General features: G+C 38.2%; 7 protein-coding genes and 1 long non-coding RNA gene across 9 annotated transcripts in view; 5 read left to right on the forward strand and 3 right to left on the reverse strand.

The window, feature by feature from the left end:
- Positions 1-3,427: 3,427 nt before the first annotated feature.
- Positions 3,428-6,662, forward strand: LOC127662851 (uncharacterized). Its single transcript, XR_007972926.1, has 7 exons — positions 3,428-3,632; positions 3,802-3,902; positions 4,347-4,424; positions 4,743-5,766; positions 5,928-6,040; positions 6,147-6,233; positions 6,422-6,662. It is a non-coding gene; the product is annotated as an uncharacterized LOC127662851 (long non-coding RNA).
- A 3,513-nt stretch (positions 6,663-10,175) lies between these two features.
- LOC127662076 (speedy protein A-like) lies at positions 10,176-15,863 on the forward strand. Its single transcript, XM_052153043.1, has 6 exons — positions 10,176-11,065; positions 11,175-11,233; positions 11,330-11,415; positions 11,644-11,815; positions 15,246-15,546; positions 15,728-15,863. Exons 1-6 carry the CDS (start codon positions 10,870-10,872, stop codon positions 15,787-15,789), a joined length of 876 nt encoding a protein of 291 aa, XP_052009003.1. The 5' UTR covers positions 10,176-10,869; the 3' UTR covers positions 15,790-15,863.
- On the reverse strand, positions 15,820-19,819 carry LOC127662074 (tRNA (adenine(58)-N(1))-methyltransferase, mitochondrial-like). 2 transcript variants are annotated; one of them, XM_052153042.1, is made up of 8 exons: positions 19,697-19,815; positions 18,711-19,599; positions 18,486-18,588; positions 18,075-18,265; positions 17,779-17,870; positions 17,435-17,625; positions 16,585-16,668; positions 15,820-16,357 (listed from the first exon to the last, which is right to left on the reverse strand). In XM_052153042.1, exons 2-8 carry the CDS (start codon positions 19,443-19,445, stop codon positions 16,323-16,325), a joined length of 1,431 nt encoding a protein of 476 aa, XP_052009002.1. In that variant the 5' UTR covers positions 19,446-19,599; positions 19,697-19,815; the 3' UTR covers positions 15,820-16,322. The 2 variants fall into 2 exon arrangements, with proteins under 2 accessions (XP_052009002.1, XP_052009001.1); XM_052153041.1 differs by having other exon boundaries at positions 18,711-19,819.
- Positions 19,820-21,498: 1,679 nt separating this feature from the next.
- On the forward strand, positions 21,499-42,333 carry LOC127662493 (WD repeat-containing protein 43-like). The gene is made up of 18 exons (XM_052153690.1): positions 21,499-21,735; positions 22,832-22,966; positions 26,524-26,645; positions 26,752-26,872; positions 26,976-27,094; positions 31,460-31,562; positions 34,731-34,795; positions 35,984-36,146; positions 36,264-36,350; positions 37,442-37,570; positions 37,660-37,803; positions 37,933-38,019; positions 38,111-38,142; positions 38,221-38,284; positions 40,233-40,346; positions 40,571-40,640; positions 41,141-41,199; positions 41,286-42,333. The coding sequence occupies exons 1-18, from the start codon at positions 21,535-21,537 to the stop codon at positions 41,427-41,429; spliced, it is 1,959 nt and encodes a 652-aa protein (XP_052009650.1). The 5' UTR covers positions 21,499-21,534; the 3' UTR covers positions 41,430-42,333.
- A 1,606-nt stretch (positions 42,334-43,939) lies between these two features.
- LOC127662609 (gap junction beta-4 protein-like) lies at positions 43,940-46,424 on the forward strand. Its single transcript, XM_052153878.1, has 2 exons — positions 43,940-44,011; positions 44,444-46,424. Exon 2 carries the CDS (start codon positions 44,471-44,473, stop codon positions 45,290-45,292), a length of 822 nt encoding a protein of 273 aa, XP_052009838.1. The 5' UTR covers positions 43,940-44,011; positions 44,444-44,470; the 3' UTR covers positions 45,293-46,424.
- Positions 46,425-54,559: 8,135 nt separating this feature from the next.
- On the forward strand, positions 54,560-57,607 carry LOC127662548 (gap junction beta-3 protein-like). Its single transcript, XM_052153774.1, has 2 exons — positions 54,560-54,657; positions 55,330-57,607. Exon 2 carries the CDS (start codon positions 55,431-55,433, stop codon positions 56,463-56,465), a length of 1,035 nt encoding a protein of 344 aa, XP_052009734.1. The 5' UTR covers positions 54,560-54,657; positions 55,330-55,430; the 3' UTR covers positions 56,466-57,607.
- Positions 57,608-59,940: 2,333 nt separating this feature from the next.
- Positions 59,941-67,707, reverse strand: hmgcl (3-hydroxy-3-methylglutaryl-CoA lyase). The gene is made up of 8 exons (XM_052154326.1): positions 67,597-67,707; positions 66,998-67,081; positions 66,707-66,814; positions 66,457-66,552; positions 66,181-66,329; positions 65,805-66,057; positions 64,854-64,979; positions 59,941-61,539 (listed from the first exon to the last, which is right to left on the reverse strand). Exons 1-8 carry the CDS (start codon positions 67,693-67,695, stop codon positions 61,438-61,440), a joined length of 1,017 nt encoding a protein of 338 aa, XP_052010286.1. The 5' UTR covers positions 67,696-67,707; the 3' UTR covers positions 59,941-61,437.
- Positions 67,708-67,823: 116 nt separating this feature from the next.
- The window catches only part of zbtb8a (zinc finger and BTB domain containing 8A), a 7,445-nt gene continuing 4,473 nt past the window's right edge, over positions 67,824-70,795 (reverse strand). The window contains exons 3-4 of the mRNA XM_052154183.1: positions 69,846-70,015; positions 67,824-68,769 (exon numbers count right to left, since the gene is read on the reverse strand). Coding sequence (XP_052010143.1) covers positions 68,449-68,769; positions 69,846-70,015 — 491 coding nt within the window. The 3' untranslated portion in view covers positions 67,824-68,448. The remainder of the gene's footprint in view (positions 68,770-69,845; positions 70,016-70,795) is intronic.

Raw genomic sequence — 70,795 nt, forward strand, 5'->3', positions numbered from 1 at the left:
CGCGCCTTCCGGGTGACGAAGGCTGCGAGCATCGGGCTGGAGCAGAATCCTCCAGTGGCTGATCATGACCGTCCGATTCGGCTACGCGATTCAGTTCCCCAGGTGTCCGCCCAGGTTCAACGGTGTCCACTTCACCAAGGTGAAAGGCGAGAACTCCGCTACCTTGTCCCTTCTACGGAAGGACGCAACAGAGCCTGTCCCTTCAGCCGAGATGAGAAGCTTGTTCACACTTCCGGTGTGAAAGATAAACTTCCGTTAGGGTGAACGCCGCTGCTCTCTGGGTTACTTTACATAATTTCTTTTTAAATGCTTTTGTTTTAGTGGCCTTTTGTATGAGCAACCTCAGGAAATCTGAGTTTTATACATTTCTTTTATGGACAATCTTATGGACAAGTGACAATAAATTTGTTTGAAATCTAGGCTGCACCATATGCCTGACTGGATTACTCACTGAATTAACACCGCTGCACTCACCGATGCACTCACGATGGTCTTCGCCAGGACTGCTACGTGCAGTCTTAAATAGGCTGCTTGATTCCTAGTCCATCGTTGAAGTCCAGTGAGGCTGAAGCGCGTGAACTTTGAATTCGAGTAATCTCTGTGGATTCATTGAGGATGTTCTGCCTTCTGTTGCAAATCTTGGCCTACTGGAGTTTTACTGTTTACCCTCGCCAGTTTCATTGGAGAGCTCCTTGCTTCTCTCTCCATCTCTCTTCTGATACAGTGTTATTCTACTCTACTCTGGATTTACGGCATTTGAATTCCTCGGAACGGCTGTCAGTCGGAGTATACAATTATTGTGCTGCTCTTGGAATTGCTCATCATCCCCCGGTATGTCCATCGAGGATCATGCCGACATCCCAGCAGATTACCGACTGATTCCTCTGACAACCACCACATACCGGTCATATGGTCTTCACACCGTCACCCTCCGACTGGCGAAAGTGAAATGAAGCAGGATGTCAATTTTGATAATCTCTGTTTGCTGAAACGCACATCTTTTATTTCACCACAAAACGCAGATTTCACCACCACTAAGATGGCCCTCATTAATGCAAGATCAATATCGAACAAGTCTTTTATTCTGACATTTTTATATCACGATCATTGGACTTGTTATTCATCACTGAGACTTGGCTGAATCCGGGCGAAGAAATGGCCCTGGGGGATCTTACACCGCCAGGCTGTGACTTTTTAAATTCCCCACGGACTTCAGGACGAGGAGGTGGTGTTGCCACTGTTTCTAAAAACTCTTTTAAATGCAGAATGACACCTCAGCCAGTTGGGGCTTCGGGTCAACTGGGAAAAGAGCAAGCTCTCCCTGGTTCAGAGCATCTGTTTTCTCGGCAAGGAGTAACACTCAATCTTGATGATGGCGTGTCTCACAAGCGAGCACGCGTGCGCAGTCAGTGCTGAACTGTCTGAGAGTATTCAGATGGAAAACGGCGGTCCCACTGAAATTATTTCAGAGGCTCCTGGGGCATTTGGCATCCTCAGCAGCGGTCATGCCACTCTGGTTGATGCATATGAGACCGCTTTAGCACTGGCTTCAGACTCGAGTCCTGAGATGGGCATGGCGCCATGGAGAATACCGCATGTTTGTCACACTGTCTATTCAGCCCTTGGACCGTCCTGGCATTTCTACGGTAGGAGTTCCCCTAGAGCAGGTCTCCAGGCGTGTCATGGTTACAACATGGTTACAAGGCGGCGTGCACTCTTGTCAAATGTTGCAAATCTCCCGCTGTCTTCTCAGCTCAAGTCGTTGCGAGCCACTCACATCCCGGGCAACCTCAACAGCACAGCAACACATGATGGACATGCCCGTAATTCTCTCTCTCTCTCAAACCAACTTTATCCCTCGCGCGCCCCATCAGGCCGATTGGGGACCGGGCGTGCGACATTCCAGCCCGGCCCCGCCCCCCTCCGCTCCACACTCCTCCCGCCGTTACCTCAGGTCGGGGTGCCACTGGCATGACCTACACCCCCCCCCCCTTCCCTAGGGAGGGGCGTGCTTTGCGCCCCATCAGGTCAACCCCGCCTTCCTCGACCTGGGAGGAGACAGGAGGGGAAAACAACAACAAAAAAAACAATAGTTGAGGAAAAAGGCCAACACGGTGCGAAAGAGAGAGAGAGAGGAGAGAGAGAAAAAGCTCACTCACCGGTTCTCTGATGTACCGTCGCGTGGCCCTCGAACACTCCGACGCACTCTCCGGTGGACGACAGCCGCTCCTCTCCGGGTGAACCCGAGTCAAACCTCCGACCCCCAGTGGACAGAACGCCCCTCCACTTTTCTAGCGGCACCTGGGGACATTCCTCCGCCTCTGGCTGCGGCCCTACCACTCCAGGCGATCGGGGAGTTACTTCCCTCCTCCCCTCACGGACAGAGGTCTTCCCTCGACCCCTCCGCATTTCTGGGGGACAGCAGGGCACTCCTCCGCCCCTGGCAGTGGCTCCATTGCTCCAGGAGGTCAGGGAATCCAGTCCCCACTCGCGGACTGCGACCGTTCCCCGCATCTGGGCGGTCGGGCTACTCCGTCACCCGGCAGATGGCAGCAGCGCTCCCCGGGTGGACAGCAGTGTAGAGGACTCTGCGACGGACATCCCTCCTCCCTCCCGGGTTTTGGCACCAATGTAAGGGGGTTAAGTTGGGAAAGGAGGAGGCGAGAACTGGCTTGTCAATATAAATAATAATTTAATGAAAACTTAAACCAAAACACACAAACATAAACACACATGACGGACATGCCCGTAATTCTCTCTCTCTCGAACCGTCGCCACCGGCCACCTTTATCCCTCGCACGCCCCATCAGGCCGATTGCGGACCGGGCGTGCGACATTCCAGCCCGGCCCCGCCCCCCTCCGCTCTACAAGTATATGAAATAATTTCTTAGCCATATGACACAGTGTAAGCTACGTACTAATATCCAGACCTTTGCTTGGAAGGAAATGTAGAGACCGGACCTATTGGAACTTTAGTTGTATTCCCCTGCTGTTAATGGATTCAATTTAGCACAGTGATCTACTGTAAACCTCACCTTAGTGAGACATTTGAACAGCTCACTATCCAAGGAGTTGAAAAGAAGGTATTGGAGATTTGTGGAGGTCATGGTCTTTCAATTTTTATTTATGTATTTATTCTATTTTTAACACTGCAGCTCTTCATTAAACAACTTACTCCTTACTCCTTATGTTCTGTTTGGCATCTGAGAAACCTCAGAGTATGACAACTAAATACAAAGCTACCACAATTGCAGACCTATGAGAAGAATCCAACTTAACAAAGAACTTCATGAAATAGCAAACCAATAAAATATAAAGTTAGTAGCAAGAATAAACAGAAAAGGGATTAGACGAGGAATATGTTCCTCGTCTAATCAGTGTTACAGTGTTACAAATTAACTGCTAGTCCAGTGTTGAAGGAGGGTTCAACTGACTTTTCTTCACACTTGTATCTGGTTGGTCTGTATTCACATCAGTAAAATAACAGAGAAAGAGAATGACGAGTTAGAGTCAGGGTACTGTTACTTTAATCCCATTTGACCAAAGAAATTAAAAATAAAAATTATCAAAACATTAGGGCACTATAAAAACAATGAATCTGGTCTGTCTCTTCGGATTCCTGATTCTCTTTGGTAAGATGGGGTTTATACAATTTCTTTATTATTATTATTATTATTATTATTATTATTATATTAGAATGTTTGGAAGTGTCATATTTTAGTTGTATGTATGTAAAACCAGAGTCACATTTCATTGGTACATTACAATTATTAAATGATATTAAGTAACTTTTTTGTGCAGCTGGTGCTGAGAATTCTCCATATGAGGCCAATCAAATGCATGAGAAGGAACAGGCAGTCTGGTCCCATGACAACTTGGCAGGTGGCTGTAATCACTCCAAGGTAAAATGAATTGGGATATACAGGATCTGTAAGAACATCTCAAAAACAATGTCATCGCTCATCCTTTATGTTAAGAAGGAAAAAGCATGTACAAGATAATAATATTATTATTTTTTTACTTTGGAATAATAATTTATTATTATTTAAACATTAATATTAAATATTATTGTTTTTAAGTGTTATTAGTTTTGAAACATTATCTATTTATTTTATTATTTTGTTTTTATTTTTACAAGAGATTCTTAGTACAGATAGTGTGGTGGTGGAGAGTGCTAGTTTGTGGAGTATGCTTTCCATCAAGGTGCCACACCTGGGTATTCTGTATGGGCAGAATTCATTTTACACTGATCCTGAGATCTGCTGAGATAATTATAATATTATATGATATTAAAAATATTGCCATACAATTTTCAGTTTTATTCTAATTTAAATCTCTCTTCCTAGAGGATCACCATAAAATGCTGTGTATGTTTGAAAACAATAAAGAAATATTTACCCATGGTAAATGCATTCATCAATAAGGTAAATTTTACCTAATTCTAAAAATTTCTTTCATTTTTGGTCATTTAAATAAAATAGCACACTATTTGATTTGAATCATATAATTTTATTTGAAATGAGAGAGATAAAAAGAATGTTTATAAATGTAATTTGCTAACTAAACCGTCCCAGGAAATATCATGGCCACATTTCTGCTATTTATTTTCTCTATGAAACTATTTACACAATTTAATGATTCTCAGTAAAATGGCATATCTTTGTCTGTTATACAACTCACATTTTTTACATTGTTTAAGTTCACTTAATTAAAAACATTTTATAATTTGATTCCTCCCTCAGAAAATAAAAGCAGTATGCAATGCCGTTTTTTTGCTCAGAGGACCATGCAAAATGTTTGCCTTCGGTATAAAAAATAAAGTGATCAAAGGATTTTTTCCTGGAGGTCCTGTGCTGTCCTGCATCAAGTACAAAATGTGCACAAGAAAGGCTTGATTAACCCAACAAAATAGCACTGTAAGCAAAACAACACAAGTCAATAAAAAAATCTGCTCTGGGAGCTTTTGGGAAGTATTATTTTAGTTAATAGCTTTTTTCGCATTATTTAAGGCAATACATTTTTTTAATTCAAAAATACTGTGTGGAGATGACTCATTCTGTTTCTTTTCTTTTTCATTTAAAATACATCTAAATTAAAGGGAAAAAGAAGCAAGCAATAAAGTAACTGAAATCTAAACACAAAGTTAATAGTCTAAGATGGGTTACAATGATTATGTTCTTTTTGCCTCTTAGCCTATACTCTTCTATGTATGTATAGTGTCACTTAGCAGTTTAATAGCTGTACATCAGGTTTGGTGCATGGTGCAAAATATAAAACATCAGTAACTAATAATTCAATTATTCTAGAATTCAGGCAAAACCAAAAATGTACTACTGATGGTATAGATGAACCAAAAAGGAAGCAGACAGTGTGGAAAACGCTGACAGTGCAGCTCCACAAAAACACATTTGACACTTTGGTCCACAATGGTTTTGCAGTCCTTAACATCAGCACTCCAAAAGACTTGAGTTGACATTTATTAACCTCAATGGTCTACTTAACTGTGAGAGAAGAGAAGGGAGGGGCACAGACTAAACAATGAGAAAGACATAAATAGAGATGGACAGATGGACAGAGACAATGAGACAGAGATTATAAAGTATCACTTCAACTGAAATTCACACCTTAAAGGGTGTTTAGGGTGTGATCCATAAAGAAAGAAGACATACTTTAGCAAAGCACCAGCCCAGCAGCTCCTTTCTAACTCGAAGATTCAAAGGATCATGTCACCTGTCACTCATTTTGGACTGCTTATTGCATGCTCAGGTGAGAATAGCTATCTATAGTAAATATGAATTTGGACTCAAAATACTTTTATTGTGTAGTACTGATATTTAATTCAGGATTGCTTCCATTTGCATACTTAATTTATTAAATCAATAGAGGCAGCTATTATATTTAAGTTTTGTACTCTGTTTGTGGCACAGTTCTTGTTGGGTGTAGCAGCATTCCTAACAAGGCCGACTGGAAAAGCATGCTGGAAAGAAATAAGATGTACTTTCCTGAAGAGGTCAATAACAGTAACAAATTAAATATAGAGGTACACAGATGGATAATGCAATGATACACAATAGATTAACTGGGCAAATTGACTTTCACAACTAAAAGTAAGCACATTTTTAATTTGAAGTCTTTACTTTTCTTAGACGTCTGAGATGAATGTCATATTGTGCTGGGTTTGCAAGAAGACAATTCATCAGATCAAGGGCATGGTTCTTCGTGAGATTAAAAAGGTAAACTGGAACTCCTTTTACAGTAAATCATCTCAGTTTAACTGTACTGTTACAGCCCCTTTACAGCAGATTTGGGCTAAACTTGCATGCATAGATCAGTTTTTAGCTCACTTGAAAATTCCTTCTGAACCCTTAATAAAATTAAGTGTGTTGTGTGTGTTTTCCTTTTATTTTATTTTGTCCAAAAGGAAATAAAGGCTGTGTGCAAAAAATTGCATTTCATTGAAAAGAGCTGTGAACAACATGCTTATCAATACCAATACCTGATACTTCGCCTGCTGTTCCGTGGTAATAGCAGAGAAATCTGTCAGCATTGGAGCATGTGTCATTGACTTTTACTGCTCTGTTATAATGAACAAGGCAATTACTTTGTGTCGTCAATGGAATTTCTTTTTCTAAATGATTTAATAAATTATAGTGTTGCCTGTTTGCTTTTTTGGACTGTGTGCTCTCAGAGTTTTTTGCATTTATTAAAACATGTCTTTTCAATACTTTGGTTATTTCCAACTCAATATATTTTTACAAATTAAATAAAACATACTGTTAGCTTTCTAGAATATTTTGTACATAAGCCTAAACTGTCCAAACCATCTAAGCAAAGTTTCTGGAGTCTATGTCAGGAACTGTATAGAGAGGGCAAGGACTCTTAGAACGTGAGAAGAATGGGCTTTTATTTAATACTAAAAAAAAAAAAAACTCCAAAGTCCAGGGCAGAACACTGCAGAACAGACTGGGTTTGATGCTCCGGGCTGGAACAAACAAGACAGGGCAAGACAGAAACAACACGGGAGAACCTAACAGGGTGATAAACCACAACGAACTGGCACAAGACAAAAAACACAATGGGGTTAAACAGAAAAGAAAATGAGGAGGTAAGAAGGAAAGTATGTGAATCAAATTAACAAATAATAAGGTAACAAGGGGGCAGGGTCAGGACGAGAGACAGGAGAGCACATGGCAAACAACTTATCAAGAACCATGTGCACACACCAAACACAACAGAATGGACAGGAAGAGCACATGGAAATGAAGCCATTATTAGCCATGTGCTCAAACAAAAAGACCATACCAAACAAGAGCACATAGCAAGAGACCCGAAATGCTCACAAAGACAAAACATGGAGCATGAGTGTCCGGCTCCCGACTCGGAAACAAGACCAAACAAGACCGAAGAGTCAGGATCCAGACACGATGCTCTGAACATGAAACACAGACTAGACAGAAGAGCACAAGGCATGGAAAACAACCAAAGCATGAGCTCAAACAGAGACATAGAACATACATGTCAGGATCCTGTCGCCACAAGAAACCAGACTGACAAAGGTGACAGGATCCTGACAGTCTACTGGATCATTTGCTGGTTCTGTCTGTTGACTAATCTATAGACTTTGGTCTAATAGTCAAATAATTTGCTGTATGTGTCAGTTGAGATTTACTGAACTATTTCAAAAATACCTTGGTGCATCAGTGTCATACTAGTCAGAACAGCCTGTGCTATTATCATGCATGTAGGATGTGATAATTAGGCGTGTAGATAGCCCTGGGTTTCCGGGGCATACCATACTACTCTTACTGTATCTGCAATACACAGATACGGCCAAACTAGTAAGAGTAGTATACTAGTATGCTGTTCAAAACAGCGAAAGAAACACTGCCACATGCATCCATCACTTTTGTGTATTTGAATGAGAGACAGAAAGCGGAGTGTATTGGAGAAATAAGGTGATCAGAAAAGGATATCCAACAGTTTTTTGTTAAAAACACACACCACAGACCACACAATTCGTCAGATGAGAAAAAGGATGAAGTAGCAGTAAAAACCTCCTCATGGTATGGGCAGTGGCATTCCCAGCACCAGCCCGAAGATTCATCTGACCCAGGTAGACTGTTTGTGCTCGGACAGGTTAACATGTTGTTCCATAGCAGCTTTAGGCTGGAGACAGTAAACCAGAGGCATACAGTACACAGTATATAAACTACAGCTAACTTCCTTGAACCTCGTTAATTAAAGAAGCTGAATTTATTTAGTTTTTTATGTCTTCTGTTAAGCTGTTTTATCAATATTACTCTGGTCAGTTTCAAATATTTAGATATACAACCCTTAAAACAAAGAGTATTACACGTGTGCCCTGGAAATTAGCTAATTTTAAATCATGAGCCAGGACATTTGAGATTTTTGGCTAAACTCTTTTATTAAGACACAATGCCATGAACCTCACAAACATTTAAAAAATCTACCAAATATTTGTTCTTCTAAGCACAAATTTGAGCATATTTACAGCCTGCTATCTTCTAAACACCAGGGGCTGGTTACACCAGCTATACCTACGTTACAACTTAGCCTAGTTATGGCGTAAATGGGCACTAAGTCACAATTTACACACTATTAAATATTTGAGCGTTGCACCAATTAACTTTGGTAGGACGTATCCCTATGTATATACTAAATATTTACGGAGGACGCCGACCAAAAGTAATGGAATAAAAAAGCAGACTGATATTTTATGACGTCAGTAAGCTCATGTTTTGTGTGACAGGCTTCAATCCTTTCAACATACAGTATGATGTTAACATTTACACTAATTTACATTAATAAGAGAGAAAAAAAAAACTTACTCAGGGCACCTGTAACTCTTCAGCATGAAACAAATGTAACAGTGCAGTTTTCATGGTGCGTTGCCCGGTGGCAAGTTTCAGTTTTTTTTTTAAATGTTTTTTGTAATTTTCTCCCCAATTTGGCATGCCCAATTCCCAAAGCACTCTAAGTCCTCGTGGTGGCATAGTGACTCGCCTCAATCTGGGTGGCAGAGGAAGAATCTCAGTTGCCTCCACGTCTGAGTCTGCGCATCTTATAATGTGGCTTGTTGAGCGCTTTACCACAAAGAAGTACCACATATTATTGTGTCAGAGGTGGTTACCCCATTTGACTCTACCTTCCCTAGCAACCGGGACAATTTGGATGCTTAGTAGACCTGTTTGGAGTCACTCAGCCTAATCTGGATTCGAACATGCGACTCCAGGGGTGGTAGCCAGCGTCAATACTCGCTGAGTTACCCAGGCCCCATAAGTTTCAACACATTTAAAATATATGTAGGATATTAAAATGAATAAATGTCTATTTTTCCAGCCTGTTGTTATAGTATTTATTTATCTGTAATAGTATTTATTTCTCACCCCTTATTTATTTTAGATGCAGTTCCTATATATTATTATTTACACAGGGCAAATATACTATTTATGAAATCTACTTTTATTGTGTACTTTTATCATATTTTAATGTGGATATAATTTATTACAGCTGAAAGTTACATGAGCAAACAAGGTTTGAACATCAAAAGTAACAAGACCAAATTGAATTTCACGGCTTTTTAACACTTCAGTGTACAAATTTGAAGGCTGTTTATTTGATCAATACAGGAAAACGTCATATTATGTGACTACGCATTACTTTACAGAATTTATGACCTACAAGTTAAGTCTTGCCTTAAGAACAGGTGGTGCAAATTAAGCACTGACTTAGTAACAAACTAACTAGTAGTTAGTTACTACTAAGCCCGTAATGTGAACATTACGTCCCAACTTACGTGAGAACTTATGCACAGCTGGTACAACCCTACCCAGATGAATTAATAATAAGCGGCAAAACTGATGATTGTACAGGGACAATCCCCCTGGAGCAACCTGGAGTTAAGTGCCTTGCTCAAGGACACAATGGTGGTGGCTGTGGGGATCGAACCAGTGACCTTCTGATTAACAGTTATGTGCTTTATGTGTATTACGCTTGTTGTGAAAACATTGTGCTTTGTGTGGAACATGGCAACTAGTCCCTAACTACCTTATTCCACAACAATGAAGCTGTAGCTCTGTTTCGGTTATGATAAACTGATTGGTGTCCTACAGTCCCGCTTAATATTTCCCCACTTTGATATTTCTCTGGTTCTATTCATACACCAGTCTGCATCACAGAATATGTCGTGTGAATACATCCTTTTGTGAACAGAATAAAGCAATCTGAATAAGATCATTTGATTTTATCAATTGTTCAGACGGTAACACGTGTTCTCTCACCTTTGATTGAAAAATATTTGACCATGTGACTGATGACAGAATTCCCGCGCTGCCTGAGAAAGAGTAGGCGCTCGTGCGCGAGACTTCCATTTTGAGTGGTTTAAATGGTTAATTTTGTTTTAATCCACCAGTACAAAAATGACACATAAGATACTAAATCTTACCTGCGCCGGTGGTCGATATAAGGACTTACCTAAGAGCGTGCGTCATCACCGAGCAGCGGGGTTTTAAACTGAGGTAAAGGATGTAACACAAACGCAAAACTTGTTCATATTTGATCAAAAGCCACCATAACAACACAAATTGCAGTGTACAAATATTTGTGCTTTAATTTATGTCGGATATGATTGTTCAAATGTATTTCGTTCTTTAATTGATGCTGGCTGATTTAGCAAGTTTAGAAGCGCAGTTGTAATTAATTTAGCAGCAGTCTGAGATTAGAAACAACACACCAGAAAGTTCAAATCAAGCCATTCCAACTAACATACTTTTAAAGCTATTTCGCTTCAGCATTAATATTTACGCGGTGGATAAAAAGTCCTGTAATCTCGGGTGATTTTGGAGAGACATGATTAAACTGAGCCGTGCATGGACCGAATCCGCCCCGGCTCACGGTCTGCAAATCCGGCGAGGCCAGCGGAGACCGAAACCGAACCAAGCGGGCCGGAAGCAGCCTGACGCCTGTCAGCAGCAGCGCAAGCAGACGTCGGGCCCAACCTTGCTGATCCAGAGGCAGGAGATGGCCTCCTTCTTCAGACTGTTCGGTGGGTTCAGCAAAACATCGGCCTATGAAACATTATTTACTTAATGTTTATTATACCTCAGTGCAGCTCTAATCTAATGCTAGTATTATGTGATTTGCTGTCTGCTCAGATGATGATCTAATTCAAGATTTTCTGTGGATGGACTGCTGCTGCAAACTTACAGACAAGGTAAGAAGCAATCTACTAGGCTTGTTTTATTTAGAAACGTGTATATATACATTTGTGTTTCTCTTGCTAAACCTCAGTGTTTGTAAATTGTTCTAGTATTTGCTGGCTATGACGTTTGTGTACTTCCGGAGGGCTCGTTTCACTGTCAGTGAACACAACAGAATTAATTTCTTCATTGGCCTGTGAGTTTATCATTGTTTGCATGTGGATGTTCTGTAGGGTTGGACTTGGGCTTGAAAAGACGTTTATTTAAAAGCATTTCACTGTACTGTGTTTTGGGTCTGATACTTTATTTGGAGTGGAATCAACACTCTTATATATATTTCTGTAGTAACCCTGCCATTATATTTATGCTGCTAATACTTCGCTATAATGCCTTGAACCGAAGCACTGATTCTTTTCTATTGCAGTTATCTGGCAAACACGATGGAAGAGGATGAGGAGGAGATGAAGTATGAGATCTTTCCCTGGGCTCTTGGAAAGAGCTGGAGGAAACATTTCCCTCTTTTCCTGAAGCAAAAAGACCAACTGTGGGCACGCATAGAGTACCGAGCTGCTGTCAGCAGACGATGCTGTGAGGAGGTATATGCAGTTGAAGACAAAATTATTAGCCCCCCTTTGAAATTTCTATTCTTTTTCAAATATTTCCCAGGTGATGTTTAACAGAGCAAGGGGATTTTAACATATTATTTCTTATTATATTTTTCCTCTGGAGAAAGCCTTATTTATTTCAATTTGCCTGGAATCAAATAATTATTTAAAGAAATTTAAAAAATGCTAAGGTCAATATTATTGGCCCCCTTAAGAAATTATCTGTTTCATTGGCTATGGAACCAACCACTGTTATCCAATGACTTGCCTAATTAAACTAACTCGCCTAATTAATCCCCCAAGCCTTTAAGTTGCACTTCAAACTGAGGATTAGTATCTTGCAAAAAAACTAGTGAAGTAATACAGTGAGGAAAATAAGTATTTGAACACCCTGCTATTTTGCAAGTTCTCCCACTTAGAAATCATGGAGGGGTCTGAAATTGTCACCGTAGGTGCATGTCCACTGTGAGAGACATAATCTAAAAAAAAAAATCCAGAAATCACAATGTATGATTTTTTTACTATTTATTTGTATGATACAGCTGCAAATAAGTATTTGAACACTTGAGAAAATCAATGTTAATATTTGGTACAGTAGCCTTTGTTTGCAATTACAGAGGTCAAACGTTTCCTGTAGTTTTTCACCAGGTTTGCACACACTGCAGGAGGGATTTTGGCCCACTCCTCCACACAGATCTTCTCTAGATCAGTCAGGTTTCTGGGCTGTCGCTGAGAAACACGGAGTTTGAGCTCCCTCCAAAGATTCTCTATTGGGTTTAGGTCTGGAGACTGGCTAGGCCACGCCAGAACCTTGATATGCTTCTTACAGAGCCACTCCTTGGTTATCCTGGCTGTGTGCTTCGGGTCATTGTCATGTTGGAAGACCCAGCCTCGACCCATCTTCAATGCTCTAACTGAGGGAAGGAGGTTGTTCCCCAAAATCTCGCAATACATGGCCCCGGTCATCGTCTCCTTAATACAGTGCAGTCAGCCCTGTCCCATGTGCAGAAAAACACCCCCAAAGCATGATGCTACCACCCCCATGCTTCACAGTAGGGATGGTGTTCTTGGGATGGTACTCATCATTCTTCTTCCTCCAAACACGGTTAGTGGAATTATGACCAAAAAGTTCTATTTTGGTCTCATCTGACCACATGACTTTCTCCCATGACTCCTCTGGATCATCCAAATGGTCATTGGCAAACTTAAGACGAGCCTTGACATGTGCTGGTTTAAGCAGGGGAACCTTCCGTGCCATGCATGATTTCAAACCATGACGTCTTAGTGTATTACCAACAGTAACCTTGGAAACGGTGGTCCCAGCTCTTTTCAGGTCATTGACCAGCTCCTCCCGTGTAGTTCTGGGCTGATTTCTCACCTTTCTTAGGATCATTGAGACCCCACGAGGTGAGATCTTGCATGGAGCCCCAGTCCGAGGGAGATTGACAGTCATGTTTAGCTTCTTCCATTTTCTAATGATTGCTCCAACAGTGGACCTTTTTTCACCAAGCTGCTTGGCAATTTCCCCATAGCCCTTTCCAGCCTTGTGGAGGTGTACAATTTTGTCTCTAGTGTCTTTGGACAGCTCTTTGGTCTTGGCCATGTTAGTAGTTGGATTCTTACTGATTGTATGGGGTGGACAGGTGTCTTTATGACCTCAAACAGGTGCATCTAATTTAGGATAATAAATGGAGTGGAGGTGCACATTTTAAAGGCAGACTAACAGGTCTTTGAGGGTCAGAATTCTAGCTGATAGACAGGTGTTCAAATACTTATTTGCAGCTGTATCATACAAATAAATAGTTAAAAAATCATACATTGTGATTTCTGGATTTTGTTTTTTAGATTATGTCTCTCACAGTGGACATGCACCTACGATGACAATTTCAGACCCCTCCATGATTTCCAAGTGGGAGAACTTGCAAAATAGCAGGGTGTTCAAATACTTATTTTCCTCACTGTATAAAACTGTCATCATGGCAAAGACAAAATAAATTTGTTTAGACTTGAGAAAAATAATTTTTAATGCTCACAAAGCAGGCGAAGGATGTACACGTTTATCAAATTGTTTTCAGGTGTCAAGAACTGCCTTGAGAAGTATTATCAAGAAGTTAGTAGAGACCCACACAGTGGAGAACAAGACTGGCAGAGGCAGGAAGCGAAAGATTTCAAAAACCTTGGAAAGAACTGGTGAGAGAGGTTTCGAAAGACCCAAGAACAACTGCCAAGACACTAGTGAATGATTTAGCCAAGTCTGGGATTGAGGTCTCAAAGAAGAGTTACAAGAACCCCGCACAGGAATGAACTGCAAGGTTGCAGACCAAGAAGAACTCTGAACTCAACTTCTGAAGAAGAGATGCCTCAAAGCTAGACTGAAGTTTGCCAAGGACAACCTAGAGAAAAATGATGCATACTGGAAACATGTCCTTTGCTCAGATGAGACAAAACTAGAGCTCTTTGGCCACAGAGATGTTGCCTATGTTTGGGGAAAGACGGGCAAGGCGCTCAACCCAAATAACACTGTTCCCACGGTGAAACATGGCAGTGGGAGAATAATGCTGTGGGGATGTTTCAGTGCATCTGGAACTGGGAATCTCATCAGGGTCAAAGGAATCATGAAAAAGGAAGACTACGAGAAGATTTTGAAAGACAACCTCAGGCAATCTGCAACAAAACTTGGTTTGAGTCGACATTTTGTCTTCCACCATGATACCGACCGAAAGCATACCTCACTTCTGGTGAAGAACTACCTCCAAACGAGCAAAATTAACATCCTTGACTGGCCTGCACAAAGTCCAGACTTGAATCCCATAGAAAATCTGTGGGCCACACTGAGGACTAGAGTCCATGCCAGGAGACCAACAAATCTGGAGGAGTTTGAGAGATTTGCTAAGGAGGAATGGGTTGCGGCGACTCAGGAGAAATGCCTAAAACTTTTTGAGAACTACAACAAACGACTAAAGGCTGTTATCAAGCAAAAGGGATTCACTATTAACATCAGAGGGCTAATCATTTTGACCTGTAGATTTCTTTTATTCTTGGTTGTAATTTTGTTTCTATTTGTATTATAAACACTTAAGTTGCCTAAATAAACATGTTTAGAAATGCATGTTGAAAAAAATCTTTGCTCAATTAAACAGCACTTGGGAATTATTTGAAAAATAACGAAATATGTCAAAGGGGGCTAATCATTTTGTCTTCAACTGTACAGCTCTCTCTCTCAGATGTCCACTTTATGAAATGCTTCCTGAACATTCTGAAATTTTTTTTTTACAAGTTGATGGATCTGATAAGTCCATCATATCGCTCATGAAATATTTCAGCCTTCTTTGTGACATGCCATCACTGATCGCCTTAATATCGTAATCACTTTGTGTGGTAGTTTAGCCTTGTGATGCTCACAACTTAAGCGTGATTACAGGTAATGGCTATCATGCCATCACACTTCATCTGGCAGCGGGAGCGTTCAGAACATCACAGTGGAGCTCAGAGACCGGACCGAAACAGGGAGGAGATCCTCATTCCCCGTGGGCCCTCTGTTTCTCCAGAGCCTTGTTCTTTATGTGCCAAGCCCTCTTCTCATCTCCCACCTCATCCATCCTCTGCTAGCACCCGCTCTTCATCTGTACCCCTAGAGACTTACCCACAAAAGTCCCAAACCTCTCATAGATCTAGTAAGCTATCAAAGGCTCAGGGCACCTATGACCGCAGAAATGGAGCAGGTGAGTGTGTTTCCCTCTTGTGGTGAAAAAATATAAATGGTCAATTTATGGGCTTCACCAGGTTGTGCACCAATGTTTGATGTTGTAATATTTTTTGTTGTGCTGCCTGAACATTTACCATGGCCACAGCTGACATTGTCCTTCCTTAGGAATTTTTGCCGCCTTTTCTTCTTGTTTACAGGAGATGATGTGACCAGTGAAATGTGTCGAGATCATTTGATGGACTGGATCAGTGAGGAGTAGTTCAATTGCATAACGAGCTGACTACTTCAGAGGCACTTTAGGAGCATTTTAGTCTCTAAACTGACCTTATGTTGTACAGTATTTGAATGAGTAGGGTTATGTAATTTTATAATGTAGCAAACAATCATTATTTATTCCTTGTTGTTGTACAAAGTACTTAATTTCTCTGGACATCAGCCCTTTATTCTATTCAGGGGAAGTCTCATAGACATACAGTAAATGTGAATGAAATGTTAGATGTTAACTGGTTTATTATTACTGAAAGGATTTGCTGCATAGTCAATCTCTTAATGAAACAAGTACAACACCTGACTGAAACATAAATATGAATAAACAAATACATAAATCCCATGAGTGAAGCAGATTATTAGACAGTCACTATTTATTTTATGCTTTGAAATACTAAAAGCAGGAAAGGAAAAATTTATAACAAAAAGCAATGGATTTATTGAAGAAGATTATTGACTAGAAAAAAAGGAAGTTGAAGTGTTGAAATTTGTTGTCCTCTTCTACACATTTAATATGTGGAACAGCTACTTCAAGATCTTTCGTAATTTTACAAGGAAGGCTGAAAAGAATTACAACATGGCATGAAAATCATACATTTAAACAGAATTAATAAATATGTAATGACGGACAGTCACATGCAATGTTCTTTTTACATACATGCTCAGCTATCACATAACAGATGTGAAGGACAATGCAGATCGGTTTCAACTGAATCAATGCAATACTGCTGCTGAAATGCCTGCTTGGGTATTGAAGTGCATTGAACAGCTCTTTGCTATAACTCACCTGTATGGCCTGTCTGTTCTGGATGAGGACGTGCAATGTATGGAACATCTCCGAACGGCACTGGATCTGTCCGTGTCCGATCCCCTTTAACACATGGTTAGCATGAGTTTGATTCTAACCAGGAGTGACTTGGACACATATTTCTGTTTGTGTAATGCATGTGAAATATGCATCTGTAAAACACTCCAGTATCCCTGCACATGCAGTGAAACAAAATTTAAAGGAATAGTTCACCTCAAAATGAACCTTTTCTAATTTACTCTTTGTCTTGCCATCTACTGAACACAATCAAAGATTTTTAGAAGAATACCTCAGCTCTGTTAGTCCATACAATGCAAGTGAATGGTAGTCAAAACTCTGAAGGTCCAAAAAGCACAAAGACATAATCCATGTCTTCAGAAGCAATATGATAGGTGTGGGTCAAAACAGATCACCATTTAAGACACTTTCACTTTGTGCAATTTGCTTTCTTCATGCATATCACCACCTACTGGGCAGGGAGGAGTATTTATAGTAAAAAGGATTGAAATGTTGATCTGTTTCTCACCCACACTATCACACTGCTTCTGGAGATGCAGATTTAACCACTGGAGTCCTATGGATTACTTTTATGCTATCTTGATGTGCATTTTGGAGCATCAAAATTTTGGTTCCCATTCACTTGCATTGTATGGACCCACAGAGCTGAAATATTCTTCTAAATATCTTTGTGTTTTTATCAGATGAAAGTCATACACATCTGGGACAGCATTAGGATGATTAAATGATGAGAACAATTTCCTTTCTGGGTTAACTATCCCTTTAAGAACAGTGTAAACATTTGAGGAAACATATTGCTATATCACCTCACCTTCAGCATCTTCACTGGGTTCATATTCATCATCATCTTCCCTAGGGGCTATTCGTCTGTTAAATGTGCCATCTTTTTTGAGTGATGGGGCAACAAGCCAATCCCTATACTGAACCTCAACAATGCGTTCGCACACCAGAGGAAGTTTAGAGCATCGCAGACCCTCCATCAGTTCAATGACCTGTGTAATACTGAAACACTGAAGAAATCAGTTACATTGCTATATCAATGGTACATTTTCAAACAAATGAATTCAGCTTCTTGATCAAGCAACCTGACACTTAAACAACCTTACACTTGCAAGCAGTGCGGTTTACATTGAGATGTTAAGAGATTTGCATTACTTTGCTTGATAGACAGCACACACAGATCCAGAATGGAGGTGAGGAACCACAGCAGGTAAAGCCAAATGGGGATTAACCATATCCAGGGCAACCTAACATGCAACAATAAAAGCAAAATTCACCACACTTGTTCCTATCCAATACACAAATGCAGTGAGTAAACTGAATTACCCTCTGCAGTTCTTGGCCTGCGAGTTACTGCTCTAACTTTGATCAGCCAGTTGAAGCTCGCCTTTTAAAAGTCTTTTGTAGATAGCATATTATTCTGATATAATAAAGAACATTTGGCTCTTTACCGAGTTAAAACCCCGTCCAGCTAGAAGAGGGCTGGCAGATATGAGGTCACCATGGTAAAAATGGACATTGTCAGGCCATTCCTCCCCTCGCTGAATGATCCATGAGGAGCACCAGCGCTGGTAGTTTAATACAGCACGTCTGTGATGGTCCTCCCGAATCTCCACACTCAAAACACTTCCTTTAGAGCCCACTGTTGACACAAACATATATATATGTATATTGCAACTTGGAACACAATACAAAGACCATTTCAGAGGGATGTATTGCAATAGTATGCATACATCAGTGTACAGATATATACAGCACATGTGCAGGACAATATTGTTTAGCAACTGAGGTCAAGTTCATGGACAGGTGATCAATCATTACATTGCTGCTGATGCATACCCATCAGAAACAGTATCACACACCTGCCCTGGACAGGAAGAGGCTCATAGCACCAGACCCGGAGCCTGATTCCAGAACACAATCTCCTTCAGTGACATCCATCATGGTTAACATTGCACTGGCATCCTGCAAAGGAAAGGAGGGTCTGTTTATATGAACTCTTTTTAATCATGCATGCAAACAAAGTGCAGATATTACAGATTCACAAATATATAAATGACTGGTGTTTTGTGATATTGATTTCTTACTTTAGGATATGCAATAGCTGGCCCTCTCTTCATGAAGAGGGTGAACTCCTCCAGGCTAGGTCGGCGAATGAGAATTGGGATTCCCATTGAAGTGTGCAGAACACTTCCAGAAGGACGCCCTTCCATGTGTTCATGAGGTATTAATCCCCAATTACTATGGAGCTTCAGCCCCTTCTGAAGTTGGAACATCTTCCGGAACTCTAAACGTCTATTTCGACGGTATTCAGCAAGCAGAGCCTCTCCGAAGAATATTGGCCTTTCCGCAGGGACACACACATGATGTGAAGCAAAAGAGCCTTGCTGTTCTAATGTCACCTGTCCAGGAGAAGTTGCATCCTCTCTCTCCTTCCCTTTACTGTCCTGTTCCACATCACTTCCTGTCTTGTTTTCTATATTTTGCACTTCTGTGTTTCTAGTGTCTCGCAGATCCCAAACGTCCTGACTCAGACTGTCTTCAGGTAACAGCTGACTGACCCTCTCCAGTGGGGACAAAGGTCGACGTCTCCCAAATAAAGAAGCTCTCTGAGAGAACTGTGGGAATGTGGAGGCAGGTGTCGCTGATGCATCTGAGCTACTGTTGTCTCTATCAGAATCATTTGGGTCAGTCCCAAAGCTCCTCAGACTACTGATAAATGGTCTAACTCGAATCACATTATGTCTCTCCAGACAGATGACACAAACTCTGACAAATTTACGAGTTATAAAGGAGAAACCGAAATGTAGTCCAACTGTCATAGTTTATGATTTAGTAGGACTGAAGAATGAAGATGGTCAACAAACACAGTAGCTACTTGTCACTGATCTACTGTTCAGATTGTGTGGAGCAGTTGATATATTGTGCATTGTGTCTTTCACTGCAATCGCTTTGACCTCTGTAGATCACAATAGCCTTTATAAAATACAGTCAAACAGAGTTAGGTGGTAATTTCAAACGACCGGATTCAAAATAGTGTCCGAATACAAGTGAAAGAGGAAACTTAACTTACGTCCTTTAACTGAGAAGCCCTGTGCAGATAACAGTACGTCAATGGAAAGCAGCGTGATTCTCACAAGGCAGCGCCATGATGAAAATAAATATTTCAGACGTCACTGGCAGATGCATTACCTCCTGGTCACCGGCAGATGGGGCGCTTTACTATTATTTACAACAATAAATAAATAGTTTATTGATGATGAGAATAGCTTTATCTGGGCAAGTTTCTCTTACAAAAATTTATCGTTTTTTATCTTCTAAATAGAAATGCAGTGAACATGTACATGTTCATCTCTGTATTTTCAATTTCAAATGACTTTGCAGGATTGTGTTTACATACAATATTGACAAAGCAACAATACACACAACGAGCAATGACAAGCAAATAAATAAATAAATAAAATATAAAATAGAGAATAATAATAATGAATCATTAAACAATCAAATATAATTAGAATAAAGTGCCCATTAATGTTACTAAAAGATAATATAATCTAAAACAATATATCTCTATCTTTATATCTTTATATCTTTATCTCTGTACATAATAGCTACAGGTCTTTTCTAAATTTGATTAGGTCATACGTTTAGGATATAAATAGCTTTTATATAAAACTCAGTCAATATAGATATTTTGCTAAAGCCCTCACTCACTATAACCGAATTCTGAATTTATATAAAATTGGAACGCTTTTTTTTAAATGGAAAATTGATTTGCTGGAAAAACAATATGGTTATAAATCCACCATCTAACCTAGAAGTACTATTACAGAAACTAGTTTAATAAGGTGATTTTAAACATATACACTGATTCTATACAGCAAGTCATTGTTTACAGAAATTCAAAAAAGATATAAATATTGACTGTTGTTTTTTTATTTTTTATATTAAATGTTTTCTGCCATGACAACCCTGAAACTACTTTGCATTAATTTTGACATTGCATTCATGCAGTTGCATTGTGGTGTAATGTACAGAAATGTATTAATGAGATTCAGTGTTTAAGACACCCTTTTTTCGGTGATTGTAGGAAAATGTCACTTATTCTTTACCAAAAGAAGATTTATTTTTATCTTATTAATTTAATTATAATTCTGACCAAATTTCGTATTCATACCTGCAAAATTACTTGTGAAACTAAAAATAACTTTGAAATAAGACTTTGAATATTGATGAGCTTTATAAAGTGTTTATTTGAACTATATATTTACTTTTTGTACATTTACTTAATGCCGAATTAAATTAATGCCAAAAAATGGGAAACAGGAAGTGTGACTTATCTTCTGTGTGCAATGTGTGATTTAGATCAAAATTGAGATGTATGTTTACTCTTGGGGGTTAATCAAATGGAGGTGACTATTTTGGGTCATGGAAGTGTCTCCTTATAGTTGCCCAAATTGCTTCAAAATTGTTCAGAATAAAGTCAAATGCCAAATGCATGTGTCCACCTTGCATTGTTTTCCGAAAGCCACCAGGTGGAAATGGACCCATGGTGCTTCGGCCAGTCATCGCTTGCAGCTATATTTTTTCTATTTTTTGTGCTACAAGTATTTATACATATCTTGATGTATAATGTTTAATATGCATAATTTTAAAACATGTATAATATTTATTTTTATTGAATAAGAAATAAAAAGGGAAAATTAATTCTGAATTATTGTTTATTGTACAGATAAAAGTTCATATGAAGAGCAAAACAAGAGAATTAAAGTTTCGTATCTGCCAGCGATTGGTTAAAAACTTGAATGGCACGCCCATAGAACCCTGTCTGCATGTGCGCATGCGCACTTTACAACTCTCCCTTTCACACGTGTTTCCCGTAGAGCTGATCAACGCACGCGGAATGGTAAGATGGCGGCAGACGGAGGCCGAGTTGCGCTCCCCTGCTCCTTCAGCCCCAAATCGCGGCAGTTTCTGGCCCTCTGCGCACAGGATGGACGATTGCGGATCTGGAATACCGACAGCAAAACTCTACAGCAGGAATTTGTTCCTTCCGCGCACTTAAGCGCAGCCTGTACATGTGTCACATGGGGACCGTGCCGAACGGCTCAGGTATTGCACTGGGTCCGGGGGCAGTGTGGGGGATTCGGCCTATGGGTAACGCAGCACACCGCTACAGGGCCTTCAGCTCCGATATCGCTTTGTCTGTGTATTCTACTTATTTTGGTCACTGAACGCGAGTCGTTTTGGAATATATACTCCGCTCGCTTAAGTGCTGCTGTGATGGATAGAGCTGCGCACATGTTGCGTGTGGGCACATGTGCAGTCGCAGGCCTCGATGGAGTTCAACATAAAACCAAGTTAGCTAAGCTAAACTTGGCAGTTCGACTGCATGTGTACATTGGGGCTAGTGAACATAGTTATAATCATTTGTTGATTGTCTGTTGTTAATAACACATTCAGAACAAGTTGTTGTGGCCTAAAATGGTGCATTTACATATAATTTTATTTACAGTAAATAATTATTGCATTGCATCTGTCTGCTTGTAAATGCTTTGCAAGGCTCTGTGTTTCAGTCAGTAGTGTTGTATTTAATCTGTAGTGTTGTATGGGCTTCAGTGATCCAACAAATGAGGTGGGTTTCCATCTAACAATTTTTATGAAATCCTTAATAGAAACTCTTGATATGCGAATTAACTTTATAAATTCGCTTAAAATGTAATGTGTTAGAAGGAGGTGGATTTACTATAGTTATTGAAGTTTATTGGTCGCATTAGTTAAAATGCACATTAAGGTGATGTAAATGGTTGGAAACAATTCGTGTTTTCTTAAGTCGAATTGCTTAGAAATGCGCTTAAAAAATGCGAAACCCAGCAATGGTCACATAGCTGGTGAAACTGTTCAGTAAAGTTTGTCAAATCACTGCGTGAACTGGAAGCTCGTGGTTAAAAGTAAATTGCGGACAATCATAATATAGAGAAATAACGTATTATAGGTCTTTTGGTTTGTGATATTGTACATTTAAGTAATAAAGGTGACCTAGAATATACTAGCAAAAATGTATGTATTACAAGAAATGTCATGTTGATGTCATCTCTGCAAGACTAGTATTGACTAAGCCAAGTGTTACTATAAAGTCAGGACTCAGGATGAATCCTAATAAATTATGGAAACACTGTATCTTTCTGTGTGTGTGTGTTTTTGTTAGGAGGTGCCTCAGAGGAAGAGGAGGAAATGTGAAGCCAGACAGGCAGCTGAGCAGTCAGATCTGTTGGCACTGGGCACTGGTGCTGGATCAGTCCTCATCTACAGTACAGTGAAGGGAGACCTGCACTGCACTCTGGTAAGAAATAGTTGATGTAGATAACACATCCTGGGTTGCTTGCCATTTGGACATTGCTGTATCCCAAGTAGTTTTCTTTAACCTGATTACAGAGATATGGAATAATTCCTTGGCGATTAGGGGTGTGAGTCTTTGGGTTAAAGCGATTCTATTCACGATTGATAGGGTTTAAATTTGATTAAAAACTAATTTTTGCAAATTCAAAAATTCATAACTGCAAAAGTATTTCATTAATTTTAAAATGTCCTGACATTGCTAGGTTTTCCATGGCTATGAGAACCCCTGAATCAGTTAAACAATTGCAATATTGACATTAAATAATTGTCATATGACTACATTGTTTTCTCAAGGCCTATTATACAAATAAGGAAAAGAAACAAGCATGATCAACTAGATTTTAGCTTCAATGTTTTCTTCTTGCTAAGTCTCAGTAAAATGGCACTACTTATCTTATAGAAAATAATGGCTATGTTTCCCCACAATGAAAGCATTTTATTTCAGTAGTGGCCACGCATTGAGTTGGCAGCTGTTCACTGCTTTGAGCACATTTTACTCTTGTCAAAGCTGAAAGAGAGCAATGAGGACGCTATAGAGCAGGGATGGGGAACCTTTTTTCCATTAAAGGCCATTTGAGTATTATGAAATTATTTGCGGGCCATATTCTGATTGCTTGCAATTTCTGATTGTGGGTTGAAATTAATTTACGCATGCCATTACATGCTTACACACCAAAAACACCAGAAAGCTTTGTCTATTATACAATATTTTGTGTTGTTATCATTTAAACTTTATTTGAAAGGAATTTGTATTTCGGGTTAGTTGAATCAAGGCCATTTTTTTGCTTTTCAAATTATTTCTCAAATGGCTTTGCGGGCCTTATACGGCCCTGAGGCTTGACGTTCCCCACCCCTGCTATAGAGAATGACACCATATGTCTCCATGATACACGTGTAACTAATGAAATATTATATATTTAAAATGTTATACAGTTTTCTTTTCGAATAGCGATTCATCCAATTTTTAGCATTTTAAATCGATTATTGACCAACACTAACCTTTCTCGATTAAACAATCATATTTCAAGATCGATACATATAAATCTGCAGGATTAGTTATTAGAAATGCACCGATTGTGAAATTGTTTAACATAATTTGGCCGATTACTGATTTTATTTTGTTTTTGTTGTTATTTAATCCCCCTTATGTGCCAGTGAAACAATGAAATCTTCATTGTAAAAAATAAATGAGCTGTTTTTAATATTTCAGCAATGCATCACACTATCTTTGAATGAGCACACATTCACGAAACAACGTTTAATATAACCTTCACATGACAAAGATTTTTTTCTTTTTGAGAAAATAACTTTTTCAAGAGCCATTTTAGCCTGCTATAAATCTGCCTACTCAATGAGAATGATTTTTCAGTGCATAGCCCAACAAAAAATCTTTTTGTGAAACAAATGTAATTACATTTAAATGTAAAATTGATTATAAAAGCAATAATAAATACAAACATAAATAGGACTATCTACAGAATACAAAGTTCTTGTGTTTCCATTAAGCACAAACTTACAGTAGGTTGAAACATGGGGCTGAACATGGGCCTCTTTATAAAACAAAGTACCATGAGAGGTCCGATTGACCTGAGAAACTTTTACTCTCAGAATATTTCACCAATCATAAAATGTGCCTCGTATTTCTGTTGGCTCTTTAAAAGAATTGGCAATGCCCAATTTGCGAATGAATAATTATTTTTCAGTGAATTGGCCAAACGGGCTTGCAAAACGGTCTGAAGTGATTCAGTACAATTAGTTCAAAACGCTCTCTCACTGAATCATTTGGAGCGGTTTCTTAGAGTAAAACAGAATCTGTATATTTTTGAATAAAGTGCTGGATACACTGTAAATGTACCTACTGTCAACTGAAACAAAAGGCTGTCTTTTTGAGAGGTAACTTTGAGAAACTTCAGCTCTGCGGTGTCATGTGAACAAAGTGCTGTTTAAACTGAACGTGTTTTTTTTTTTTTATCTGCTCGCATTTTCAATGTCTTTAATGTAAACATTCACTAGATGGATGTCTTTTGACAACTGTCATGTTTCATCTTTGTTAGCATCTCTCACGGGAGCACTGCACTTAGGTGCCGTGTCAAGTAAAAAAAAACTTCAACTGAAATAAACACGTTTCGAGACTCCTGCATTCTGCTCTTCGTTGTTGTGCGTTTTGCTTTTTTAGCGTGAAAACGCATCTGTCTGAACCGTTACTGGAAGAAGTGCTTTAGACAGTAGTTACATGAATGCTACTTCTACTCGAGAATATAAATAAATGCTTATCTCCACCAGAATTGAATGCTTTCGGTATGATACTGATGTTTGGGCGATAAATTGGTGCATTCTGGTTAGTAATCGATGCATTGAGAAAACAAGTGAATTGTTACACCCCTAAAAGAGAGTATTCTGCTTATAAGCACAATGTTGATAGTAGTGTTTTGGATCTTGGTATTTGTATCTTGGTTACCCTATAGTTATAGGGTAACAACTTTGAATCTGCTCAAGAACCCTCATTCTTGAAAATTAATGGCTGGACTAGACTTTGAGCTTGCAAAATTATTGCGGATACCGCACTGAACCAGGAGATTTTGTCGTGCATGAGTGCTCCTGGTTTTAATAAATTATAAATAACAAATATTATTTTCAAAATGTTAACACGTCTACTAGGGATGTGCGGAACAACTCATTTCACTGACGTTTAAACAAAAATTTTGGAGGTGATTAGTCTTAAGTGTGAAACCCTCAGAAAACATTCAAAAGACATTGTGTTTTTGTGAACATTGTGTGTCAGTCGAATCCGATACTAATTTCTTCTGAAAAGGGACATTTATCTGTGACGCGCTTGCCTTGCATTATGATCATTGTACATTAAATGTAGAACATGACACTCATTCGCTGAATCAACATTATACCTGTAAATATGCCTGTAACCTCAGAATACAGGCATATTTATTGAAAACAATTGAATGTGCATGACCAATAGGCCAATCAATAGCCTGTTCTAAAAAGAAGGCAAAAATAAAACATTGGTTTCTTTTCTACTGCTGACTTCTACTGGAATTACTCTTAATTTTGCTGCCACATAATACAGTATACTTGTTAATAATAAAGTGTTTCTTAATAAGCTATATATTGAAATAATGTCTAGTTAGAGGTTTGTGTTTCTTTACATATTAAAGAGTACTCCCAATTCGATCCACACATTAATGTAAAGATATTCTAAACGGATTATGCAAAAAATCAACATGTCTTGGTATCGGGTGATACTGAGATTTCAAATATTGGATCGGAAGAGAAAAATTGGTATCGGTGCATCCCTTAACAGAATGACAGCCTTCGACACATTCACTTTCATTGTATGGAGAAAAAAAAAATATGCAATGAAAGTGTATAGTGACTGAGATTAATATACTGCCTAACCTCTTGTGTTCACAAAAGAGAACAAGATAAATAATGACAATTTCCTATTTGGGTGAACTATCCCTTTAATATGGCATCTTACTTTGTCAGGATGGAGAACACAGTGGGCCAGTGAACAGCATCCAGTGGCATCCAGACAGCTCTGTATTGTACAGTGGCTCAGATGACACACACATAGCAGAGTGGGACCTGCAGACAGGAAAAGTTAGCTGGTAAGTGTTATTGAATTTTGACTGTGTTGTTTTATGCTGTTTTCTGCATGAAGTTGTCTTATCTAATCTCACAAAACAACTTGATGTGTTTTTTCCATGCGTTCAGCAAATGGAAGGCAGACAGATCAGCGGTCAGCAGCCTGTGCATAAGTCCAGATGGAAAGCTGCTACTCTCGGCTGGAATGACCATCAAGATGTGGAACCTGGAGACTAAAGAAGTGTACAGGGTGAGCCTAGAAGAAGATTGATGAAGACTGCAGAATGTGATGTAAATTTTGAGCAGGCAACACTGTCACCAGATTTTGACAAAATGATTTTCTCGATTTGCAGAAATTTACAGGTCACTCTACCATGGTAACGACTCTGTGCTTCGCAACAACACGACCCCCAGACAGTGACGGACTGTACTTCTTGTCAGGGGCAGCTCACGACAGGCTCCTGAGTGTGTGGTATGTTTTGTTCAGAATATTTTCAGTTTGGTGTTTCTAAATGTACACGGCACACATAAATAATCAAATTGAGAATTGTGACCAATATTGGTGTCCAGTCCATAGAACCAAATGAACTCTGTAGATAAACTGTTGCCAGACTTCAGCTCATTTGTGTCTGTAAATGTAATCATTAAATGGATAATTATACTTATGTTTGCATTAAAAATCAACATTCATTGATGATAATCTGCAGTGTTTCCCCTAGGATTTTTCTCAGCAACTGTGCTGTTTTGTGTGCGCCCACAACGCCGGACCGTATTAACGTTTGCTGGTCAAAGAATAGATTAAAACGGGTGTCAAACACAATTTCTGACTGGGCCACATCAGGGTTTATTTGTGCCTTCAAAGGGCTCGTTGAAAATATGTCACCTGCTTTGTTAGCACTCGTGCAAATAATATTACATGTTAAGTGCATAGACCTGCACATTTGACAATACAGCATTGATTTTGAGGTGGGGATGCAGATGAAAATTATGATATTAACAACAGTAACATCTGTGGAAAAAAATTAACACCTTAATTGAAATATTCTGAGAGTTTGAATAAGCAGGGTCTTTAAAGATTCCTTTCATCGGGCTCCTACTGATAAAACTACAGTCATCTCTTAAAATTTCTGCAAATTCTAACAAAACAACTTGTATTTTCCTAGAATCAGGGAGTATTACAAGAGTACAGATTTTACTCGGATGGAAAACAGATAGCTTAGTCCATAATTATGAAAATGCACCATATTTCTTCCATAGTTTTAACAATGATATTTGTAGTAGTTCATGGTAACCATAAAACCATGCATGGCTCCTTACTACCATGGTTAGTAACTATTGTTTCTATATAAAGAACTGTGGCATTTTTGTAATGAAAAACAGTGGTCTTAATACATTCAGAAAGCTTTTCTGCCACAACTACCATAGATAATGCCATACAATTAGTGTTACTGCAGTAAATCCATGGTTAAGTTTTCTAAGCGTTGTGATCTATGGAGTGGTGGTGGCATAGTGGACTAAAGCACATAACTGGTAATCAAAAGGTCGCTGGTTCGATCCCCACAGCCACCACCATTGTGTCCTTGAACAAGACACTTAATCCAGGTTGCTCCGGGGCGATTGTCCCTGTAATAAGTGCACTGTAAGTCGCTTTGGATAAAAGCGTCTGCCAAATGCATAAATGTAAATGTAAGTGATCTAAGAATTGAAAAGCCTTCTAATTTGTTTTGTCCTGTTTTCTTTCTCAGTGGCATTTAGAATGTGGTGTCTGTATGTTTTATAGTTTCATAAATGAGACATAAGAGTTTTGCAACAGACAATTCTGTACCACATTCAAACGGGTTTAGCAATCCCCGCCGCACATCTCGCTGGTTCACAAGTGCATTTAAAATAGTCTGTGCTGTTGAGACCTGTCTGCTTATTACTTGCACTGCCCTCGTGCTGCTATGATGAAGTCGTGTTGATAATTGATCCTTGTTGCGCTGTTTCGTTCCACTTTTAAAATATACAGATGACAGGGGAAGCCTCGTTTATATTAACGAGGAAAATGCTAACGGATTGTTCTGTGAAATGTGCTCACGTATGGAATGATTTTAATCTCAATATGATTAATGAATGCACTCACAATTATGCATGTACTAGATAAATGTTGTGAATGTATTTTACTAACCACAAACAAATGCCATTTGATTTGGATCTGTGGAATTCGGGATTGAATGATTGTGCAGCGATTTGTACAAATACAGACATGTTTGCAAATAAACATGTTCTGTTCTACATTAATAAATCAAAAATTTCTCATGCAAAAATGAATCCGTGCATTTCTGGATCAGAAGACACGCGTGCATTTATTGACATCTTGTTCGAATCGATCGTGTTCGGTTCATTTGGATTTTGAGACTTCCTTTTCGCAGTTTACAGCATTCCACCCACACACACACACACACAACTAACGAACAAGCCAGTGCTATTCATTAACGTGAACACGATTCGTAAATGTGTGTCACTATGCAATGAAACAAATGCTTTTTGTCACTCAATGGGTGGTTGTCCCATCCCTCACGGAACACACTGAGGTTTGCTTGCAGTCGGGGCAAAAATACATAATGGCAGCAAATCAGGTGAAGAGTGCTGCTCAAATCCAGCATGTCCTGTTCCTCTAGTTTGTGCAAGATTTGGTAGAACACGCTGGTGACTCCCATCCAGAGATCACAACAGAGTCTCTCTACTTTTCAATTTAAAAAAAGACAAATTACAAAAAATAATTACATTACAAGTTTTTCAAGTAGTAGTTAAAGACATTTTAAACAATCTTAGATTAATCTATCTTGCCTCTGATTGTGCACAATTTTGCCTGCTATAAAGCAGTTACTGTCTGGCCCAAGTACAGAAATCATCAGAAGAGCCAAGCCAACATTCTCTCCTCCCTGATCAGCTCGCACTCTAAACCATAATATAACATACATAATGAAGAGCCAACATTTTTTTGTTAATATCTCATCAAATTAATATTTATAAAATGTAATTAATATGTCAAATATATCAAATGTACATTGTTTTTAACTTGCTAGTCTATAGGAAGTTGCTTTTTTTTTTTTTTTTCAGTATGCAATAAAAGAAAAAAAAGATATTAGTTTTACTTACCCAACCAGCTTGTTGGTTTAAAATGGTATTATCCATGTTTTAAAGGTTCTTTGGGAGAATGCGAACAATGGCCATTATCACCTGTTCTCAAACCAGGGCAGGCCAACTCTTTAATTCTACGACTGCCATCTAGTTGTAGCTGCCTGCCTTGCCTTTCAGTTACGTGTGGATCGTCAATGCTGAAAATGCGGAAAGCAAGTCTCAAAATCCAAATGAACCGAACAGGATCGACTCGAACAAGGAATCAATAAATGCACGCGTGTCGCCTGATCCAGAAATGCACGGATTCCTTTTTGCACGTGGAAATTGTCACACTTTAATACAAAGCAGAACATTTATACTCACAAACATGAGTTTATTTGTACAAATTGCTGCACATTTGTGTAATTCTTAATTCTACAGACACCGGTTGAAGAGCATTTGTTTCATTGCATAGTGACACACATTTACGAATCGTGTTCACGTTAATGAATAGCACTGGCTTGTTCGTTAGTTGTGTGTGTGTGTGTATATGTGGGTGGAATGCTGTAAACTGCGAAAAGGAAGTCTCAAAATCCAAATGAACCGAACACGATCGATTCGAACAAGATGTCAATAAATGCACGCGTGTCTTCTGATCCACAAATGCACAGATTAATTTTTGCATGAGCAATTTGATTTATTAATGTAGAACAGAACATGTTTATTTGCAAATATGTCTCTCTTTGTACAAATCGCTGCACAATCATTCAATCCCGAATTCCACAGATTCAAATCAAATGGCATTTGTTTGTGGTTAGTAAAATACATTCACAACATTTATCTAGTACATGCATAATTGTGTGTGCATTCATTAATCATATTGAGATTAAAATCATTCCATACTCACGGGCCACTTGAAATGAAGCGAGTTTGACACGTGTTATGTGGTGACATCACTAAGTGTGTTTATTTGTGTATTGTGGGTTCCCGCTTTGTAGAAAGCTAATATTTGTCATGGGCTGGCAAGCATTGTTTCTTCAAGAATATTAAATTAGCAAGTGGTCTAAGTAGCTCAGCGAGTATTGACACTGACTACCACCCCTGGAGGCGTGAGTTCGAATTAACCAAATTGGCCCAGTTGCTAGGGTGGATAGTGGCAATGAGGCAACCTACTCGTGGTCGCGAATAGTGGTTCTCGCTCTCAATGGGGGTATGGTAAGTTGTGCGTTAATAGCGTGTGCCTCCACTTGCTGTGAGTCTCTGTGTCATGCACGATGAGCTGATAAGATGTGTGTACTGATGGCCTCAGTTGCGGAGGCAACCCGGATTGAGGTGAGCAACTGTGCCACCACAAGGACCTAGTAAGTAGTGGGAATTGGGCATTCTAAAATTGGGGAAAAAGGGATTAAAAAAAAGAATATTAAATTAGCCATGTGAAATCCCAAGAGCAGTGCTCATAATTCAGCAGTGGTGCAGCACCAATGCATAAAGGGTAAACACTTAACTGTAGCCATAAATGTTTGGAGGCGCTTACACACAGCTAATGACTTGTTGCTAGAATGTTATTTTTTTGTATTCTGCATAACTTTTTGTGTAAAAACAACATTATTTACACTGTAAAATTCTCTGGTGGATACACATGTAAAAGTTGAATTTTAGCTGAATAAAAAAAAACATTGATTCTGTAGAAATTTGAGGGTTTAATGTCTGATCATGTTCCCTTTGTGCTCCTCAGGCAGGTGCGGTCTGATGGTAAAGACAAGAACTCTGTGGTGTCTTTTACTCTGACAGATGAACCCCAACACATAGACCTTCAGACTTCCAACAGCAAAGATGAGGTGAGAGTATAAGTGTTTTTTCTTTTATGGGTTATTCCAGGTTCAATACAAGATGAGCTCAATCAACATTTGTGGCATAACCGCAAAAAAAAGTTTTACTTGTCTCTGCTTTAAAAAAAAGCAGTGAATGGGACCGATCCTTGCATAAACTGTTTCATAAATATAGCAATAAGACATAAACACTATGCATGTTAACTTAATTTTTTGTGTGATTTAAAATCGCTTTCTGAGTAGAAGGAATTATTGCAGTCAAACAAGATTTGTATAACTTGGAGTGGTGGTGGTGTAGTGGTCTAAGCACATAGCTGGTAATCTGGTAATCAAAAGGACATTGGTTCGAACCCCACAGCCACCACCATTGTGTCCTTGAGCAAGGCACTTAACTCCAGGTTGCTCTGGGGCGATTGTCCCTGTAATAAGTGAGTCGCTTTGGATAAAAGCGTCTGCCCAATGCATAAATGTAAATGTATAACTTAAGGTACATAGAGGCAGAAAATGTTATCCAAAAGAGATGCAGTCCACGCACTGAATGACAAACCGATTGAAAAAAGTCTTCTCAAAAATATATATATTTTTTTATTTTCAAATTGCATAGTGAAAAAGTGCAGGTGTGTTAGTTAAAAACAGACCAGTGAGCAAACATTTCAGCCCAGAGCTTTCTTCAGTGCTCCCCATATAAAACAACAACTCATCCCTTATTTAGACACATGATTGGAGATCGAGACCAGCTGAGCTTAATTGAAAAAGCAACACTAAATTACAGAGATTTCAACAACAACTTTTAACAAAAGGAGTACAGAACAAAAAAGCAGAACAGAGATCAATATGAGAAAACAAGCAAGGGCCTTCTCTTCATTCATGCTAGAGCTAGAGATTTCAACTCAATCCAGAATGCCTCTCTTTGTAACAGTTTTTTCTCTCTATCCCAGAAAGTTATGTATAGTAAGAAAATTAATCTGACTATACATATTCTTTACATAAAGACTTGACTTAATTTTAGACCTACGCTACTGTTTAAAAGTTCCCGCTCTTCTTCTGAGGAAAATTGTAACTCTTCGTCACTATCCAGGAGTTTTCTCACTGGTGTATCGTGCTGTCTTTCAAAAGCACAGAAAAGTGAATGAACTTGATGTTTTTAAGGCACAGTCGGGGGTGTTTACCATTTGCATTGATTGCCTCAGCTCTGCTGGTGGGTGGGATCACATTAGAGATAAGTTAGCTGAGCCAGGAAAACTGTACATCGCTTGATTACATTGCAGGAGAATATTTGTTTTAAATTTGAGTTGTTTTATTTAAAAGTAGACAATTAAATCTTTCTTTAGACATATGTTTCATGTTTGTGTGATAAGTATTTGCAGAGTTTCAGTTCATTTTTGTGACGTTTTTCAGATATATGCTCGCAAACCCAGAGACTGCTTACAGCTCACCCGTTTTATTTTACAAAAGCACAAGGTTTTGATGTTTTTGTGAGTGTACACAAATAAAAGTAAACCATTTATAGTCTCTAATGATGTCTTACACTTATCTGTATGCCCAAAAATGTCTGAGTAGTTTATGTTTCCGCTATAATGATGACGCCGGCATGTCTGTCAACCCCAGAGGGTTAAAATATGCCGGTTCTGCACGAGGCACTGAAGAAAAAGAGACATGGTGCAGATGTCAAAAAAAAATTTCCAGCATGTGTTTACATTGGAAAACAAAGGGAAAACAAAACGGATGGTTAGAAAAAGGTTAATTCAGCAGGGTTAAAAAAAGGATAAATCACGTTCTGTGTGAACGGCTCCTAACTCGTCTGTTTGCGCATTTCTGTGAGTGAGAGCTAGGGATGTAATGGTTCAAATATCTCAAGGTTTGGTTTGTATCACTGTTTTAGGGTCACTGTGTCAGTGACATATATTGTTAAAAAAAATATATATATTATTGCAATCTATTGGTTAAACACTTCAACAGGTTTGCCCTTAAATAACGATCATTGTTTTGCAACAGTAACCATAGTTTAACCAAGGCATTTGTAGTAAAATCATAGTGACCACAATATAAACATGGTTACAGTCTTGGTTGCAATATATTTTTTGGAACCCAAGTTAAGAAATGTATGGAAATATATAATTTTTACTCTAATAATAATAATTTATTATTGTTATAAAACAATTACCATATTTATGTAACAGTTTCTTGTATTTAATAACAAGCCTTTATTTTAGTGGAACACTAAAGACCTTTTTGTTTGTGGTCGATTTTGCAGTAGCATTGTAAGGCAGAGAAATACTCTCAATTACTGTTCTGTCCACAAAAACCCAGTGTTATGGGGTTAGTAATGCTGTACGATTATGACAAATTGTAATCGCAGATTATTTCCTTTGAAATTGTAATTGTGATTTATTAATTTCAATTAATAGAATTTGCATTAATGCTTTTGTCTGTGACAGTTGCATGCCATATTCTTTATGTAGGCTATGCATCAAAACAATTTGAGAACTGTGTTCCTGAATTGCATAAATATTTTTAAATAAAATATAAAACAAGTGTTATTCACATTTTGTATAAATTGTATGCTGTTAAATTAGTTAGCATTACTGAGATGCTTTTAGACTCATTTTAACACTTCAGATTTGCCTGCATTCATGCACAAAACGGCCCAAATAATGTTGTAAAATAAAATTGTTTTTATTAATTGTGCAACCCTAGGGGTTACTTTACATTTTTATTTCACAAAAATTTGATATTTGCGAATCTAGAGCGTACTTGGCTCATGAGCCTTTTGCGTGCTTTGAATGTGTAACACTACAGAGAACAGAGCTGGGCACATACAGTAAGCAGTCTAATTTATTTAATTACATTGCAGCCCTTGTGGTTTGATCATATTGGGATTTTGATCAATTTTTCAGCCCAAGTTTTAACAGAAGAATTGATGTAAATGTATTTAAAATTATAATTTTCATTTCTGATTTTAAACCATCTGAAAGTTGGCCCCATTCACTTCCGTTGTGAGTGCCTCACTGTAGTCTTAATTTTTGCTGGGGGGTTTAAGTTTTTTGTGTTAATCAACATTATGACACAAATGATGTTGATTGAGCTTAACTGTATTGAGCATGGAATATTTCTTTTTTATTATCAGTGGCTGGTTTTTGGAGATCTGTGTGTGATCTGTATTTGTTTAATTCTCAGGCTGTGAGGTTAGCAGTAGTGTGCAAGGATGGTCAACTTCATCTCTTTGAGCACTTTCTGAATGGGTAAGTCTTTCAATCCTCTCCTAGCAAGGAAAAATGTCAGAGAAACTGCCTTCATGTCCTGAAGGTTCACAGGGCTCAGGGATTTTTTTTTTTTCTTTGACCATTGAGTCATCCTTATTGATGAGCCCTGGATTAGCTCTGTCTCTACTTACTTGTATTTTCCTTTTCTCTTTCAAAAATGTATTTTCTACCCATAGACTGTATTCACATTAGCGCCATATTTGATTGGCTGTGAGGGATAAACTTAGTCTCTTCAATGGCAGGCACTGTCCAACACCTTTTTCTAACCAGACGCAACGTGAGGGGTTTTCAGTGATGAGCAATCTGTCCACTCTAGGTGCGACGCAACACTGCGATATTCAAACTCTAAAATTAAGATGTCACAATAAATGAAAGTCAGACAGAACAGTCAGTGCACTAACGTAACACATTTTTTTACTGAAGCTGCAGATGGTCATTCACTTTCTATGGAAACCCAATGGAATAAATACCCAATCACAAACACCTATAGGGCAGAGTTACTTAATGAATCGCATCCATATTCTCCTGTTATTTCGCCATTCTCCACGTGACAGGGAAGCGGAGACAAAGGACCAGCCGGTTTGTCTCCACCATTCAGCATTGGTGTGCGTGACAGACCTCCGGCTAAAGAGAGCGAGACCTCAAGCACAACCTTCGGTAGGTATGTGACACACTTAGCAAAAATGAAGTTGTTTTGAACCAGCTACTGTGATGCCGGCCACCCGGTACAACATAGCAGAAATAGAAACCATTCCAAAGATAGAATGCCCTGTTGCTCTTCATGTGCGGCTGTCGTGGCTGGTTAGGACAAAAACTCAGATTTACATTGAAAAGGTACCTTTTATCATGTTTTGGGGGCGTCATGTCTGGTTAGGACACAGTGTTAAACTTTATAAAGCTCCTAGATCATGATTTCTGTAGTATTATTATTTTTTCATCTTCTGCAATATCTTTTTTTTTTTTTAACGATCCACAATGCTATCAACTGCAGTTCAAAACATTGAAGATACTTTAAAATTTATACCTCACAGCCTTGTCATTCCCATCAAAAATTAAAGATGGTGCTGCAGTGAATACATTTCAGGCCTTCACTTTTAGAATCTGTGAATTAAAAAAAAAAAAATTTAAACCGTAAAGACAGTGAGTTTATTTGACTCTCTCCCTTAGACCGTGTAAGAAACCGTTGTCTCCGCTGTGTTCACTGCAAGTGTCCACTATGACGGGAGAAACACCTGTGCCTGTGCCCTTGCTTGCTGCAGCTCTGTGCGCAGATCGACAGAACCTGATGCTGGCATACGGACATCACCTGCAGCCTGTCATAGAGAGAACCGTGAGCACAGCAGATTGTGATCCTTGTGATTTGAAACCTGTTTGATATTACTGAATTTTTCTAATACTTCTTTTCAAAGACAACTGTTAATATACTAATATGAGTCTCTTCCTACAGCCATTTAACACATCAGAGAGACACATTTGTTTTGTCCGAGATGTACATGCCACTCTGTCACTATCTGTAGACATGGCTGTCTCCAAGGTAAGATCTAAGCCCCTTTGTATTTATTTTCAGTCAGTGAATGAAGTGTCCTGCATTGTGACATGCAATAGATATTTCATCTTAAACTATTTTGAACAGTTAGAAATGCACCTTAACAAAAATGGTTATTTGTCTATTAAGAATTTGTTTCCATTCCCCAAACAATTAAAATGACAATTTTAACAAATTTCAGAGAAAAAAAATAATAGTAATTACTTACACAGGCCTAGTTGTTCCTAATAATCTGTATTTTGAATTGTAAATGAAGTAAAGAATGCACGGTCATACAGCTTGTTTTTCATACAGATGAGGAATGGTTTAAAATAATAAATTGTGGTTTCAGTAAAAAAAAAACAATAGCATTGTTATATTAAGCCTTAGCTTCTGTGCACTTTAATGTATCCTTAAAGACTACTGAAATATTCATGTAACTACCGAAACTTTATCATATGATTTGTTAGTGACCATTTCGGTAGTAACAATTTTAGCTCATTTTAATTTTAGCTAGTTTAAGCTTGTGATTGGCAGGTAATAATCACAAGCTTTGAACAGTTGAACCCACATAAAAACATAATATTTTACTTCGGAGCATATTTACTTTAAAATGATGGGATCTAATTACTCTTGGTGGACAGAAATGCATTCACTTCCTGCTCAAAAATGCATGGCTAAAATCATACTAAAATGGAGTATGTTTTTTGTAGTGATGTGAAAATGTGGGACAACATTTTTAAATTAAGTTTAATTATTTAAAAATGAATCCCTCAATAGAATTTCCTTTCTCTTAAAAATAAATAAAGATCTTTTAAGAAACAACACTGAAAATTACAAATCAAGAATTTTTGGGGTTAAGGTTTGGGATAGTCACTTTCTCTACTCTATATATTGTGTTTTGTGAATATTTAGCATTTATCTCAATGCTTTGGGTTTAATTAGATTTTTATAGATATTGTTATTGTGGGGCCATAGTTTGAATGGCCCATCACAAACCTTTAACCTGAAACACAAAAGGTTCAGAATTTACTGGTTTTGATTGCAATTGTTTATCTTAAAGTTTAAAGCCACTCACTGTATTAATTTGAATCTCCTAGGTGAAGACACCTATTATTAATGAACAAAAGAGCAAAGTTTTAATACCGGGACTTCCAGGGCACAAACCACCAATCAAATTTACACCCAATGAATCAGAGAAGAGGAAAAAAGGGTCCAGTACAACAGAGGTAATACTACAAATACTTCTGAAGTCCTATTTGTGTAAATATGTTTTTATTTAAGAACTACATTTAACAGAATGTATCTGTCTCTCTAGATGTCTATAGAAGAGCGATTGGAGCAAATTGAGTTGAGTTTTGGAGGGAAGGGTGCTGGTAAAGTGTCGTCCTCCCTGCAGACAGACAGCTTTGCTGTTCTTCTCGTACAGGGCTTGGAGAGCAAAGACGAGAAAATCCTAAATGTAAGTCGTACATACCTCTCACTACATCTGTTAGATGAACCCAGACAAGTTCCAAATGTAAAAGTTGCATTTGGCTTTTGCAGATGAAAGATGTTCATGGTCTCATTCTGATTTCATTCATTCTGACAGAAAATATTTCAAACCAAAAAAGAAATGTTGATAAAAAACACTGTTGCCCGGGTACCGCCTTCAGCTGTCTTGCCATTGGTGGAAGAGGTATGTGTTGTCGACTTGTTGTCATTGTTAAATAGGTATTGATAGTTGTTTTTGCTGATTTTAACCACAATGATTTTATGGTTTTTCATAGCTATCCAGAAGACTGCAGGGGCATCCATTTTCGTAAGTTACATTTATTTTCCATTCAGTTTTTATTCATTGCAATATTACATTCAATTAATGGATTGTGTTTCTCTGCAGGGCTTTGCTTATAGTACAGTGGTTTAAGGCTGTACTTACACAACACACATCATACTTGTCTTCCGTAAGTGTGTGTACACCTGTACCTGTGAATGTACATGCAGATCTGCATTAATCTGGTCCCAGCTGCAAGAAACCCCTTAAGTTAAGAAACCCCTTAGTTGTAATTTGTGATCGGTCTCTAAGGGTTTTCTTAACTCAACTCTGTAAAGTCTGACATATGAAAGAACTGTCAGAACATTCTAAGTTTTTGTTATTAAACAAGAAGTACCATTAGACAAACCTTTCAATAGTCGGGGGGAAAAATGTGCTTGTTTATTTTTTATGTTATGTATCTCATTTGATACATTAGGCTTTAAAGGTCATTATCCTCCTGAGGCACAGGAATAAATTTTTTATTAAAGTTATTCTTAGCCCATACATGCTACAGTTGTAAATATTGTGTTATTATCAGAGGACTCCCTGGGCTTTTCAGAGATACAAAAAATTTGGCCATGAAAACTTCCTCTCTTTGGTCTATAAATATGGATTGAAATGTATCACATTTCAATTCATCACATCAAATACAATATGAATAATATATTATTTTTTCAATAAACAATAATCATATGTATTCATTTATCATAGCTTGTAATGTAAAAAAAATGAGATCTTTATAATGACCGAGCAGGCTTCGTGTATGAAAGTACACAGAAATATTAGTTCACCCTTTATAACTTGTATAACAAGTATTTGTCAGATTTTTATTTTTGTGGTGGGCATGAATGTAATGTAATAGTGACTGAGAGATATACCTCAAAAGCCTGTTGCATCATATTTGATGCATATGGATTTCAACTTGGTTTTCAATAAAATAATATAAAAAAAATTTTAACCTAGCAGAAGTTGCTTATATTTGGCAAATGCTAACAATATAATCATTACTCTAACTTTATTGAAAAAAGCTGACATTTATCCCAACATAAGTCACTTTTCATGCAAGTCTGCCGCCATTTTAAATGATCACTATAAACATTGAAACAACTCGTCACAAATAACCACTAGATGGTGCCATAAACATGTGAAACTTGCATACCATAGGTCAGTGTTTCCCAACCCAAATTCCACAAAATAAATAAATACATGAAGAAAAAATAATCATAATTTCAGGGATCCAAACTCCTCACCTTTTTGGAGAAATGTGCATTTTTTTTTTAAGCCATAATCGGTCACTTTTGTGATTGTGAAGAGCAATTCTGTGTGACGTCACACCAAAGTGTTTTTCACATATTTTTGCTTCACCAGTAATGTCTTTTGAAAGTATGAAGCAACAAGAAATATTTAAAATCTGTCCAAATTTGTGAAGAGACATTGAATTTCTCCATAATTTCTTTTTAATTAAATATAACTTAATCATTAACGAATATCAGAGACCCCAGTTCGACCCGGGGGGGGGGGGGGGGGGTAGTATTAATCTGCTTCGTGTCTCTGTTTTTCACCGGTTCTCTTCATAAATAAATAAATGCATAATCTGCTATATGCTTGTCCTTTTAAGTTCATGATTAAAAATTAAAGGGGAAAAAAAAAAGCTATTTAAATGTCTTATCAATATGAACATTAAAATGATGGGTAATAATAGATTATGACGGGATTTTTACAACCCTTTCCATCAATATGACATAGGATGAGAAGGTCTCATTTTTAAATACTAACACGGACAGAAAACATGGACAAGTTCTTGAAAAGGAAAAATATTGATGATGGTTAGCCTATGTGGGATAGTGGTGTGCCATAGAATGATTTAGTCGTAAAAAGTGTGCCGTGGCAGAAAAAAGGTTGGGAAACACTGCCATTGGTCCTTTTGGCTCATCATCTTGAACGGATTGAAACGGGAACTGTCAAACATTGTGTATCATATTTGATACACACTGCGTTACAGGGTTAAGGGTTTTCTTGCAACTGGCAATAGATATTGTTTCATCTGTACTCATTTGATCTGTAAACAATTTTATTTTTTTCCCTCCCCAACATAGCTGCCTGATCTTGTGTCTCATTTGGGGTCGATCTACCACATGATTGAGAGCAGAGTGAAGTTATATCAGCAGCTCACCAGACTTCACGGCAAACTCTACCTGCTCATGACACAGGTGAGCTACTGAAATGTATGCAAACATAACACATTAACTCCAATGGGGGTGTGGCTACTCCAAAAGGGGGCATCACTTGCACTCATGGTTATGATTAGGGAAAGTGTTGGTATATCTTCAATGATGGTTTGGAGCGATCACCCCCTTTTTGCAGCAATGCCTTGGAGCTTATACCCTTCTCAATTGTACATTTACTCGATTTTGTGTTGTGTTTTCCCCTCTAGGCGGCAACAATCAACAGCACTCACAAAGTTGGTGACATTGATCACACAGCCAAACTGGTTTATGAAGAGGGTAAAGGAGCTCTTTTTATTTATTCTTTTAGTCAGAGCTAGTTAATTTTCCCTCAAAGAATGCTATATTTTAAAATCAAAATAGTGAATCTGTAATATGGATCTTTTCTAGTTTAAACTAGTGGTTCCAATTGGTGAGTCATGACCAAAAACAGGTCACATGTTTATTCTGACATGTAAATGAAAGTGTCCCATTGATTCTTTTATTTTATTTTTTCTATTTTTATTTATTTTTTGTCTGTTTTCAGCCTATACAGTTCATAGTAATACATTTTTATTGGTTGATTTTAAGGTCCTGTTTGATTTGAATAAATCTTGGAACAATCAATTATGGTGCTGTGTTGGTTTGTTGGAAGTCTATGTAAAGTCTGGGAACTGAAGCAAAACTTGTTGAAAACCACTGGTTTAAACATTACTATACTTAATCTCATAATTATATGAACGACAATGGAGAAAAAAAAAACATTCTAAGCGTTTGAATATTTTATTATTATTTTGCAGAGTCCTCAGATGAGGAAGAAGGTTCTGAAGATGGAGGACGACCCGAGGATGACTCTGATGTAAGTTTTTTTTTGGGGGGGTTTCTCCCTCTTGCTTTTGTTTCTGAGTGTTTGAAATGTGGGATTATGGATTGTTCTGATTTTAGGACTGGGAGGAGGATGAGGCTGCAATGGAAGTGACGGGAGACAAACAGAAGCATACAGAGGATGATGAGGAAAATATGAATGACGAATCAAAAGCGAATGGTGATTCAGATCTGGACCCTGAAAATGAGAGCGAGGAGGAATAATATCCAATAAGGCCGCAGGATTATAAAAGGACCCTTACATTTATATGTATGCTTTTGTTTTATTTTTCATTATTTTGAATTTTATTGTGACAAAAGTTTTTGTAGAATTTTGATGACCATTGTGGCCTGGACTTGTGGTTGTCTCTCTCAGAATGGTCATGAGGGTTGTGATCCCTGACCCAGAATGAGCGCTCCATGTGCAGACAGTGCACATATGTATTTGAGGTCCATTCGGGTCACTGTTCCTTTGACTTGAAACTGCCTCTGTTTTGTTGCTCAGCAATTATGAAATTGTGTGGGATTCCCAAAGCAAATTCCTCTCCATACCCTGCTCGAATGTATACTCAAAGGGGTAGTTCAAAAAAATCAATGGTCTTCATCACAATGTCGCTCCAAAGCAATGTTTTTCTTCTGTGGAACACAAAATAATTTTTTTAAATATAATTTTGATGCTGCTTTTTTTTTTTTTTTTCATGCAATGAAAGTAAATGGTGATAGGCTGTTGGACTCTTAACATTTCATTTTGTGTTCCATGTAAGAAACACTCATATAATGTTGTCATATCAAGTCCTTTCAAATTATGCAAACTCTGCTCACATCTTTAATTTTTTCAACCCTCTCCCTGGCAGTAATTTGTCACGTTTGACTTCTGTGTCCTGTATGATTTCATTTAAGGGTTTTCCACTCTCTGCAGTCATGACCCAGTTCTCATTCTAAAGAACAAAAAATGTGAACCTCTCCTTAAGAAAACATTAATCAAAAAAAAAAAAAAATGGTCCCAGAAGCATGTACCTTTTGTTAATTATACAGTGGTTGCGATGAGTGTCAACCAAAACTTTTCATGCAAACAAATATATCGCGACTGTTGTACAGTTTAAATAAAATAAATACAGTTTTGTTCTCATCTTTTGTTTGGCTTTATTTCTAAGAAAATGTTTTTTCCTGGCTCTAAATATCAGCACTTAAAGCATTAATAACCTGAATGTAAAAATTGTGTAGTTATTACACTAGAATATAGCTGACTCTTGAAGGTTTGGCAGAAAAGGATTTTTTTTTTTTTTTTAAATACCAGGACAGACACTGGTTTTGGACCTAATGCAGATAACAGCCTGGGTGGTACTTTTCCTCTTTGCCTTAACATGACTGCTGTTTTTTTCTCTCCAAAAACGATTTGAAATGTGGACTCGTCAGACAACAAAACATGATTCCACAGTTCTATTTTTCATCTCTGATAAGACTTGAGTCTAGAGAAGTCAATAGCTTTTCTGGACAGTGTTGATGTTGGGCTTCTGCTTTGCATATTAAAGCTTTAACTTACATTTGTAGATACAGCAGTGAATGGTGTTGACTGACAAAGGCTGCCACAGTATGCAATAGACTGGCATGTCTTAAGGTCAAAAATGCAATAAAGAAATGGCTTTCTCAAGAAATTTGTCAATCATTGTTTAGAAGAATGAAGGATATTCAATGATTGAAATTGCCAAAAAACTGAAGATTTCATATAAAGGTGTAACTACAGTCTTCAAAGAACAACTGGCTCTAACCAGGACAGAAAGAGATGTGGAAGGCCAGGTGTACAACTAAACAAGAGGATCAATACAAGAGGAGTCTCTTGTTTGAGAAATAGACGCCTCACATGTCCTCCTCAGCTGACAGCTTCATTGAATTCTACCCGCTCAACACCCGTGTCATGTACAACAGTAAAGAGAAGACTTAGGGGTGCAGGCCTTATGGGAAGAATTGCAAAGAAAAAGCCACTTTTGAAACTGAAAAAGAAAAGGTTAGCGTGGGCAAAGAAACACAGACATTGGACAACAGATAATTGGAAAAGAGTGTTATGGATCTTAAACCCCATTGAGCTTTTGTTGGATCAGCTAGACTGTAAGGTGTGAGTGAGAATGGCAAGTGCTACAGGAAGTGTGGGGTGAAATGACACCCAAGTATTTGGACAAACTGACAGCTAGAAAGCCAAGGACCAGCAAAGCTGTCATTGGAGTTCTCATCAAAAAATCCTCCATGTGCAGCAAAGTAGTTTAAGAAGCTTTTAATGTTTTTTCAAATTGTAATAGTAATTTTTCATGTTATTCATGTCCTGACTATACATTGTGATCAGTTGAATGTCACTTTGGTGAATAAAAGTACCGATTTCTTTGCATAAGAGCAAAGATTTTACATTATTCCAAACTTTTGGCGTCCTGTGCGTGTGTGTGTGTATATGTGGTGGGAATAATATTTAATATTTTCTGCTTTAACATAAATACTTAAATGACTATCCACACGGATGGATTTGCAAAAGATAATCAAGGGGTCAATACATTTTATGTCTAATGATCATCACTTTGCTGTTTTTCCGAGAAAAATCTTTAAAGTTGCACTTCTGTGCCTGTCTACTAGGCGGATTTAAAACTACTCACTCATGAGCTTAACCACTAGGTGGCATCAATGCGTGAATTTTATCACACGTGTCACAGTTGTTTTTGATGCCCGTAGCTCACCTGATTCCGCCTGCATCTCCGCGCTGACATGGAGCACAAAAGTATCACGCGATCAGACTTCACTGAAGACGACTTGGAACTCAGATTGTGAGTAGCTACACATTAGATTATTATTTTTATTTTATAATTATTTTTTTTCTTCAGTTAAATTGCTATGACTACGGCACATATTTACCTACAATACGTCTCTTTTTCGTTAGTTTTATTCGGAGTGCAAAGAAAACTTGGAGAGATCAAATGGTTTGCATAGACAAACTGAAAAGTTTTGTCTGGAAGATTGTTTCAAATGTTTGGATTCAGGTTGTTCATGCCTCCAATTAGCTATACGATTTTATTTATAGTTTTGTAATTAAATCTTTGTAGTACAAACATTAGACGAAATTTATTTTTTTATTTATTTAAAAATAAAGTTATATGTGTGGTGTAGTAATAAGAATGTTAGTGTTGTGTATGTGGTCACAGAATAAAAACAAAATCCCACCAACATCTTTGTTTCTTGTTTACGCTCTCTGTTTTCAGGTAAGTGCCTGAGAGCTCACAGGTGCCATGAATTGGGCTTTCCTTCAGGGTCTCCTGAGCGGAGTCAATAAATACTCCACTGCATTTGGTCGTGTCTGGCTGTCTGTATTCTTCGTCTTCAGGGTCATGATCTTCGTTGTTTCTGCTCAGAAGGTTTGGGGCGATGAGCAGAATGACTTCGTATGTAACACGGCTCAGCCTGGCTGCCGTAATGTATGCTACGACCACTACTTTCCTGTGTCCCACATACGTTTGTGGGCGCTGCAGCTCATCTTCGTCACCTGCCCGTCGTTTCTTGTGGTGCTGCATGTGGGATACCGTGAGGAACGCGAGAGAAAGCATCGTATGAAATACGGCGAGGGCTGTCAGCGCTTGTACGCCAACACCGGAAAGAAGCGTGGTGGTCTTTGGTGGACGTATGTTCTGTCGCTGGTTTTTAAGATGGGTGTCGATGGGACCTTTGTGTACCTGCTCTACCACATCTACAAGGGCTACGACTTCCCGACCCCAGTCAAGTGTTCCGAGGATCCTTGCCCCAACGTGGTTGACTGCTTCATCTCTCGACCGACCGAGAAGAGGATCTTCACCATCTTCATGGTGGTGATGAGTCTGGTGTGCATCCTGCTCTCGCTCTGCGAGATCCTCTACCTGGTGGGAAAACGCTGCTTCGAATACCTCCACAGGTTGAAGGTCTCACACCAGATAAGCAAGGCAAGGTCTACCTCTAACATGAGAAGCGTGAATGTTATTTTAGAATCAAACACCATGAACCTGGGATGCAAAGAGCAGCCAGCGCCAGCATGCAGTGAGGTTATTTCATCACAAAAAGAACATGTGCTTGGAAAATAAAAGTGTGAGAGAAAGATGGAAAACGCTCATGTTCACCAGAATGTGAACTCCAACAGGATTGAGTCCGTAGACAGTTGGCAGAAGAGCAAACTGCTCATATGCTTGCCTTAAATCCACTGAATCACTCATCTTTTTCTTAGAAAGTTGTAGCATTTGAAGCAACATTTTTAAAAAAAAAATATTATAGGGGAGGGAAAATGCCAATATTTTCTAGAGTCTTTGGTATGATTAAAGCATGTCAAATCATGATTTGGATGTGTTGTAGCCTGTTAGGCCAAGCTCCAGATTCTTCACTCACCAACATGCACTTTGGTTCCTTCATTCAACAGCAAAAAAAACAAACAACCGATGTTATAAACCCAAACAATAAAGACCAGAAAATGACATTAATTACAATTTAATATTTGGCATTTTCCAACTGACACTTTATAACAATAAAACATGAGAAACGTTTTTGCTTAAGCTTTCATCCCTGCACCTCTTTTTTAATTGTACTTTATTTTTTCAACTTAAAATTAAGTGATGGCAAGAACCCTTTTTTTCCTCTTCACTGGATGTAAGAATTGTTGATATGTATCTTTCTTCTCCATCTGTTTACAGTCTATCTAATCCAATACAACAAATGCTGTTCAACTTAACCTGTTTTTACATTAAATAAACTGCCAGATCTATTCTTTTGTATACCTGTTTGTCCACCTACTGTAGATAGTGGACTCAAATTTATACTTACATTTGAATGTAAATTTGTTTGTTTATAAATCTAGAAAAAATATGTACTGTATTTAAATTTGTATTACTTTTGTATTGAATATTTTATAAAAATTTTTGTTGCCAGGTTTTTGTATTGTATATCAGCTGTTGACGTGTGCCAAATATTGTGGTGCTTCAATCTTAATGATATGTCTTCCAAACAAGAATATATTGACAACGATTTTTATTGCTGCCAGATGAACAAATTTAAAAGAGGCTGTTTAAACGTGTGTTTGTAAGAGAGAGATATTTCTCATTCACTGATAGACATGTATCCATTGTATTGTCTTAGATTAGACCACCTCCTTTTGTATGTGAACCTTTCAGTATTCCTTCTTTGATAGTGTGTCTAGCATTTTTTACATTTTGAGATTCATTAAAGTCTGCTTTTTATTTCCTTACAATTTGCTTTGTTTATATATTATTAAGGAAAATGAGATGATGTGGGTGATTTTACTTTAATAATCAGCCATGCAGGATGTGTTGTGCCAACTTAGTCTCATGATAACTTGTAATAATTAATACGAGATAGTGAAATCATAAGATATTGTACGACTTACCTTGTATGAAAAGGTAGGATTACACCAACCAATCAACAAATAGAATTTCAAATCGCTGCATGTCGCCAGTGGTTGGCGGTTAGGTTGCTAGTGGTGTGTATGGAGCGTCTAAACAGCACTGTTTCTTTGCAATTAATATTATTATTAAAATATTAGGATCACGTGAGCTCTACATCTTCTCTCGTATTGGCTGTCGCTTCCGAAATTTGCTCCTCATTTGCATAAACCTTTAGATGTCGCAACTTTGTCGCGCCACTGGACACGCCCACATACGGTCGCCATCGCTCGTGTTGCCGGAATTCGCCAGCTCTCATTGAACATTAATGAGATGAGGTAGTTTTGTCTCTGCATGTCGCTGGCAGTGTGAACGCAGCTTAAAACAGTGAACTGAGCGAGTATTTTACCCTGTATATCACGCCGTGGCCAGTGGAAGGCTAGTCTTATAATCCCTCTGTCTAAACGCTTTGACTGATTCATGTGCAAACAAAAATCAGTAAGTTTCCACTGGATTTCACTGAAGCATTCAGATTAAAATTTATTTACCAGCAATATTTTGCCAATTTTAAAACTTAAATCTCAGGGTGGGCTAAAAGAAGACTCGTTGTGCTCTGCCCATTGCTGATAAGCATAGCTCATACTCTCTAGAACTACAATGCCCATCATGGGCACCTTACTCCTGATTTATCACAATACAGGGAAAGGAGAGGTGTACAAAAGCTACACATTACTCATTTAAAAAAAATAACTCTTAATATTGCATTACTTGTTACTTGAAGAAAGTAATCTGATTATGTAGAACACGTTACTTTTAATCGCATTACCCCCAACACTGCGTCTGTGAACAAATTTGATTACTCATAGAGCTGTTCAGGTTGTAGTCCAAAAACCAGAAAGAGAATTAGCATTTTTGAGGCATAGGTTCCCTTGGGATTTTCCTGTAGGTTTTTTGTAATGGTAGTTTTGGATTCATGAGTAAAACAAGGTCTGTGGTAAACATTATTTAAAGATATTTGGACCATCATTTGATCAACGATCATTTCGTTGCATGAGTTTTGCCTGACGGGCTAGTTTAAGTATTTCTATATCTGCTGATCTCCTGGGATTTTCACACACAACCATCTCTAGAGTTTACTCAGAATGGTGCCAAAAATAAATAAATCCAATGATTCAGTTTTAGTTCTGCGGACTGAAATACCTCAATGGAGAATGGCCAGGTGCAAGCAGACAGAAAGGTTACATTAACTCAGATAACACTTCTGAACAATTGTAGTGAGCAGAATAACATCTCAGAATGCATAACATGTTGAACCTTAAGACGAATGGGCTAAAATAGCAAAAGACCATGTCAGGTTCCACTTCTGTCCAAGAACAGAAAGCTGAGGCAAAAAATTATACATTTATTATAAGATAAAATGATAAGACAAAAATGTACTAACAAGTTGCTAGATAAGAACTACTATAGTTTTCTGTTTCATCAGGCACATACACTCACATGCTCGTGTTATTTGTAGTCCTTATCTAGCAACTCATTAGCAACTTCAATTTTTAAAACATGGCCGCTTTAAAATTCATGTTTCGGGTATGACTATGTGTAATTTTTTGTAGAACAAAACATCCAAGTTTCTTCAAGTCATGTTTAGGCTACCATTGACTTTATTGTACTAAATGACATTATTCACACTAGCGCCATCCTTGATTTTTAATGGGAATGACAACGAGGCTTTGATGGATAGATTTACCATCTCTTCAATGGCACCAACAGTATAAATCAAAGCTGCTAGATCACATCTGATGTTCCACAACTCATGTTGTCTGGAGTTCTTTGTATACTGAATGTACATGGGCAAATATTTTATCAATGTTTTGTCCGCGGAACAATCCTTTATAACACTTTAAACTGCACGTGCACACATAGACATCAAAAGGGGCTTGAGCACCTGCCCTTTTTATTCCTGGAGAGAAAGTGCCCTTTTTTCTGGTGTGCTTTTTTTTTATTTTTGAAAAATAATATATATTCCTGTTTGCGCACAGCTTCCCTGTCAAACAAATATATTTATTGAATAGTGTATCTAAATATCAGGTCAGGAGTTCTGAAGCGCCCCCCCCCCATCTGTGTGAACTGATTATTTTGTAGACATCTTTTGAAAATGAAACAATTGCGTGAGTTTGAGGAAGATAAAATTAATAAATTTTTTAAAAAGGAAGTCAGAGTTGTGTTAATATATATACTTTTTTGTTTAAAAAAAGTAAAAAAATACGTAATTATGAGAAGTGCCCTTTTTTTCACTTGAGCCCCTGCCCCTCAAAATGTCTGTGCACGTCCCTGTGCAGTAGAGCCAATTGAAGAGACTGTAAGTCTATCCCTTAAAGCCTTGTTGTCATTCCCATTAAAAATCAAAGATGGCGCTAGAGTGAATAAAGTATATAAACTGAAAAACCCCTTTATTAAAACATAATTCCAGAGGATACCCATGGCGAATTAGCCTTCTGGGTTCATCTGCAGATTGACGTCACGGCTGAACAGCTCTGTTCATTCAACATTTCGACTATTCGTTAAGTACACCAACAGGAAACATTTAGATGAATGTTATGTAATCATCTTCCAGGAAGCCTTTTTTAAAAACTAATTTCAGATATTAATTCATATAAATAGCTCACTATCACCAGAGTTGTTACAGTGCTAAGAAGATTTTTTAAAAAAAGTGTGCCAAGCCTACCTGGAGACTTGTGCATGCCTGTTGAACTGCAGAATATCAAACCCCCCTTTTTGCTTAAACATGTCCACAGGCTATTGTGTAACTCTATTTCAGCTAGTTACACCATTCAGTTGTCACTCCTTTTATTACATTCATAATGGCCCCAAAGACCAAAAAATCTCTCCCTGATTCATTACCAAGAACCGCAGACCTGTTTCTATCTGTTTTTCTTTATTCCATAATAACAATCAGTCCCTGAACAGAGAAAGTTATAGGATGTGGGTAGATTCGTGTTAAGCCAGTTTAGTGGTTACTGTCCAGTCACAGCTAGATTCTTTTAGGAGTGGCAACCCATCGAACAAGTTCTTTCCTGTTTTTAACACGCCCATGATTCCACTCCCCATTCATTCCTGTCTTTCTCATAAGCTTTATTTCTTCTCCCTCAGTTTTCCTTATCATCAACACCTGTTCCACCAGTACAAATATTTGTCATAATAATCACAACCATACATTGACAACTACACTAATATGTACTACTTAAATCGCTTGGTGCTAAAGGTGGAATAGTGCATATTTAACAAATGTTTTTATTAATAATATTTTTTTAGGCTATGAAATTAGTAAACTTTGCACTACATAAACAAGAGCATCAGTTGGCTCTAAAACAGGGGGTTCACGGTGGGACCACAGGGGTTCTGCAAATTATTGTTTGATACACCATTGGCACTTGTAGTAATCACTCACACATGAGCAATCCATGCACATGTTGAAGTTCCTCGCACCTGCATGCCAAAGCTTCCCCTTTCTTTTTAATCCTTGCTCATATTCGTGCATCCTGTTGTATTTAGATATGAACTGATTGGAACGCTAAATAACTGTGACGAAACTGAGCTAGTCAGCAGATTTTGAAACACGCAGCACGGACAAACCATTCACAAGCTCATCACGAGCAGTGGCGGAGCTTAGTTGTGTGCCATTGGCCACACCACACGCATTACAGCCCGAAAATTTCTGTGCCACCACAGACTGATCGCTCTGCCCCTGCCCGACCACCCCTGTGAAAAAGTCCTGGCTCCACACCTGATCACGAGGCACTCAAAGCGCGACACATATCAGGTTCAGCAGCGCTGCAGTAGAGGGTCGCGTGAGTAAAGATGTCTGCTTTGCGTTGGTCATGTTGTGCTGTTGTGCAGATGGCAGCCAGTTCGCTTATGACTCAGTACACTCAACATTATGTAGCAACGCATATGGAGAATACCTTCTTATATGACCTAATTTGAAACTTTTCTACAATAATTGGCTATGGTTTTTGAGCTCCGCCTGTTTTGGAGTGAAACTGTCTGCTATAATAACAGGTGCACAAACACCATTTCCTCAGAATTCCTTCCTTTAAGACAGCGATCAAATATTGTCTAGAAGCCTGCTTCTTTCGCCAACGATACACTCGAGTTAGCGAGCAGAATCTTTCCTGGAAGACTTTCCGCTCCCCTGCAGTGCTACGGCGAACATAGGCAAGTCCATGGGCAACCTGGCAGTTCTGGATCGACATATATGGCTGTCCCACAAAGAAATAAGTGATAAGGCAAAAGCCACTCTTTTGGATGCTCCAGTGTCTCCAGTGCAACAAAGGCGCTCCTGATGGGCACAACCCTTTGAAGCAGAAAGCAGAGCCTGTGGTTCCCTCTGGGTCTGCTCCAAAAAAAGGCTTGATTGGAGACACAAAACACTGTTCCCCATCTCCCCACTACTGGTTGTCAAGAAAGGAATATTGTTGTTCACAATATTGTTCAAGATGTTTCTGTGACTTGCACTCAAATAAATGCAATAAAAAATGCAATAAGTGCAAAAAAGAATACAGCACTTGTTGCAAATGCATGAGATTATCACATTCTCAAAAATAGCCCTTTTCCTCTTCAAAGCACACACATTATGTGCAACTGCTTCCCTATAGTGAGCGTCGCATCATATCATACAGTGAACAATCAAATTGCCCTCTGTCCCATTATGCGGACTCTTGGCGAGCCCTAATGGGTATATTAGAATGGGTGCAAAAAACTATTGAACATGGTTATACGATCCAATTTGCACTTTTTACCCTAAAATGTGCCAGTGTTACGAGCCGAAGTACTATTATTGTGAAAAATGCAATAGAGATTGTGCCAAATTGTCAAGCACAAAAAGGGTTTTACAGCTGTTATTTTCTTGTTCCAAAGAAAGACGGCAGACTTCATCCAATCCTGGATCTGAGACATTTAAATCGCACTCTCATAAAGCGGCCATTCAAAATGATTACTCAGAAACGGATCTTATCGCATGTACGCCCACACGATTGGCTTGCGTCGATAGATCTGAAGGATGCGTACTTCCATATTAAAATTGTATGACATCACAGGATTTTTTTGAGATTCGCGTTAGAGGAAACAGCTTATCAATTCAAAGTCCTGCCCTTCGGACTGTCTCTGGCTCCTCGCGCATTCACTATGTGCATCGATGTGGTTCTCGCTCTTCTGAGAGTGAGCGGCGTACACATATTGAACAACCTTGATGACTGCCTGTTACTGGCGCTATCAGAGGCTCTGTTATGCCAGCACAGAGACTTACTGCTTCATCATCTAAAGAGCTTGGTCCTCAATGTGTACTGGGCGAAGAGTGTGCTCTCCCCCAGCCAACAAATCTCCTTTTTGAGAGTCCACCTAGACTCAACGAGCGGGCAAGTGCACCTCACATGGGAGCGCGTTCAAGTCATTCTAAAGAGTCTGTCTCCGTTCAAACTGGGGAGAACAATTAGACTGAAGTTGTTTCAGAACGCATTGGGATATATGGCGGGAGCATCCGCCACGGACAGCTCTTGAATTTTTCCAGTGAGGTGTTGCGCCTAGAGCTATTGGCTGTATTTCTGGCCTTAAAAGACCCAATGGCACACAAATGGCTGGCGAAATGCAAATATGCATTTCCCTCAGTATGCCTGATTCACTCTGTCATATGCAAAGTCTGAGAGAACAAGGAAATGGTTTTATCAGTTGTGCCAAAATGGGAAATACCGCTGAGGAGGGATCTACTATCTAAAGCGCAAGGCACAATCTGCCATCCACAGCCCTAGCAAGACGATTAAACCCACCTCGTTGAACTACAGTCCCGACTTGGGACTTAACTTTAGACCTAAAAGCTCTCGCAAGGCCCCCCTTCGAGCCATTGGATTCTGTTGATTTGCTCTCCATTAAGACAACACTTCTGCTGGCTCTGACCTCAGTAAAATGGGTAGGTGACTTGCATGCGCCATCAGTCAAAAATGTATGTCTGGAGTTTGGCCCCAGTCTTTCAAGAGCCACTGTCAAACCAGGAAGATCCCAACCACACCCTTCAAAGCACAGGTGGTTCACCTTCAGGCCTTCTTTCCTCCTCCATTTAATTTGGATGAGGAACAATAATTGCATTTGGCACTACATGCATATGTTGAGCATACTTGCCAGATCAGACTGCCTGATCAGCTCATTATATGCTATGGAGGATGCACAAAAGGAATGTCCGTCTCCAAGGAATGGCTCTCTCACTGGATTGTCTATGCAAGGGTAAGACTTGTCCAACTGGTGTTAAAGCACACCCAATGAGAGTCATGGCCTCGTCATGGGCATGGATGAATGGTGTGTCCTTACAAGACATATATTTTGCAGCAGGATGGTCCTCTCAAATCACATTCCCATAAGGAATTTTCTTCATAAGTCTTCTCTCATAAGAGCATTGGCTATTCATTGGCCATATATATATATATATATATATATATATATATATATATATATATATATACTTATGCCCCTCCCTTAAAGTATGGGCTCCCCATCATTTACACAAACAGGCCATAATTTACCATAAAGTCACAAGCACTTTCATTATAAGTAAACTCCCTTCCCTGTACTGAGTCATAAGGTAACGTCTCGGTTACATACGTAACCTCGGTTCCCTGAGACGAAGGGAATGAGACATTGCAAATGCTAGCCACACTACAAGACTCAAGAGTTCTTGAGGTTTGAGTGATGTGCTCCTTGTTCTCAGTCAGAAATTCTGAGGAATGGTGTTTGTGCACCTGTTTTTATAGCGGACAGTTTCGCGCCAAAACAGACAAGGCTCAAACACCATAGCCAATCACTCATATGAGATGAAGACTCCATTTAATAACATTATTAAAAAATTATTCCGCATTGGCAGGGTCTGTCTGTCTTTCAAGGAGGGGGCATGGAACAGTGTTAAGGAAAATGAAACATTTCCAGTTGCAGATACCTGCTGTACATTATTTAATGTTTCTGTCAAAAGCTTGGCAATATAAACATCATAAAGTATGTACATACAATAATATGGTAGCCTACCAAACATGTTTTTATAGGCATAAAATGCAACACTCGATTTTGTAAAATATGCAACAGGGTCCTGGCTCCGTCTCTCTATCCAACAAGGTCCGAAAATTGTTGAAGACTCCTGCTCTAAAACATTCAAACCCACCTGCACAATCTAATTGTTTCTTCTGCAATGCTTCATACTGTTTCCTCACAACATGAACAAACAATTTCAGACAGAACATGAAATTATTTATGGTCAATATGACAACTCACTGTAATGAAAATTGTAGAGAACCATTTTTAAAACTAGAGCTCACATTTATCATGCCTGAATCAGAAATCATCCACAAATGGGGTTGGCATTCTTCAGAAGTCTTTAGCAGTCCACGTGTAAACAAGCTGAATCTCTCTTGCAACACTGGTTTTGAAGAACTACAGAGACTTTTGTAGTTGAAGCCTTCACTTCTACCTTACCTGGGATCAAAACTGCTATGACCAGCCTCAAATCCTTAACCATTCATATTATTATCAGCTTCAAGTTCTCCTCTCTTATTCGTTTTTCAGAATCACAAATCCAGCTGCCACTAAAGTCTCTGAACACACGTTAAATCTAATACTTGCTGTGATTGTACAGAGACCAAGTACCAAACTAAATTGCGCCTAAGACAAAAAATGACCAAAACGGCAATTGCGAGTGGGGTGTCCAATGGGGTGTCCAGGATTCGGTCCATGGTGGCCACGGCCAACCTGGCCACCCCCGAGTTTCCACCACTGGTTTTATTTATTGTGCAAAACCATGGAAAACATGACTGCTTAACAAGCATTACTTTTTTTGCTTTTGCCATAAGAAAAAAAATAGTAAAGAAAAAATTGTGGAGTCATATTACATTGGATTTACATAGACACAAGTACTCCACCCTCAAAGGCTGGAGGCATGTTAACTAAACCAGACCCATAGAGCCGCAAACAGAGACATTTAGAGACAAGTTTAACTGCCTTTGAATTTTAAGAGCATTGAGACATCAAAAGTAAGTAATAAACACATTTTTGTAAAGTTTTTAGAGCGATTCAAAGTGTTCAGTTAACTCTTGAACATCTGTCTTTATAAGTTTTGTGTAAACGCTCGATTTTATTGAGTTCTATAACCATTCATTTAATCATTTTAATATTAAAAGTCATGTGTATGTTTATTTTAGAGTGCTTGAAAATCTGAGGAAAGCTAAAAAGGGGCAAAATTATTTGAGATTGACCACTAGAAACAGAAACGGAATTTTGTTTAAACAATTGTTTTTTAAATTAGAAGGAGAGAGACAAAAGTGAAGCAATATAGCTTTAGTTTGAGTTTACACTAATCAAGATAACTTAGCAGTGGAAATTCAACACGTGAACATACACTGCGAAATTATGATTATAAAACTAGCCTTTATGTGAAAGAGCTGATGGCACACACAGTCTTTGTAAGCTTAAATATATTACTAGTGTTGAGGAAAACTTTCTTGGTGGATTTTGAATTCAGGCAAGGCTGTAGAACTGCACTAGGCTTTATGTCTCCTGCATATAGTCCTACAATTTTATGATTTAAGTGTACCCTCACTGTAAAATATTTTAAAGCAGCATTTGATTTTGTTAATACATACCATATGTGGTTTGAATGAGTTCTCACAATGGCATTTTCACACATATCTCTGCTTTGTCTCTAGGTTGCGTTACCTGTTTTTCTGAGACAAACTTTGTGTCAAAGAGGATCAGAAGAAGAATTCAGAGAAGACAAGAGCGAGGTGGACTTTTCTTGAGTTGAGCCATGGACTGGAAGACTTTCCAAGCCCTACTCAGTGGAGTGAATAAATTCTCCACTGCGTTTGGTCGCATCTGGCTCTCTGTGGTTTTTGTGTTTAGAGTGATGGTTTACGTTGTAGCTGCGGAAAAGGTTTGGGGTGATGAGCAGAAAGACTTTGACTGCAACACAAAGCAACCGGGCTGCTCGAACGTCTGCTACGACCACTACTTTCCCATATCCCACATCCGTCTGTGGGCCCTGCAGCTCATCTTCGTCACCTGTCCATCACTGATGGTGGTCATGCATGTGAAGTACCGTGATGAACGTGAACGCAAGTATCGTGCCAAGCATGGTGAAAATGCCAAGCTCTACGACAACACTGGAAAGAAACACGGTGGACTTTGGTGGACCTACTTGATCAGCCTTTTTGTTAAGACTGCCATAGAGATCATCTTCCTGTATATCCTCCATTACATCTACGAAAGTTTCGACATGCCTAGGTTGGTGAAGTGTGAAGTCCAACCATGCCCAAATGTTGTGGACTGCTACATTGGCCGACCCACAGAGAAAAGGCTCTTCACTTACTTCATGGTTGGAGCTTCAGCACTGTGCATTGTGCTCAGTGTTTGTGAGATTATCTATCTCATCTCCAAACGCATCATTCTCTGTGCCAACATGTTTAAAAGGCATCACGGAAGCAACACACTGCCTCACGGACGATACAGAGATGATGACAGTAACAGCACTGTTCCCATGCACAAGCTGGACAGTACACATGAGTATAAACCTGAGTCTAATACAAAGTTTGGGTATGAGTATAAACCAGAATCTAAACCACAGTTTAAATCTGAGCTCAAGCCAACCTTTAAACCAGCTTATAGGCAGAGTGTGGACATTAGAGCTTCTGCTCCAAATCTCTCAATACCTATGTATAAAAAACAATCAGATTTTTCTGGAGGCATAAAACAGGCTTCAAACCTAAGCCCTCATGACTCCAAGAAACTGCCAGTCTTGGATCTTTGTCAATTTGAGAAAGCTTTACTCCAGAATTACCAGTGATTAAGTGTCTCGCCCATTGGCACAGTGATGATTAACTTCCTGTGTCACTGCTACCTGTGATCAAACCTGGTGTCTTGATTACCAGCCTAGTTATTTAGGCTCCAACACAAGCTCAAAGTACTGCCTTAATGTTACCATGATTCTGAATGATGACTGATGGGTTTTTCAGTGGCTGCTACAATATGGCATACAGATATTATAGCAATAAATATGTGATATAGGCTAATACATACCGTGGGGTGGTTTTCAGCAAATACTGATACTCTCAAATTGGTCAAATATTGACTACTTTATCTGCCAAGTCAATAGATTGTATTTTGGTCTATCACTAATTCAAAAAAAGTTTAACTTAATTAATGTTCGTCTTATTTATTCTTCCCTCTGTAAAGTATTCCTTACATAAAGAGAACAAAGGTGAAACCCATGAAAAAGCTGTGTTATCAAATAACCAGGAATGCATTCACTAAGAACACACCTTGCGCAAACCCCACCTTCACAAGCACACAAAAAGATACTGGATGGAGGAAGTGTGGAGCTGCACTGAATGTGAAAATATGTAAATGGTTCACAAGTTTACTGAAACTTTGTGTCTCATTTGCTCATGTCTTAGTATTTGTTACAAAGATCTGGGAAAAAAGGTTTCATAGTTGATATTCATCAACAATCACACATGGATGGACTCTCTCTGAACTCAAATTCAAACCTCTGCTGAAAAAACAACAATGGCCTCATAATATGGTAAATCAAGAAAACATGTAACCTCATCTGTTTTACACTGCTGGTGTAAGAGTTGAGGCTGGCTTTGTTCAGACTTGCTCGTTATGATCAGATATGACATTTTTTTAGCTGGGATTGGTCCTACACAGGGTGCCTTTGTATCAAAAAGTGAATCAACGCACTGAAACGTACGTTTTCAAGTTTTTTTTTACATGCTACTATTCATTGTTTTTCAGAAAAATGGAAGACAAAAATGTAAAGAGGTTCTTGTCTTGTATGACGTTTACTAAAAGCGTGACCGTACAGTGTTGTAAATGCTGGATTACTTTTAAATCAAGAAGTTTTAAAAGTTGTGTTTATTTTGATACAGTATGAATAAAGTATATATATATATATATATATATATATATATATATATATATATATATATATATATATATATATATACACACATTTAAGCAATATCACACGAGCAAGAGTGCGATATGGCCCTACATCAGCACTGCTGTGATTCGGTCACAGGCACGAGGCTGCATGGAACATAAAAAATTGCATTAAAGTTATACGTTTTATACAATATATATAATAAATAATAATAATTTGTTGTGAATGACATCTTTTATAAGTTTATATCTCAAAGTCTTGTTTGATTACATAAATAAAAAATATATACAAAGAATTTCTCTGAACGTTCTTATAAAATATTGCTTTCGAATCTTATATTGAACATGCAGTTCACTGCCTTGTGTGCTAATATTACATTGCCAGGTTTGGGAGGGTTACTTTTGAAATGTGTTCGACTACAGATTACAGAATACTGTAAAATGTAATTTGTAACATATTCCGTTAGATTACTCAAGGTCAGAAACGTATTCTAAATACTTTGGATTACTTCTTCAGCACTGGAAGATTTTTTCACTTGTTTTGTCTATATAAACCTGCCAGTACAGTAAGACAAAATATACATGTTACAAATACATTCTCTGAAAAACCTAAATATCTTATGTAGTGTTGTTTCTAGAACAAGATAAATCGAACTGATCTTGTTTTAAGGATTTTTAGATATTTTTTTACAGGAAAACAATATAAAGTTTTTCAAGAATACGATTTTTGCCCTAATATCAAAGGTCTTACTAAAAAGAAATTATGATCCAATGTGAATTTTCTTGATAAAAAAATATGATCGTGCCTTGTAACGTGCATGTAAAATGGCTAGAAATAACATTTTAGATTATAGCATTAAGCTGACAATTTACACAAGATTTCTATTTCTTCTGCTCCAATCTTACTTCAAATGTACTTCTCTGTCTGCTCGTATGAATGTAACACATCATAAGAAAGTGATTCACTGTATTATAAATAATAATGATTTAAATTGTAACTGTAGTGGGATACAGTTACTTATATTTTGTGTTTTAAATACGTAATCCAGTTAATGTATTTCGTTACTCCCCAACCCTGTACATTGTCTGTGTAAAGAGTCTAATAGATATTTTAACCACTTTCATCCAATTTGAATACAGTAACTATTATTTCATCAAAGCTCTAATAATGCATGCAAAATATGTTTTGTGGGTGGGTGTATTACGTCACAAAATGTGTAAGTGTGTGACTGGTTGAACCAGTTCATCGGCCGAGATAAACAGAAGTAATTTGTGTTACTGGTTAGTTACACTCCTCTTTTAGCAGGAAGAATCCAGATTTATTTTGTTACTGTTGAAAAAATAAAAAAAAAGAGTTCAAGTATAGCTGGTACAGGGTGGACTAAACCTTGAAGATATAGTTTGGCACAATTGATAGCGATGCAAATGTACATCATTGTGATATCTGGTGTTTTTAATTGTTGAAATATTCCGAAAAGAAAATTAGTTCGTTTTCTCTCTTTGAGAAGAGGACAGAAAAATACACAAAATAATATCAGTTAACACAACACACAAAGAAATACAATAATTAATGTTAAGTCTATAAACATTAAGTTGATTTACAACATAATAACATAATACAAAAAAAGAGCTTTTGTTTGTGCTTGATTTCAATCTGATGTCATTGTTTTGTAAAGGGATTTATCTACTCTGGCATGCAGGAAAGGAAACAGCTCAAATCATAAATGTTATTCCTGGAGAACAACAAAAATTATCCATTAACCCTACTTTATCCTATACTGTACCCAGTTGTTACAACAAACAGTTCCACCTAGATGCATGTCATTGGGATCTGAAGTTTTGTGAGATTCTTTTCATTTTGTTGGGTTTTTTATGGCTACCAGTGTTATAATGTATTAAATTGGTAATGACGTATATTTACGTTTCTAATTATGATATATCAAATGACCCGTCGGAATGCAGGGACACAGATCTGGAGAAATACAGGTTAAAAGCTGAAAAGGGCTCAAAGCCCAACAACATGACTGTGTGATTTATCATTCTGTAAGACAAGCTAAACGTATAAATCATGATGTTACCGTCTAACCAGAAACATTTGCATCTAAATATAATTAAAAATATTCTACAATTATTTTTGTTCCCTTAGTCCAGTGGTTACCAAGATGTTTTTCTTTGAAGCCCCCCTATTTCATTATAAGAAAGTCTGCATCTATCATATCCCATCTCTCGCCGTGTCTGGTGCACGTGCATGCGGAAGAGAGGGAGCGCTATCATCCAAGGCTGCGTTTCCCAAAAGCGCTAAGAACATCGTAAGTACCCAGAATTATGCAGAGACCTGCAGGATAATCGCGAAATGACACCTAATACAAATGAAATACTTATAGCTGCACTTTATTATAATTTAAAATATAATTATACAATACATTTTAATTGTATTATTATTTTTAACCGTCAAGGCTAACAATAATAAATACAGAAAATGGTTAGTCAATATCGGATGAACAGATTAATGAATAAGTAAACAAATTAAGTTATTTGTGGATCAGTTGGTAACAACCATGTGTGGTATAATTGTTGCAGAGAAGAACTGTAAAAATTACAGTCAAAAAGTAACTAAATTTTTACCATGCAGGAAAATCGTCCATACAGTATAATGGTTCCTCATCGACACCTATGGGCACTCTCATCTGCACCAAGCGTTGTGTAGTCCAGTACATGTTGTGTAGCATTGCCGTTACCACTTTTGGGAGTAAACAGCAGATCTCCCTTTGATTGGTGAATGTCCCTAAAGCACAGATTCTTCCCGTCTCCTTATTTTGCGCGCCACAACAACATGGTGAATCTAGTTATATACAATTAAATGAGCAATATGTAACTTTAACATCAATCATTTAAAATCTTGACTGCAGTCCAAATTCAAAATATTGGTGAGAACTGTCTCCCTGCCCTCTAGTTCCCAGACTCAAAGCTCACGTGGATTGCCAGGTTGAGAACACGCAACAGGAACAAGTAAACTGACAATGGCAAGCCTTACACTGCAAGTTGATCAGCTAATGTTTACATTCAAATGTTGATTGTTTGCTAATTACAAACCAGCTCATATGGATTTTCTTTTATAACTCTGTCAATGTTAGCTAGATGAATAGCTGGCTTTCAAGGCTGCAGCGCACTGTGTTTGCCCACTAACTTATTTCAAATTTGGCAACCTAGAGTGCCGAAAGACTATTGGGAAATGGGCAGTGGGTGGGATCACACAGGCCAAAACACAAACAGAAATTCCAGCCCAGAACAGACATTTTAAAGTAAAATACAGTGGCTGTAAAAAAAAATTCAGAGAAGCCAGTATTTCAACTTGGCATGTTTCCTAAATCTCTGATAACATATTATGATAATTTTATGCTTTAGTACAGTAAATATATTACATATTGCACCTTTAATAATGTTGTCATTAGCAGGACCATACACAGGATCTCTGCTGTCTTCACTGATCCTGGAAGCTTTAATCTCAACCCACAGAGCAAATTTTGAAAACGAAATATTAAAATGCACATCTGATGAATGAAGCAGTGATTGTGAAAAGAAAAAAGCCTATTTTGTTCTGCACAAAACAAAATGCAATTATGTGGTGAATTAAATTGTACATTTAAGAAAATATTTTTACATATTTCAAGCGAGCTAAATTACAAACGTTGTTAAGTACAAACACCAAGGGTTAGGGAACAACTCCCTTAGTCCATTATACAATCATCTCATTTCAGCAGTACATATAAACAATTAATTAATTTATAAGAAACATACATACACATGATAGATATCAAATGTAGCATATGAGGTCAAATAACCAGGCAAGATCAGAGACAAATCTAGTCTTTTCAGAGTTTGCAGGAGGCCTGAGCTACTTTTGAATTTGTCCTTCTGTTGAGTGAGTGACAGATGTAAGAGCCAGCATCCAACAGTTTGGGTAGCTCCACTCCCTGCAACACAAAAAAGCAGCTTACAAACCAGGGGCTGTATTACAAAAACTTAAAAAAAAAAGAAAAAAAAAAAAGAAAAATTTGAGTTAGGATTCTGATATCACCTTGGTTACTAAACATATAAGTTTAGAAAGAGATTATTCACCCCAAAAAATAAAATTCTCCCACCATTTACACACACTCGTGATTAGAGGTCGACCGATTAATCTGCCGATTTTTAGCATTTTTAACATAATCGGCTTGATGCCGATTATTAGGCAGGCGCATCTGTGGGCAGCCTAGTGTTGTTGTGGAACACGTGTTCGACGCACGCTGCCCCTAGAGTCATTTTCCAGCAGAGTGAGCAGACCTCATCCAGTGCCTAAGGAAGGAGCTAAGTTCCTTGGAGAAAACAGTAAAGATTAAATTTGTATAACTTCTTTATATTTCATTCCAACTTCGAGAAAAAACGCGACATGACGTTCGGCTACTTTGGATATTGATAGCGTTGAAGTTGCATTATCACAGCAGAAGGGTTGCTATCATGTCACAATAAGTAAGCAAGAATTTTGCAATTACAGACAGTGAATCTGAGACTTTTATTTGTTCTGTTTGTGTGTCTTATATTTGAGAGGGTTGTCACTCAATGCAGAGAAATAATTAGGCTAATAAAAAAGATACCGACGCAGTATAGGCTAGTGAAGGACTGGCTTTGGTAAGCTCGGACATTATCGGTTCTGCTGTCGGTCCTGGAGAAATTAAGAAAATACATGTATTATTGCTATAAAGAGAAAGTTATTTTATCTCGCCAGCCATTTCTATGTATAATAATTCTATGAAACCATTTGTCTGTGATGCAATTTAGCTATTGGCAGTCAGAGAGAGAGAGAGAGAGAGAGAGAGAGAGAGAGAGAGAGAGAGAGAGAGAGAGAGAGAGAGAGAGAGAGAGATCTCGCGCACAGCGACCACAACAAGAGCCCTGCATAATGAGTGACAGAACGAAACATTCAAACGTAGCCTGGTTTAGATCTGTGATTATTAGTCTGATTTTATTTTAGATTTCGCCTTCCAAAGATTATAAAAAAGAATATTTATACATAAGTCGCATTCTGTCTAGCACAACTTCCTTCCCTTCACAGCGGTGCACTGACATTTCTCCCTAAAACTCAAACTTAACGTCAGAATCAGCACGATCGGTGATTGTTGTAAAATGCAGTCTAGCTACTGTTGCTAAATTCCGGGACGCGTTTAATAATAAAAAGAGCGCAAGAGATACCGTTCCCAAGGCGGCGCGCGCTCCGAAACACACCGCAAAGAGACAAGCAAAGTATAGGCTAATTTGGGTTTCATGTGCGGGTCTACACGATCAACTATACACAAAAATGTCAAAACGACCGGCTTGGAGATTCACTTAAACACAGTTTATGTCTTAAATGGACGTAGTTATGGAAATAGTTGGGAGAAAATATGGCGCATCAGGAGCCTATTAGACTCGGTCTTAAAGGGGAAGCTGTCTTATAAACATGGTGACGATTGAGCCATTACTGCGAATCAAACAACAAAAGACAAAGAGAAAATCACTTACAGCTCTTGAATGAATAACTTCTGCATTAATAAGCATTAATCTATCTATGATAAACTATGCAGTGTTATTTTACAATTGATTACTTTATTAGATTTCTTTTTAGACCACACCTGAACAGTAATGTTAGTAGACCTTCCTGAAATTAAATCCCTGTGCCTATATAACGTTTATCTTTGTTTTATATATATATATATATATATATATATATATATAGATATATATATATATATATATATATATATATATATATATATAAAACAAAAAGAACCGTTAGGAATACCGTTAAAGTACCGGATCGATAAGCAGTATCGGTAAGATAGTAATACCATTAAAACCTTAACGATACCCATCCCTAGTTATGCCTGTGCTTCTCTTGGATGCTCTGAATATTGGATTACGTGTCTGGATTGCCCCTTAATTAAAGCTGCATTTGGATCTCAACCTTCGTGTCTCGGAGCAGTTCGTAACACCTGCTTTGTTTATATTTGTTATACATTATTTATACAATATGTTTTTACATTATACATTTTTAATTTAAGTGTACAAGTGCAGATTGGTCAAGTGTTCAATAAATGTATTTGTTGAGAAATTGTCTATCTTAAGTAATTATTTGTGTTACATTTTATCTTTCAAATAAAAGGTTCAAATAAGGGGTTAGAAACAAGCACATATCGGCCAAAATAAATCGGCTGCATTAATCGGCCATCGGCCGACCCGGATTTCAAAAGATCGGCATTGGCATCGGCCTGAAAAAAACCAATATCGGTCGACCTCTACTCGTGATATCCCAGGTGTTTATGAATTTCTTTCTTCACCAGAACACATTTGAAGAAAAATATAAATATTTCTTAGCTCAGTAGGCCCTTAAAATGCAAGTGGATGGTGATAAGACTTTTGAAAAATCACAGTCAGTCAGCATAAATGTCATCTAATGTAAGAAGGTCATACACACCTGGGATGTCATGAGGGTGAACATTTCTTTTTTTTGGGTAAACTAACCCTTTTAGGCTGTTTTTTTTGTGCACTCTTTTTCCATAGTTTTTCCCATGTAAACAAGCTAGACAGATGTCTTTGACCATTACGCCACATCCAGCTGTGTTTTTTTTTTCTTCGCATATCGAGCAGGAATGCCACATTTTTTAGATGCAGCGCCAGGCAAAAAAAACCATCAACTTTTAAAAGTGCGTCTCCAGAGGCCTGGGTAGCTCAGCGAGCAATTACACTGACTACCACCCCTGGAGTCGCGAGTTTGTATCAAGTGTGCACTGAGTGACTCCAGACAGGCCTCCTAAGCAAACAAATTGGCCCATTTGCTAGGGAGGGTAGAGTCACATGGGTTACCCTCCTCGTGATCATAATATAGTGGTTCTTGCTCTCGATGGGGCGCATGATGAGTTGTGCATGGGGATTGAGGGAATAGAGTGAGCCTCCACACACACCAAGTCTCCACATGATAAGATACGGGCTGAATGTCTCAGAAGTGGAGGCAACTAAGGTTTGTCCTCTGCCACCCGGATTGAGGTGAGCAACTGTGAGGACCTAGTAAGCATTGGGAATTGGGCAGATCAAATTGGGGAAAAAAGGGGAGGGGGGGGGGGGGTGCATCTCCAGACACCTGTGTTCTGTTTTATGCATTGTATCTACTGTTCAGTCTGAACCCCCCACGGTGGATGGCTCAGTAATAAAGTCCCAGAGCTTTCAGGAAGTAACTAGATTGCAGAACAATCTGATAGAGAGAATTAAGACTTACAGTATGGATTCCCAGTCCATGCAGCATATAGACCACATCCTCGGTTGCAACATTCCCAGAAGCCCCTTGGGCATAAGGGCAGCCACCCAGCCCCGCAACAGAACAGTCCACAACACTTATCCCATTCTAAACAAAGAGCATGGGGAATAAATGTGGCCTTTACTTGAAGGTGGCTTATTTTAAGAATGTAAAATGAAGTCATTTCAGAACGCATGGCATGTACACAAGGTATTTGTCTCATTTCAAGATTCTTGTGGTCAAATCAATCAAAGCACTTCATATGCAGTTCATATGCAAAGGTAGAGCAAAGTGACAATTAATGCCTGAGGCTTCAGGAACAAATAGTTGCCCCAAAAAAATGTTGGACCTTTACGTCACACTTAAAAATGCCTGAAGGTCTTTGGATTAGAGTCAAGTATCAAACCAGGTGGCATTTGCAAACAAATAATGCTAGATCTTCTCTCAGAACTTCACTTTGCTTATAGTCATGTTTGCAATTACTTTTAACAAATCTGCCTCAAGGTAATTTTTTAGTGGATGTATGAAGTTCTATCAGAGTAACCACATGTGTAGTTTATCACATTAATGGACATGCTCCACAAATGTTGGACAACCAGAAAATGTTCAAATACTTTGTTAACCTTGAACAGTATATCTATGGTTGACTTTGGAAACTAACACACTTGATAAAATGGTGACATTTTTTTTCTTCTTAAAAAGTGTGCTAGTGCTATATTCCTTTAAAATAAATGCCATTTGGGTGGATATTTTGTTATAAAATACAATCATGCATTTTTATGCATGTGGCTTAAGTGTCCACGTGCTTTTGGGACCACTGTTTTAACTCTACAAGACAAAGCAAAAATAGTAAGAGTTGCAAATCGAGCCATCGGTCTCGCCAGACAGGCAGAGGTACAAGGCATTATTCCAGACACTTTCTGCCTCACTCACCTGTAATGCTACAAGTATGTTTGCGAGTGCTTGTCCGTAAGTGTCATGGCAATGAACAGCTAAAGCCTCCACTGGAACCTCTTTCTTCACAGCATTCAACATCTCTGTCATACCACCCGGAGTGCCCACTCCAATAGTATCTCCAAGTGAAATCTCATAGCAACCCATAGAGTACAGCCGCTTAGCAACCTCTGCTACTTTGTTGGGGGATACCTTACCTTCATATGGACAACCTAACACACATGACACATAGCTGGGGAAAAAAAAAACAGAAAGCAAGAGAGACTGAGGCAGGATTTTCAGAGACATCAAAAGCAGAGTATATGTAGAAGATTAGATGTCAACCTTTTTTAATCAGGCAAAAATTCTATCTTACCCTCTCACAGGAACTCCCTCTTGTTTGGCAGCTTTCATCACTTCCTCAAATCGAGCAAGACTCTCCTCCACTGAACAGTTTATGTTCTTCTTACTGAAGAGCTCTGATGCAGCACCAAATATTGCCACCTCTTTTGCACCAGCCTTCATCTGAGATATGTGAAATTGAAAAAGCATGTTGCATAGACATGTCATGGTCATCTACAGATATGTTACAATGCTGATGCAAAGGCTGATAACAGTGCAATAGACAGCAGTCTGTGTTGTATTAACTCACAGCAGCCTGGAAGCCCTTCAAATTAGGAGTCAGAACAGGGTAATTCACACCAGGTTTCTTGCGGAGCCCACGCATCACTTCCTCCTGATCAGCCATCTGTCAATCAAATACAGCCAGAGTCACGCTATATCACACATGTTCCAATGTTTACATTGCAGATCACAAAAAAACTCCCCCTATTATAATGTTTTACATTTTGAAATCTGTGCATGCCATATTGCATTGGAGGGTGCGTGCCCCTGTATCTCACCTGAGGAACCCACTTTGGCGAAACAAAGCTTGTAGCCTCAATGACAGGAAGTCCAGCCTCAGAGAGCATGTCAATCAGACAGATCTTTACTTCAGTGGGAACGATGATCTGATGGGTGCAGTGTATATTTAACATAACAGATACAACTCCTCTCTTTTAAGCAATTTTAAATTCTATGTGAAATTAGTTCACTTTTAAATGACAGCACCGACATTTTAGTGCATTCTGTACAAAGATGCCATGCTAAGTTTTGATGCAGTATTCTGGATTCTGAAACACACAGAAGTCTACCTTCTCATTCTGCAGTCCATCGCGAGGTCCAACCTCCACAATCTTCACTCTCTCTGGGAGCGGCTGGGTCGCAGACACACTAATCTGAGAGTAGATAACACACTCTTGAACTGTCATCTTTCCCATGAGTCAGTAATTATATATATAAAAAAAATAGAGATGTATTGATTGCTTTCTTATTTTCAGACAGGGAATCCTGAAATAATTTCTGAAGATGTCTTTTTTTTTTTTTAGCATTTTATATTTGTAATTGTATTTATTCATTTTTGTTACTTCATATTTTTAACTTAATTTATGTTCTTGATTTTTATTAATTTATTCCCTTGTTTGTTTATTTTTTTGTTGAATGTGGCTGTTTCCTGTATATCCCTATACAGGAAATATATTTCTAAAATTCAAAATAAAAGAATAAAAAGACCTGTCATTTCATACACGTACACGAAGACACGTGAACGCGCGCGCGCACAAAGACAAAAACACTTCATAAATACTGTGCCATGGCAACTCAAATGAAATGCAGGTTTAAACACCTTTTAAAAACTTAACACGAAACCAAAACAAAACGCCAAAAAAGTCAGAAGTGTTACAGACGAACTTACGGCTCTAAGTATGGTAGCAGCCGCGGAGCGTAGAGCAGGAAGATGAACCCGAACAGACCCGAAAGAACCAGGGCCAACCCTCATCATGAGCGCCGCCATATTTGCACTGCCTCGTCGTTCTGACGTCATATTCTCATGTAAAGGGTTTGATCTCGCGATAACGGATTCAAATCGGATTCAAGCTGCCAGAGACGCTCAGATAAATAAATACTTTTATTGACTTCCTTAAATCAGAACAAACATTTTTTTCCTACTTTCTAGAGGTGAGGAATTTCAAGGATTTCTGTGAAGGGTTGCCGTAAAGTTTAATATGTGCACATCACCAGGGTTTATTAATGCAAATGATCATTCAGACACACACTGCTTGTGCAAAATATATTTTCTTTAAAAAGTGCAAGTTATCATCAAACAAATAATTCTGGCGCCACAAAGTTGGACAGAATCGCAAGGACAAGATTATGTTTCCAGGGTGAAACAGACGTATATACAATATTTATTGTTTTTGTTGAGCCATTGACTGGTAACAAATCTAACTAGGTTTGTTTTCGGTAAGGTTTTGACAGATAAATCTGTTACACAACACATCACACAAAGTAAATGGCACTTGGACTCCATGCACAGTATAAAAAGTGATACACTTTTTGCAAATATCTTTGAAATAAACGTTTTAAACTTTTTAGATTACAGAAATATAATAATACTTTTAAAAAACTGTTATATTTTTAGTACGTTAGATATGAATGAGAAATTTTGTACAAAACCCAGTCATCTCTCTTCTGAAATTACAACAGACAATAAACTGGCAAGAAGTTGTTCTTAATCATTCACTCACTCACTCATACCCACACATATTCATTTTCCACTCATGTCCTCATCGCTGTCCTCCACTTCCTGGATGATAAGATCTGCTCCGGAATCTTCCGCGAGGTCATCATCGTCCATGACCCACGTTACTTGTCTGTTCTCACTCATGTCCTCTTCCACACCCAACAACATGTCTTCTTTTTCTCCATTTCCATCTGTCCTATCTGAGATTAATTCGCTATACCCGCTCTCTTGAATACAAGAGTCGCAAAGCCTGTATCTGCGAGTTCCCTCGCTCACCACACGTCCATTGATCTCAGTTACATGACGCTTGCACTTTCTGCACACCAACTTACAGGCCTGGTGGATCTGTGGAGAGAACAAGTTGCAAAAGAGGAGGTTTTATGATCTCATGTTAATTATAAGTGAGGAGGACTAGTTAAAAGCATTTGATGTTTGTAACCATAACCATTATCCTATCCATCACTAACAATAACCTTAAATAAAAAAATTAAAAAACTCTAACCCTAAAGTCTATTGCAATTATTTAGTTGACCTTATGGACCTGTGACCAAGAGTACCCAAATATACTACAGACACCTCAACACAGTCTTCCTTTATAATACTTAAATGATGTATAATTAGCCTACATCCAATACATTTGACTGCATTTAATGGAATAGTTAGTCTATAAATGAAAATTCTCAAATAATTTACTTCCCCTCATGCCATCTAAGATGTTTAAGACTTTTTTCTTCTGCTAATCACAATTAAATATTTTTAGAAGAATAACTCAGCTCTGTTGGGCCATACAATGCAAGTGAATAGTGACCAAGCTTTGAAGCTTCAAAAAGCATATAAAGGCAGCAGTGGCTTAATCTATGTCTTCAGAAGCAATCCAAGCGATTTTGGATGAGAACAGACCACAATATAATTATTCACTATAAATCTTGACATGAACAGTCTCCGTGCCGATCATTATTTCAAACAGGAGTTACATTTTGGTTTGTTCTCACTCAAAATTGATAAGATTGCTTCAGAAGACATGAATTAAACTACTGGAGACATGCATTACTTTTATGCTGTCTTTTTATGCTTTTTGAACCTCCAAAGTTTTAGTCACCATTCACTCGCACTGTGAGGACCTATGGAGCTGAGATATTCTTCTAAAAATATTTGTTTGTGTTCTGCAGAGGAAATAGCATAAGGATGAGTAAATGATTAAATTATTTTCATTTTTGTGTGAACTATCCCTTTAAGCCTAACTTAATCTGGTCACACAAGAAGCACTTCATGGTCGAAAAAATGAGGACACGAGATTGGCTATTTCGGCTACACCCATTACTAACTGGTGCTTAAAAGTATACAGCATTGCAATTTCCTTAGTCAACCAGATTCCCTTTGTTACTGGGCCAAATGAGTGTGAAACGATGCACATTTCTCACCGTCTCAAAATGGCTGCGCAGGTGTTCCAGGCGAGTGAAACGCTTGCTGCATTCTTGACAGGGATACGGACGCTCACCTGTGTGACAGCGGAGGTGACGCTTTAAGTCTGCCTTCCTCTTTACTGTGTGTGTGCAGAACGGACATTTATAACGCATCGAAGGAGTGGAATCTGAGAGAGAGACACAGAGACACATTGACAATCAGATCCCCTTTATGTATCTCCACATAAGAGAACCATTCAAAAGCTTATTTACAAACCTAAAAACCCTAAGAGAGCAAACCCTATTTTTTTGTACAATAAACACAATATTTATACACATACCATCATCGAAAGAAATAGAAGATTGAAGGACAAAAAAGTGTGAGACAACCTTTGTCCAGTTTCAAGTTTCATTTGTGTGTTGAATAAAACCTTGAATGGCTTCAAACTGCAAGATTGCGTTGGAATTTTTGCAATGCACAGAAACTCCAAACACTGCAGTTTCCACATTTTGAGGCAGTATTTGAGAAAGACTGAAAAAACTATTACTGTAACTTTAATCTGCAAAGGTGACACAGAAGCTGCATCTGCCTATTAAGTGTATTTACACAGACTGTTTAATGCTGCACAGAGCAGGTATAAATGCATTTACACAGCAATTACAATTGCACCAATAATGTTATGAAATGAATGTTTTACATATACAATTATGAATATAGAAATAAGAAATGAATGAAAATATGAAATTATACTTTTACAAGAAACTATTAATAATATTATAAATTATATTAATTACTATAAATCATGAAAAAAAAAAAAAGAAAAAAGTTTAAGGCTGCTCTGATGCTGCATTTAATTTATACAGAACCAAAACCGGATCAGAACTGCCTTTGATACCAGGGGCTTTTAGCCTGGCATTTATGCTGCATTGAACCTATACACAGAAATTTGAGCAGACACATAGCAGCT

The sequence above is a fragment of the Xyrauchen texanus genome, chromosome 22, assembly GCF_025860055.1.
Source record: "Xyrauchen texanus isolate HMW12.3.18 chromosome 22, RBS_HiC_50CHRs, whole genome shotgun sequence".
Taxonomy (NCBI): domain Eukaryota; kingdom Metazoa; phylum Chordata; class Actinopteri; order Cypriniformes; family Catostomidae; genus Xyrauchen; species Xyrauchen texanus.

What these genes read in the sequence shown, in the direction of transcription:
- LOC127662076 (XM_052153043.1), top strand. Translation starts at nt 10,870, where the DNA reads ATGATTAAACTGAGCCGTGCATGGACCGAATCCGCCCCGGCTCACGGT. An exon ending in ATTAATTTCTTCATTGGCCT is followed by an intron (nt 11,416 to 11,643) that starts GTGAGTTTATCA and finishes TTTCTATTGCAG; the next exon opens with TTATCTGGCAAACACGATGG. An exon ending in TGACCGCAGAAATGGAGCAG is followed by an intron (nt 15,547 to 15,727) that starts GTGAGTGTGTTT and finishes TCTTGTTTACAG; the next exon opens with GAGATGATGTGACCAGTGAA.
- LOC127662074 (XM_052153041.1), bottom strand. Translation starts at nt 19,445, where the DNA reads ATGACAGTTGGACTACATTTCGGTTTCTCCTTTATAACTCGTAAATTT. An exon ending in CAGCTATTGCATATCCTAAA is followed by an intron (nt 18,589 to 18,710) that starts GTAAGAAATCAA and finishes TTTCCTTTGCAG; the next exon opens with GATGCCAGTGCAATGTTAAC. An exon ending in CTGGACGGGGTTTTAACTCG is followed by an intron (nt 17,871 to 18,074) that starts GTAAAGAGCCAA and finishes GTTGCATGTTAG; the next exon opens with GTTGCCCTGGATATGGTTAA.
- hmgcl (XM_052154326.1), bottom strand. Translation starts at nt 67,695, where the DNA reads ATGGCGGCGCTCATGATGAGGGTTGGCCCTGGTTCTTTCGGGTCTGTT. An exon ending in TGAAGGGCTTCCAGGCTGCT is followed by an intron (nt 66,330 to 66,456) that starts GTGAGTTAATAC and finishes CACATATCTCAG; the next exon opens with ATGAAGGCTGGTGCAAAAGA. An exon ending in ATGGACTGGGAATCCATACT is followed by an intron (nt 61,540 to 64,853) that starts GTAAGTCTTAAT and finishes TTTGTGTTGCAG; the next exon opens with GGAGTGGAGCTACCCAAACT.
- LOC127662548 (XM_052153774.1), top strand. Translation starts at nt 55,431, where the DNA reads ATGGACTGGAAGACTTTCCAAGCCCTACTCAGTGGAGTGAATAAATTC.
- LOC127662493 (XM_052153690.1), top strand. Translation starts at nt 21,535, where the DNA reads ATGGCGGCAGACGGAGGCCGAGTTGCGCTCCCCTGCTCCTTCAGCCCC. An exon ending in GAGACCTGCACTGCACTCTG is followed by an intron (nt 22,967 to 26,523) that starts GTAAGAAATAGT and finishes TTACTTTGTCAG; the next exon opens with GATGGAGAACACAGTGGGCC. An exon ending in AGCCTGTCATAGAGAGAACC is followed by an intron (nt 36,147 to 36,263) that starts GTGAGCACAGCA and finishes CTCTTCCTACAG; the next exon opens with CCATTTAACACATCAGAGAG.
- LOC127662609 (XM_052153878.1), top strand. Translation starts at nt 44,471, where the DNA reads ATGAATTGGGCTTTCCTTCAGGGTCTCCTGAGCGGAGTCAATAAATAC.